Below are 72,089 nucleotides of genomic sequence, written 5' to 3'. Positions count from 1 at the left end.
AGAATATTTTTTCAGTAATATACTGTTCAAAACCTCTAACAGTATAAACAACACTTATTTATACTTTTTTTCTTTAAAGGATGGTAAGTAGAATAAAAAAAAGTATATGCAATCTACAAATATGGAAAATAAACTTTAACCGTAGAAGACATAGGTATCTGGCTATCAAAAGAAAAATTTTGCATAATATCGTATATTATTTGAGTTTCTAGACCACTGGTATAACAATAAATTTGGTTCTGTTTCTTTTGAATTTTATTTATTTTATGTTTTTAAATTGGTAGTGTAACTTTACAATTTGTTTTAAACTAAAGATTTTGGATTTACAAATACGATACGTTGACATAATTCTAGCTAAGAAAGCTAAAAAATTTAATCAAAGTTTAATTTTTTATCTAAATAAAAAATGAGTACTACTATTTCAATGTAATGAGTTTATATTTTTAATTATTTTATTTCAACTCCGTTTTTAATAACAGTTTATTACTATTTTTAAAACACTAAATTTTTAAAAATACTATAAACTAAATCTAAAACTGAACTACTCAACCTCTAAACGTTTTATACCAAACCAAGAGAAAACTTAGTTTAAACCATAAATTTCTAAATGATGCTATTCTGGACGGCAAACTACGGATCCGGTAAACAAAACATAAATATCCGGCCAAAATGTATGGATTATTTTAGTTCAAAAACTGGTACAAAAAACAAAAAAAAAAACATTATACAAAAGTTTTACAAAAGTTTTACAAACAAATGGTATTTCTTAAATGTGAGTAAGCAACAAAACTAATCACACGATTATTTCATTAATGAACGATGCTGAAGGTAAGCTTTCATTTTTTAATCTAAACTTACGTGAAAGCAGCAGCTAGAAAATGCGTTGTTTATAAAATCCTGCATATTACTTATAAAAAGCTGCTTCTCCTGTGTTATATTTAGAAATTTCTCCTTGATAAATTAACAACTTTGTTTTATTATTATTTGTTTTAACCAATAGCGTTATTTCAATGGTGCCTAAAAGGGAATGGTTTGAATGAGAATCGATTTTGTTTCATAATAAATAAATTAATCAATTAAAGAAAATATTATGGATCGGAAACTGTTTGAAGTTGGTGTTATATTCTACAATCACTTTCACCTAACTTGTTGTACAACTTGTAAAGTTCATATTTGAAAATAATAAATCAGAAAAAATAACCTTTTAAATACATAAAGTTATTGAAATACTTATAAAATGTGTTTAAACTTTATTTAATAAAACAGTTGTGATCAGCGTAAGTTGTGTATAAGAAAAAAAAAGATTAAAGGATCAAACAGAAGACAAACAGTCGACATGATTTCAAGTCATCTATGTAGATGTCGTAGTAATGTAACTAAAATATGTTTATTGGAAAATAAAAATTAAACAAAATATTACTAATAGAACTTAATCTTTACTTATTGTTTGTGTAACACAACTGTTAATAAATATTCTTACACGTACATATGAATAACTTATTAAGTTTGGACACTACAATACCAATAATTAATTATAGGCACAATAATTTTGTTACTTATTCAAGTTCTTAATCATTCTATTAAAATGTTTGAGGTTTAGGTACTAATAAATAGGATAAAGTTTGAAATTAATTTGATTAGCTAGTTTTTAAATAATAAAACAACAAATTGTTTAGCGCATCGGTTTTTTTGCATGCATTGTATTTTATCATACATTATGTAATACAAAATCGGTTACTTTTATTTATAAAAAAAATATTTTAATGTATTATATTTTGTAACAAGTTTTAAGCTAAAATATTAAATTGTCATAGTATGTACTTGGATATATTTAATAAATACAATATACTTCTTTCCAAGTAGTATAAGGTGAGGTTTTATAGAAGTATTATGATCTGATGTAAATTTTAAAATGTGCACAAAAATGTAGTCGTTACATTGTTGCAACTAAATTGCAAATTATTCCAAGCTATAAAGCTTATATTTTCTTTAAAGTTGTAAGAAATGTCACGAAAAACTAATTTACACTAAAAGATAAAGATCTTGGGACGCTAAGTTACGTGACTTCAAAGTAAAACAAATAAAATAAATTGTAACTACAATTGTTAGCATTTAGTAAGTTCATGACTAAATACAATGAAAATTTGTTTAAGTGTTTGATTTTGCATTACCGTTAATCTTTATTGGTATTAATCGTTTCAAATAACAAAAGTTTTCTTTTTTGTTGAAAACATTTACGCAAAATTAAGAAAACTAAATAAACTATAACAGTTTATTTTCTGTTTTATATTTACACTAAAGTTTTAGGCTCTCAAACAAAAAGTAATTTGTTATATTTTCCACAAACCTTGACAAAAATTATATAATAGAATTTTTTTTTGATTAAAATCTTTGAATACACTAAAGCTTTTTTTTAACTTTCAGTCACATTATTTGTTGCTTTAATCGAAAAAACTTAAAAAGTAATTAATCATTAGAAAAAGGTTGTTAAAAGTTCTCAATAGTTATTAACTAACGTGTCAACCGTTTAGTATAAAATAACTCAAAATGTTAATTTTCTTATAAGGAGTTACAAAGCGTTTAAATCCAGACGTATTGTAATATATAGGCGCCTTTGCTGACTGGTGTTTTATATACAAGAACTGCAGATTTTATCTTAATTGTACCTGCTGGAACGTTTATAAAAAGAGAAAACATTGCGAAGTTTGTAAAGGGTCAAGCTTGTTTATTAAATACATTGTTGTTCGTACTAAATTGCTACTTAAGTAAACTGAAAATGATTGATAATCAACAAAAATAAACTTGAAATTAAAACCAACAAAGAGCAACACTGTAAGCTTGATAAAATAACAAGTTAAATGTTACAGGTATAATTTCTAGTAATTGCTTAGTTTAAAATTATTATCGATAGTAGTTTAAAAAAACATTTTTTGAGGGCTTAGTTTATTATTATGATAATTTTAATACTAAATCCATACAATTTACATTTTGTAATTTAATATTATCAAGAAAATTATTAAAAAAAATTTTAAGTATATTTGAAATAAAAGTAGAAATAAAGTTTGTAAATACTAATTCATAATAAAAACACTTTATACAGTAATTTTTTTTTATAAATACTTTTTTTGCCAAAACGCTAAATTAACAAAACACTAAACAAAAAATAAGCAATGTGACTAATTCTAAAACAAAACAAAAAACTATTTTCTTAAATGTTAAATTTATTTCAACAGTATGTGTATAATAAACAGGCAGCAATACTTAATGTTTTAAAATTACTAAATAATAAAAAATATTCGTTTTATTCTAGCTAAACTTATTTTTATGTTACTAAAAAAAAAACTATTAAATTTAAGCAAAGTCTAAAGTTAGATTATGAAAACATTAGTAAAGTAACAATTAAATGCAAATATACTTTAATAGCCATTGTCAAAAATTTTACTAGTATATAAAAATGTTAAAAAATGTTAAAAAAAAGTATTAACAAAGTATTATAAGTTATACTTTTTTATATACAAATAATATTTTAATTTTTAAGGCGTTTTGTTATTACTTAAATCATGTTAAAACACACGATATTTTAAATAATTTATATTACGCTAAAAAACAATAAAATCTTAATTCTGATAAATAAATGTTTTCAAGGAGTTCATTCAATTATACCAGGTATGTCCAAACATTTTATCTGCCGGGTCACACATAATTTTTAAACAGGCCACAAAGCCTTACCTAAACTAAACTATATCAATAAAAGATATAGTAAAGAACAAACGCATAAAAATAAAGCTCGTTTTTGTTGTTAAAACTTTGTAACTATTAATTACTACGAACAAAGTAAAACTGATGCAAAGATAGTAATATTCATTAAGTTTCAAAGTTATGTCTATTTAATAAAGGGCCGCTTTGAAATATTTAAAAGACCGAAGCGTCGCCCGCGGCCCACAAGTTGGACACTCCTGGCTTAAACCAATAAAGCGGTTAATTTTGTTCTTATACTACATAAACTTCTTATTATTTTTTTTTACTTACACAACAAAAAAAAATTACTAACAATAAGTTGTTTTTTGAAATTGATATATTGTTTAAAGTATAAAAAAGTTAATATAAATTTTGGATAAAATAAATGTTTTAGTTATATATTTTAAAAATCGTTACTCATGTGCTTTATCATACGTTAAATAGAAAATATTTATAAAAGTAAAAAAAAATAAGTTGCTTTAAAATATATATATTCATACTGATAACATTTAATTTAGTAGTTTCTGCACTCAAAATCAATACATTTAGCTAGTAAAATCGTTTTACTTTTAGAAAATTTTAAAGCTTCACCTATGAAAAATTTAAGAAAGACATGTTTTTATTTAAAAAAGTCTTTAGGCTTTTATTTACTTAAATTATGAAAAACACGTAAATATTTTGTATGTATAATATTTCATTTAATGTTTAAATGAAAAATAACTTAATACTTTAAGTTTTATTTAATCTAAAACAGTTTTTAATTTTTTAATTTAATAACTTTAGGCATTAAAATTTTTATATATAGACAAATTTTATAGATAATTTTAGTTTTACAAAGTTTAACTTAAACAGGATAATATTTCTACCAGAAACTTATTAAAAAAAAAAACAGGTTAACTTTATAAACGAACTACAACTTTAGATTAAAATCTTTAAACTATCAAAACATTTTAGGTATCCTAAGTTTTAGTATATGAAACTTTAAATATGTAAAAAAAATGTAGTAGTATGAGAAAAAGACAGAAATTAAGAAATTTATTAAACTTATAAAATATTTTGTTTTGAAGAAGACTTTTTTCAACTGAAGTACACTTTTTAAATTTTTAATTTTTAAAGGAGTTCAGACAACATCAAAAACTGACTTTGAGGGGGCACTATTTGGACTTGGTTGTTATTAAAACTGAAATGGTGTGTAAAGCAGTTCCCTGTTCCAGCTGGTAAACTAAATTGACTTTTGAAAAACGGCAGGTTTAAATTTCCGTTGAAACTTGGGGAGACTGGACTGTACTTTTGAACGGTCGTTTGGAATGGGTTTATACGTTCATTCACGATGGCGGATGACACATTATCTAAAAACTCAAAACTTTAAAACAGTAATATAGTTTGTATTCTATCACATGAATTTTCAAAGAAAACAGTTTAAAACTTTTTAAACCTCTATTACTCTATAATTATTTTCTTAAACTAAAAGTATACAACTACTATTTGTAACTTATTTCTTTTTGATAGAGAAAAATATAAAAAAATAATAAAAATAAAAGTTGAACACACTTTGATAATTTTACTAGTTACTCATTTTTAAAATACAATCAAATGTTTTTGTTTACCTTGCTGCTTTTTTATCTTCAACCTAGGCATGTCATCTACTTTTTTTGTTCCGTCTCTATGTCTTTTATAAGCTTTTTTAGATTTGGTAAGCTCTAGTTTTTCAATCTTTTAAGTTGTTAAAAGTTAAGCTGTTAAGCACAAGTAACTTATGTGGCTATAACGATAAAATCTTACAATGTGTTCTTATTTACGTGCTTTATATAGTTAAAATTAATAATCTTAGAAAATCGAAACTTTGATTTAGAATATTTCTAAAACTAAAAAAAATTTATTGCATTTATAGTAATTCAAAGATAACTACTAATCAAGTTTCTTATAGTTTATCAAAATTTTCTGCAAAGTACCAAACCATTTAAAAACATTCATAGTTAAAAAGGTATATAAATCATAACTACTACCACTTTTTGAAATAACTTGCGTTTACAAGTTTCAATTCTTTAAAAAAGTGATTACTTTAGACTTTTAGAAAATTTTATGTTTTTACTTAAATTGATACAAATGTTGATGGTAAAAAGTACTTCACTGACCGCTATATGGATATCGTTATTGCACTGTCCGAGAATCGACTTTAGTGCTTCTTTGGAAACGTCGGGATAAACTGTGCTAAGCGTTCTATTTTAAAATTTATTATAAATGGTTGTACTCAGTTTGTAAATTAACAAACTTTTAAAAGTGTCTTACATTACCTGATTGATTTATTGAAATGATCTAAGTAGTTTTTTGGCTGGTCGGGGTAGTCAACACTTTTAAAAGAAGTACTTGGTAGTTTACTAGTTTGAAACATGTTCCAAATAGCCGGGGTAGGCGTTATCAGAAGTTGTGAAGATAAATTTTGTTTTGAAATAGGGATATTTTTGAAGTTTTCTGAAAATATTTTTTAATAAATCAGTTTTTTACAGCTAATTTTTTTTAATGTTTTCAGTAAACCTTTTGATATAAAACCATCAAATATTCTAAATTTGAGTACTCAAAAGTTTTAATTTTTTTTTTTTGCTGAAAAAGTTTTTCTTCATCTAAATATAGTAATTAACAAGTTATCTTGGTATATAAATAAGCTAAAACTTTTAATATTTTAAATATACATGCGAAAACGTTTATACTAATATAAGTTGTGTAGCGTTTTTAGATATCTTTTAATTGAAATTTACTAAACTAAACATTTAGAAATACTTTTTTAACTAACTATTATCAAAACAAGGTGAAATCGATGTTGGAACAAATTTATTGAAAACTTTCAAATTTGGTTCAATAAAGCCTGTTTTTTCAAAGTTTTTTAATTTGTGTAAGTTCGAACTGAGCTGAGTTGGTGCAAAAATGTCTTTAGACAACATTGTTGGATGATTGAAAGACTTTTCTGGGGAATACTCCACTCTGTCGGATTTTTGTTTTCTTCGAAGTGCAACCTTAAATTTTACCAAAAATAGTATTTTGTTTTAGTTAAGTAGACATAATCTTTATAGTTGTGTATAAAAGTTTTATACAAACTTAAGTTTCTATACCGCTTAGTTTTTATAAATTAATTAAGCACTGCACTTATTTTCAGTAATGAAATTATCTAAAAGAATCTTTTAGTTATATTATAGTCCTATATTTTTGGAAGTTAAAAAATGTGTTTAAAAGTTTAAGAACTTTAATAATTTCAAGAATATTAAAAAAATATGATATTCACTTTACCATGATAGCGATTATTAAATGGTGTAAAACGTGCGCAAGATTTTAGCGTTGAGCTGTTCTCGAGCAACTTATAGATTTATTTTCTATAAAAAAAATTATTTACGCAGAAAAGTTTCACTTCATTAAAAATATAAAACTATTCGGGCTTCTCAGACCAGCGTATAAACTGTTATGTTTATATCAAATTGCTTGCCTTGTAAAAACTGTTTCATTGTATCGCGTGTCAGACAACACTTGATAACTAATTTTAGATTAGGTTGAACCGCTTACCTTTAAGTCAAAATTATTATTGAAAAACTTAGCTTACGTTCTTTCAACTCACCCAAAACAATTTTTTAAAATTCTTATTTAGTACCTGTTTAGCCATGACTTCCTGCCTCTGCACGATGAGAATACACATGTCACACTTGCAGTCCTTCCACTGGCACTTGTACTTGTGCCCCTTCAAAACCGAGTTCACCCCGTGGTTCCGGCACCTGGCGCATTTCGGCACCCTCGCTTCCTTGTTTAGGGGATTTTTTCTAGATTGAGGCTTGAAAGCGGTTTTTGTGTTCATCGTGCGCAAAAACAAAATGCAACAAAACAGCGTGCCGTCTCGTTTAAGTATATATACGAAATGAGAAATGCGATGCGTTAATGATTAACGAAGCAATGTAATTTTTTAGAGATTGGTGAATTTTTATTATTTTTGTATACATATTAAAGCTCGATTTTTTTAACTGTCGTAAATAAAACTAAAAAAACAAGAATAATGCCAAAATAGAGTATTTGCTATAAGTTTAAGTGACAACTATTTTTAAAAGTAAAGTTGTACATTAACTTGATTTTGTTTACAAACAGTGACCACACTTTTAAAAGTTAGTAAAAATTGTAAAATTCTAGCATTTTATATGACTTTATTACAAACCGCTATTATTTTTTTTCTGAAAACTTTAAATAAAGTCTAAAAAATATTCGTTTCAATTTAGTTTTAGTTTAACTAAAGTTAAAGGTATAGCTCTAATAAAGCCTTCATTTATTAAAAAAACTTAAAAACGTAAAAGCTGTTTAAACATTTTTTTAATAACATATAGTGTGTTTATCAAGCTTTCTCAATCTAATGCAATTAGTTTTTTAGTTGTTAAGTTAGTGAAAACCTGTTGTTAGTACTCAATAGACTAACACTGTTTTCAAGTAAAAAATTCTGTACTTGAATAAATTTTTTAAGTCAGTTTTACTGTTTTAGATGATCAATTTGTGTTTTTTTAAATTTAGTTATATTATTTGAAAAAAAAACATCTAACAAAAAATATTAAAAATGTTCGAAAAATCACTAATAAAGATTCCGTTTTTTTTTTTCATGTTCGACTGCTTTAAACCATGATACATAAAAAACTAAATATAACTAACTCATTCAAATTGAATTTTAGTCTCTTTGTATTCGAATTCTAACCATAAAATCTTCTAAACTGAGTAAAAACTTTTTTTTCCTATTAATTAAATTTATGGTTAAAAAGTTTCGAATTTTTATGCAAACTATTCTCAAGTTGCCTTAGTTATTCTTCATACTGCTCTATCGTGGCCTTTAAAATTTACTAGTGATTTTCCGTTTTTAGATACCGGATCTTAATTTTTTAAAGGAATCTAGAACCAGATCCGGCCGAATCTTTATTTCAAAGTTAGATCCTGATCCAGAACCGAATATTGCGCTGTTTTTATCCATTCCACAGTGGTCTGCCAGTCGTCATAAGACTTGACTTGATGTCCCTGCAATGTAGTAAATGCTCTGACCTGCAGAGCAGGTGTATCTATAAATGACATTGGCGTCAAATTTTTCCGAGCATGTACTTTTGTTCCTAAATCAGATAGATACTTAAATAGAAAAGCAAAACTAACAACAGTTTATATATATTCCATTTGCAACTTTGTATCTGTATATTTAGATTACTCTTTATTTCACAATTGTTTTAAAAGCTAACCAAGTTTGTTTTTTTTATGACAAAAGAATTTGAAAATTACCATTTATTTAGTTAATAGACAGTATGAATTAAGTTAGAATATTATGACGTATGAGTTTAGGATCTAAACAAGTACAAGTTTTAGAATAAAGCGAGCAAAACTTAAGTAAACTTGTTAATTAGTAAATTTGGTTACTTAGTAATATGTTTTTATTTTAGAAATTTCGCTTAATAAATTACTTCAAATAAGCTAAGTATAACTCAATTCTAATTTAAACCTTTTAAACAGACTTTTATACTTTATGACGTAAATATTTTTTGCTAGACATTTCAAAATTATAGTTTGTAACTAAATTTACACTATAATATAATCCAGTATTTATTTTAACAGTTTATTACAAACAAAACAATGTTTCACTCCTATACTTGCATATATAAGATCCTCAGTTGTTGTAAATAGGTCTGAAATTTTTTTTTTTTGAACAAAATAAATGGAAGTAAAACAAAAACAAAAACTAATGGTTTAAAAGCAAAAATAAGTCTTAAATATACTAAACTTAAGTAAAAAATTTTTTTAGTTTATGTTACGCTTTTAAGAATTTTGTTGATAAGATAGACTAGAAAAAAACTATAGTGCTATATACGTTAAAATAGTAAAACATGACTCACATTGAAGTTAGTTGCCAGAAAAAACAAATAGAATACTAAACACAACATTTGCAATTGATAATGCTATAAATTGACTGTTTAAACTTAAAGATCAAAATTTCAAAGTTAGGTTTATGACGTAATTGTATTGTTGTTTAAATTGGCGCACAATTTTAATTAATATACTTTAGTTACAAACTTATAAAATTTTTTTGTTAAATTGCCTTATTGAATAAAGATTATGTAATCAAAAGTTTTAATTTGGTATCGTGCTTTGGTGTAAATAAAAAAGAAAACAATTTTTACATGGGCGATAAAGACTCTTTACAATTACAAATAATTTAACTTACTAATCAGCGGGTGCTAGTTTAAGTTTTAAAGCAGAGCTTTTAGAAATGTGGACAGTTTGCAAATAGTTCGTACCTCTTATTTAAGTTGACTTTTTTCTTAGCATTGGCTATCTCTATTTTTTCTAAAATACAGGTTTTGCAGATGCTATGTATGCTTTTAATTTCCCCAATGTGGTGAAGGATGCTCCATTTTATGTCGTAGGTGATTTTTTTATGTTTCAAATGCTAAATGTATTTTGCTAGTTCGGTCCCGTTATCTTTATAATTTTTGAAACTGTTGTTGTGGTTGTACCATCTATTTTTAAAAGTGTTTCCGTCGAGCCGATATAATATTTTATTTCCTTTGGAGATGTTATCATAGCTTTGTAAATTACGTTTTTTATTAAACAATTGTTATCCAAGGGGCATGAGTTTTTTGATCGGCAGTTGCAGGATTGGTTATTGGTGGTGACGTTTTGTTCTTCGGTTTTGTTGGTTTTATTTAGAGTTTTCTTGTTATGTTTTTGTATTATTACCTTAATATTGCTCATACAGCTGTAAGATAGTTTACAGTTATTTCTGTTTAATATTTTATTTAATGTTTCGTTTTGCTTGCAATGGTTATTAGTTATCTCGAAAAATGCTTTGCCGATATTAGTTTTTACGGATTGGCAGAACGGCGGGTTAAAGTAAATGATTTTCCTTGATCGGTTTGTTTTATTTTTAGTTTGGGTCTTTGTATTTTCTGTATATTTTAGCTTATGTTTAAAGTTGGCATTGTTTAAAACCATTTATAAAAAGAAACCTCCCAGCGATGATTGAGAAGAGAATTAATAAACTTTCCAAAAATGAACAAATATTTAACAACCACGTAGCAACATACTAAAATGCTTTAAACAATGCCAACTTTAAACATAAGCTAAAATATACAGAAAATGCAAAGACCCAAACTAAAAAGAAAACAAACCGATCAAGGAAAATCATTTATTATTATAGTAGATTTAGAAAAGTAAAAACAGTGTTAATCTACGTTTTATTCTTATTTTTACGTTAAACAACATTTGTAAAGCTCATAGTATAGTTAATTTAAATCCAAATTTGTATAATACTTAAAAATCATTCAAAAATCAGGAACAATTTCTTTATTAATTTCAAAACGTTATCAACGTCACTATAAGAAAAAAAAAAGTTTGACTTACAAACTCTCTAAACTTTCAAAAAAATTTGTAAAGTTCGGCGTTTCTATCACAAGAGCAACCAACAACAATATGATAGAAAGAATCGTTTGTCTGCTAATTTTCTGCGCGCTTTTCCGAGCGGGGCAGCCGACCACGGCAGCTGACGGTGACAAAACTCCAGCCGACGACATTTCAACTTCAAACATCACGTCGCCCATTAACATCACCAAGAAGAGCCTCCTCGGCTTCGCGGGCATGATCAAGTGCTACCAACCCGCTGAAACGGAAGTCACCATTCTTAAGACGTACGCCGACTACGGGTGCTACTGCGGCAAGGGCGGGTCCGGGGTCATGTTAGACGAGACGGACCGGTGCTGCTTCATTCACGACTGGTGCTACTCGCAGTCGAAGCACGCCAAGGAGAGCATCTTCGACGTGACGTACACGAAGGGCTACGACTGGCAGTGCAGGGATCAGCGGGTGGAGTGTAACGATGGAAACAACGACAAGTTCGAGCAGTACGTGTGCCAGTGCGACCGGGCCGCCGCCGAGTGCTTCAGGGACACCAGAAAGACATTTAACGTGGACCGGTTCCACGACGTCGACTTTGGCGAGTGCTGCTCCAAGGGCAGGCCGACCGACAAGTGCGAGGCGTGGGACGGAACCGGGTTCCAGGCGACCCCCGAAGCCACCGAGAAGCCGCAGAAAGTTAAAAAAGTCGGAGTCAACTCTACTTCGACCGAGTCTCTGGCGCCGGTCAGCGGTGGTAATTTTTTGACAGTCGCTTTGTTGGTCGTCGTGGCACTCGTTTATTGAGAAAAATAAGGTGTTTATAGAATAAGGCGATAGAAATAAATGTTTTGTGAAATGATAGAATATGTGCGTGTTTTAAAACTAACTAAGTTATTTAATTATTATTATTTATTGAAAACGTATATAAAAGTTATAAATTTTGTTTACATTAAGTCCAAATGTTCAATGTTTACTTCCGTTGTAAAAAATATAAATCAAAAGTGGACTCAACAAAAGCTTTAGTTTTATTTTATAGGTACTAGTCTACTACTAGAACTTTGCATTTTGATATATTTGTATTTTGTTTTTTTTTATCTTTATTTACAGTCGATCATGGTTTATTTAGTTTTTCAAATAGTGAAGTATTTTTTGATAAGTAAAACCCAAGTATAAGTTTAAACAGTTAGTTTACAAATTTCGAAGAAATTAAATAAAAAAAAGTTTTCTATTTGCAGAATATTTTCCCTAACAGTATTAAATTTTGTTACTGATGATATAAGTTAAATAAAGGTATAATTTCAGTATCAGTTTTTAGTGCTTAAAACTTGTCATACATTACTAAAGCACAGATTAAAAATACTTTTTATACCCTAGGTTTACTTTTTCTTTCTGTGAAAAAACGATGATTTTTGTAACCGTATAGCAAAAACATTAATTGAAAAAAGTATGTACTAAAATTATGAGTAAACAATAAAATAACTTGATTGTTCATAAAAAAACACAGTATAAAACAACCTTTTTGGTCAAAGTATTTTTTTAATGAAACAATTACCGTTTTTATTTTTATTAGTGCTAACATTTGTTTCAACCTTTACAATCTTTATTTTCAAAAGTTATAAAGGTTTTTAAATATATAAACAAACAAATTTTACACTATTTGATACTGTATAGAAATAAACTAATTTTTTCAAAAATATTATACCAAACAAAAAGCGTTTTTTTAACTGCTTGTTAATTAATTGATGTTTTTTTTAATTATTCTATTAAGAATCTATAGTAATCCGCGTGTCTAGTTTAAAATATCTAGTATAAAAAAGTATTAAGCGATTTGAAACTTTAATTTTACTTTTAAGAGTATACTAACAATAACAACCTGTGATCTACCGGATCCAGGATACTAACTTTAAAATGTGTCCGGGTGTAATGGATCAGAATGTAACTTCTTGTAATGAAATAGTTTTGTTTATGTTTACAAAAACATGTTTTAAAAAAATCAAAGTGTAGTTTATTAGTTCTACTTTTTTGATTTTTTTCATATGTTTTTGAATATATAAAACACATATAGTTGTCGCGGTACAGCTTTAAAATGCAACCCGCGAGCACGCTTTTATTTTAAATGCGATCTGGCCAATGAAAGAAATAACCTATAGCCCGCAAATAAAAACATTTGTAACTTAAACTAGATATGCTGAAGTTTGAACTAAAAAGCAGAAAAAAATAGGACTAAAGTAAAGTTTATGGAAAACCCAAAATTTATACTAAATAATTTAGAATACTAAAAAATTAAACCGCAACTGCGAACACAAACTACTAGCTAAAACCTCTAAACTATTTTTATGTTTTTCAACATTTGGTACCAAATGCCTTCCAATCCTTGTTTTAATGGATAGTTTTAAACATACTAATGATACATTTATCACTTCAAAATGCTCTCTATGTTTCTTAGAGTGTTCGTTTGTTTGTTTCTTTTAATTGAATTACCTGAAATTTGTATTTTTTAATACTTCAAATATTTTAATATTTTCAAACTATTGATTTTGTTTTCCTAAAAGTGCATCTAGCTATAGGAAAAAAAAATGCTTACTTATTTTTCTATATGTTAGTTGTATAAAATATCAAGTAAAAATAAAATAGGTGTTGATTTTTCTGCTTAGAGTTTTAATTAGATTTTTTTAGTGGTAGGTTGGTTATAACTCTATTAAGCTTGTTTTAAAAATGACCATTTGTAATTGCTTTTATTACTTATTGATTGCCTTAAAACTGAAACAAGCAACTTAAACATAAGTGGATTTATGATATACAATAAGTAAAAAACCAACAACAAAACTTTTTTTTCAAAATATAACTAAACAACTATAACTAGGCTTAACAATATTAATCTAACATTTGAAGTTTGATTTTGAAACTCAATAACTTCGTTGTTAAATATTAATGCTAACACAAAGTTTAAATACTTATACATAACTAAACCTTAAAAAATGAATTTTGTTTAACTTTCAGGCTACTATTTAGTTTGAAACACTTCTATACAAGCAAAGCATACAAAAGTGATCTGCATAAAATGAAGCCGTCAAACGATCTTGGTGATTCAAACTTCGGCGTCTTGTCTCATATGAAGAAACACTACAACCATCTACACTCGAAAGATGACCTGATCCCGTTGTTCATGTTGGTGCCCAACGCGATCATCGGCGACCTCATAGGCAAGGCGGGCTGTAATGTGAGGCAGCTGGAAACTTCGACTAGGACGAAGGTTCACATCGGCACCATAAAGAAGGGTTTGAACGCGAGTCTCAACGTCGTTAAAGTCACCGGACCGGCAGACGGCTGCGCGGAGGTGGCCTTTCAAGTTTTGGGCAAAATTTTGAGGAAATTCGATTTCGCTTGCCGTTACAGTCCCTCGCTCAAGATGTCGTTTCCCCGCCGATTCTACCAACACCTGGTTGAAAATAAGAAGCTCGTGGAAAGCGTCGAGACTAAGTTTGGTGTGTTGGTCGAGGAAGAAGAGTTGTCGGTGGAAAAAATTTATTTTATTGAAATCTTTGGCGCGCATGATGATATCGTAAAAACTGTTTTGAGCTTTATGAATGAAATATACGGCTTATATTACGCGGGCTTTGTGACCGATTGTGTTCAAAATAACGTTCATTTAAATTCATCCCAAGATGAAAGACTCTACTCTTGGCAATGCAAAGTTGATTTTTACGTGCCCTGCAAGCGCGCAGTGAAGCAGATCATCAAAGACGATTTCGACGGACTGTTTGCCGACGGGAACGAAGTTAAGTTGAGCTCCAAGAAAGAAAGTGAAATACTTATTGGAGGCAAGCTTGTCAAAATGGTTGTTTTCCACCTCGGTGGTGAGTTGCTCGACCTCCTAAGAGCGCAGCACTGCATATTTCAGAACATGCGAGACGAATCTGATGCGGTTTACGACCCGGATTCGTTTGTGCGGCTCGATTTCAAAACCTTCAAAAATTCCTACGAGATGACTAGACGTGGAGGAAAATTTAACGCGGAAAACATTCGCGAATGCCAGGGCATGAAGTTCGATCAGGAAAAGGGAGACTGCGTGGGAGTTTGTTTGGAAGGAAAGTTGTTTAACGTGCAGCTAACATTCAAAAGCCTGATGATAATTCAGCCTCTAAATATTTGTTATTTGTAAGCCTTATCTGACTTGTAATTTTTGAGTTTCGCTAAAGTCTCGTTTGAGTTAATGTTTTGAGTTGTTAAAGTGTTTTTTAATTTGAGATAACATTTATAATTTGTGAAATGTCTTTGAAATGCAATGAACGATTTTCGTGCTTGTTGACGAATAAAATTGAGTAAAACAAAGTGCTATATTGATTACTAAACTATTATTTTTCATTTGATTAAATGTCAGTATAAAAAACTGTTTGGCCTCCGCTTATTCTAGCAGATTTTAAAACTTTTTAGCCCAATAAGACTTAGAAACAATTGCTGAAACTGCTACTGACCAAAATAAACAACGTAAGTACTAATTAAAACCTAAAAACTGTTATAGAATTATTTTGTTATCTTCTTCTTATTAATTAGACTTCTTAATAAATTTAAGTTTTAAAGTCATAAATTTTTTGATGTAGACAGAATAAATTCAGTAAAAAACAGTGAAGGAAAATCAATAGTTTTAATTATATGTGAGTTACCGACCTTAATATTTTATTTTATTCTAAAATTTTCTCTTGACGTACAATATAATAAAAAACACAGCGTTTTCAGTTTTAAATAGGAAAAAATATATTAATATTTAGTTTATGTAAAAAGTATTTTTACTCTGACGTTATACAAATTAATAAATAAATGTAATCCTAATTCTGCATGATAAGATAAAATACTCTATACTTATACTCTTATACTATTTTTATTAAATACTTTGTTTTAAAACGAGTAGGAAGAAAAGGATAAGTCGATTTATAATTATTTTAGTTATCTCGCAATCTAAAAAAACTATTTTTTGATGGTGTAGAATTTTTTTCATAATATTTGATACAAACCTTAATAGAAAGTAAAACAACTATTTTGTTTAAAACATGTTACTTTTACCAAAAGCAAAGAATTGAAAACAATAAAAATTGTAATTAGAACTGTGTTTAAAATGCCTTCTTATTATTTTTTTCAAAGCTATGTTGAAAAACAACCATTATAAAACTTCACAACAAACACTAATAAAAGTAACGACCGTTTAACTTTTAAAAACAAACAACTGTTTCTAAAATAAAAAATATTTATATACTTTAATGGTTTATTTTATCACTTTTTAGGAAGCATTTTATAAAAGTTTTCTTTTAAAAAAATAAATAAAGAGCGTTAACTACCAAAATTTAGTTTATAAATTTCACTCTTATAAGTTTATGAAATAGTACGGCTACCAATAACTTAAAACTGATAAAAATCAAACCGTATGGTTTAAGCGTATAAGACTAATAACTAATTTCAAAATATTTAAATTTATTTTACAACAAGAAAACCAGTTTTAAATAATTCATAAATCATCATATTAATAAATAAAATGAGAATTAAAGTATAAGAAACTAATAGGTTGCATAGAAAAAATGTTTATAAATTTAATTTTTTTAAATTATCAGGTAAACAAATAACATTACTAACATATTTGTTGGCATAAAATTTAGTAAATTTCTTTTTTTAATTTTGGGTTAAAACTCAGTATATTATATATATATATATTTATTTATTTATTTGTTTTATAACAAAAAACTTTAAGCTATTTAAAGTAGCTTTAAAACTAAAACGAATTAACATTAAATATTCAAACTAATTATTAATAAAAACATATAAAACACACAGTAATTAAAGTATACATACAATTCAAAGTAAAATGTAATTTATAGTAAAATTTATACATAGAGATTACTACCTACAGTTTTAGAATAAAAAAAATCGGAAAACTTGAATTAAATCTTACAATAACACCTTTTTGCCTAATAAAAATAACTTATTTCACAACTGATGGTTCTTAGTAAGTATTTCAATAGAGAGCATTATATACCTTTATCATTGAGAATAAGCAATTTTTAAGTAATAACAAAATTTTAAAAACTATTAACAAATAAATTAATTTTGTGTACCAAATAGAACTAGTGTTAAGATAAAATGCTTAATTAGAAAATAATAACAAGTTTAGTACAAGATTTAAACTTGATTAATTGCAAGGAAGTTTTTATTCAGTGTAAAGAATGCTGCTTTTATAAGCTGATGTTTTTTTTAATTTATGTTAATAAAAATGTGCTTGTTAGATACAGATTTTTATATTTTTAATATTACTAATGAATAAACAGAAAAAAATGTGAGATATGAACATGTTAGTGTACGTAGCTTTATGACTACTTAATTTAAATGTTATTACTTCATGAAAGACTTGATAATTACTTGACGTAACTATGACCTAACAAAAAAGAACCAAAAAAAATATGCAAAGAGTTACAAATACAAGTGTTTTTTTTTTGTTATTGTTTAAAACTTTCAATTTTACTTAGTTTTTTAAGCAATTACTTTAAAAATGAAACTTGTAAAAGTATTTTAAGTTAAAAATTCATTAGGATAGGTGCTGGGTGACAAATCCGAAGTTTGTGAAATTGTTTGATAATAACTTATTCAGAAGGTAAAATTTAACTTTAGAAAAAATTTACGTTAATTCTGCAGGCGGCTTAAAAAAAAAAGTAGGTAAACAAAATTAACTTTATGAAAACAAAACTTCATTTCTAATAATAAAAAGTTTGATTAATACTTATATGATATATATTATATATCCCAACAGATATAAAAAAGGATTATAATAAACCTTAGTACCTAAAATTAAATTAGGTAAATATCAAACTGCTCCAGATATCAAAAACTTAATTGTATATCATTACTTTCACATAATACTTAGGCTGACAATAAAAACGAAAAACGTTATAAGAAATAGCACTAAGTTATTTTACCGTAAAATAAATTACCTAATGTGTGCATTGTTAGTATGGTTAAGCATATTTAAAAATAAATAATAAGTTATAAGACAAGTAATGTTTAAATTTCAAAACGGTTTTAAAAGCAGCATATGTTATAGACGTAATTTAATAAATTAAGAGCAATTTTAAGCATAAAAATAAAGTTAAAAATTAAGGCTAAAATCAAATATAAACATCATCAAAATACAATAATCAAGCGTGAATCAACGCAAAGAGGCTTTCGTAAAATCAGGGCTTCCCAAAGTTAGTTGTAAATCCTATTCAGGGAGCTGATTAGGCCATCAGGGGGTTAAAAAAATGGGTGTCAAGTGGTAAGAGGAAATTATTTCGTTTAATTTCTACCAACATAGGCGAACATGAAAAAAAAGTAAAAAAATAAGTTCGGGAAACCCTGACACACGAATCTAATCATTTTCTCGAATAGTTGATGTTGAAGTGCATGTTGACGTAATCGCCCACTGACATATCCACCAGCTTCTCCCAGGTGACGTCACGCAGCGCCTGGTTCCTGAACACCTTCTCCTTGTCCTCCCCATTCTCCTTACCGCCCACCAGGTTGGTGTTGCACGGAAGGTCCTCGTGGGGGTGAACGAAGAACGCGATGCTCCTCCGCACTCTTCCGCCCCCCTTCGTTCCTATGATGCGGTGCGGCTGTGGATGGCAAAAATTAATTTTAAAATTCAAAACTTCAGAAAACAATATGAAAAGTAAAAACAAACTTTGTTTTTAGAAAGAGATAGTTGAAAGCAGGCTTGCATTTTTAATTCACAAAAACAGCTTGAGCTTGTAGTTTTTAAATTCAAAACAACGAACGTTTAATAAGTGATCATTGTTTAAATGGCATAAGGTAAAACTAAGGTTCTTGCAACCCTGGTTGGAAGCGTGTTTGCCTAAAGTCAAGAAATAAATAGTTCTGAAAACTAAATAAAAGTTTTTTTCAACTTAAAATTTTGTGTTCTAGTAATTTTTGGACGATTTGCTCATACCCTATCTGGTAAATATGGTTAGAAAAAGGGTTGTACAAGCTGTGTATGATAAGTAATTTGATTTTTTTAATATAGTATGAATAAAAATTACATAAACAATGATTTTTTTCAATTACCAGACGTTCTATGAAGAAATGATAAGTCATATGTTAAACTTTATTGTGAAAAAGATTTGTAATTGTAAGTTAACTTAAGTACATAAAAATTTTCTTAACATAATATAAATCATAAACTTGGTAACATATACTTTTTTTTTAAGTTTAAACTCCGAATAATATATAAAACTATACTAAATTACTGGTGTTGATTTTTACAAAGCAATAACATAATTTTAAATATTTCAATCATTTTTATTTAAACTTATTTACAATAAATATAATAATAACTAATAGAACTTAATAATATGAGTTTTTCATTTCAAAAAAATGAGGTACAACTAACTAAGAAAATAATAATGCTTAAAAAAAAAAGAATAAATTTGAAGTATAGTCTGTTATGTATTGAAAAAATAAAAAGTATTCACTTATTACTTGTGATTTATACAGTAGCAGAAGTATTCAATTAATTTAAATTAATAAAACATAAAGTTACTTTTAAAATATTTATGATTAAAGCTATATATAATTCTATAGTAAATTTAGTTAATATTGCAACATTTTGTCTAACAAGCTGCGTATAAAAACAAATAGTGTAATGATCAGCTCAGTCGCTAATTAATAGAGTATTTTACAAAACTACAGGTTACATAAGCTTTTTTATGTTCGCTCTGTCATTGTTTCTATTTTCAAGTTAACTTTGAAAAATTTTAATGTTATGAAAAAGTTCAAAAAATTATGATAAAAAAATATCAAATAATTAAGTTAATTGTTTAAACACAACTAAAAATCAAACAGCATATATTTATTCTAAACTAAATTAATTTTAAACAAAGAAATCCTAGTTTTAAAAAAATAGTTGTTTATAAGACTTGTTCAAATGCTAACGAAAAATGTAAAATTTCTTACAATTTTTCTACTGGGTTAGAAAAACACGTTTTGCTGGAGTAAGAAATAAAAAAATATATAAAGTGTTAATAACTAATTAAAATTCTAAACATAACATTTTTTTCTTATATATCTTAGTACTTAAAGATGGGTATTCTATTCTAAAATATATTCCATTTAGAACTTAAAAAGGTTTATAAAAAATATTTATTATTATTATCTTTTAAGCATAAACTAAACTCAAAACTGTGCTAGTTTATAATTGAAATAGTTTTAAATAGGTTCTAGTAGCTCAGTAAATAAATCTGTAAAAAATACTTCATTTGCTATCCAAGTTGCCACTCATTCATGAAACCCAGCTGCATAATATAAAAACTAGCGTGCAAAACAAAAAAATTTCGCGCGTTAACACTTATTTAATGACGGTATAAAAGCAGAATATATTTTCATAAATAGTTAAAGCTTTATTTTCTATAAGTTTTGAAACTTTTTGATAGCTTTTAAAATAGTCAAAAATATCAAACATTTTCTTAAGTAAAAAAAATATGTATTTCAATATAATACATAATATTAAAACTTGAACTAAAATAATGTACTAGCTATTTTCTTATTTGAAATTTTGTGCTTAATTTACTCACTTTTAAGTGCGATTTTTATTTGTAAAATGAAAATAAATTAGTGAACGAGTTTAGGAAAATCTGATCTATACTTGTATTTTCTAACAAAAACAGTAAACTATTACTTGTATACTTTAATAATTATTAAAGGGGATTTTTCCATTTGTAATTTTTTATGAAAATACAATTCCTTGTTGCTAAATAAGTTGAATATCTTTAAATAAACTGAAGATATTTTGTTAACTTACAGTAGATTTCAGTACACCACAAGTCCAATACTGAAGCAAATCCGCTACATTAACTAATATCGAGTCTTTTACAGGGTGTGCATCAATATATTCCCCATCTCTTGTTTTTATCTGTTGATATCAAATAAAAGTAAAGTTTGTAAAAATAAGTTACAATCAGCACAAAATACAACTCTTTGACTGCATTTTTATTAATTTACAGTAAAACCTTATATTTGCATTTTCTCAAATTTTTTCAGCAAACTCATTTTATAAAACAAGTTTATAAACAAACTTTAATGAACATAATATAATATTTGTTCTTCTTCTATGAAGTAGGAATATCTTATCGTTTTCTAACAATTAAATCTTTTCGTAAAAACTTGTTTAAGAACAAATTTTTTTAACTATGTGAATTTTTGTAAGGTAGAAATTGTGTTACAATGATAAAACCAAAACATATTTGAAGAATTTTTGCAGATAACATAAAACAAAAATTTTAACATTCATCTATAGTTCTTTTAGTTACAGTAATGATTAAAATATTATTTGAGAACTTGTTTATATATAAATCTTTAGTATAAATATAGTAAGTTTTAAAAATATTAAAGACCGTTTTGAGTTAACTTTAAAAAACGTTTGATAATATATATGACATATGAATTAAAAATTTTGATTGATTTTCTTATGTTTTTAATTTCAGATAATTATACTTAACTAAAGTTATTTCAATATAATATAATCTACGTATTTTCATTAGTGTTTATCAAAAACAAAAATGTATTAAAAAATACCTGTAAACCGCCAACTTGGTCCTGAAATAGCAATGTCAGAGTTCCGTAGTCGGTATGTTCGGCCAGTCTCACCTGACCCTCCTGTATGTTCTTTTCCATGGCAGGGTAGTACAAACACCTCAGCGAGGAATTGTTGTTCGACTTCATCACAGATGAGTGGCATGAGGACAAAAATGTGGGATCCTGTTAGATAAAATATCCATGGTCTATGTTTAATAATGAAAGCAAAGTTTAGTAATTAATAAATTTTCTAAAGTGAAAGTATAATAAAAACAGTCTAATTTTTATCACTGCAATAGTTATTAGTCAAGTTTATATAAAATAAAATTTATACAGATAAAACTCACTGTTATATTTCCATAAAAACTTAACTCTTTAATTAATTTAATTTTAAACGACTTTAGAATTTAAAACAACTTGTAAGTATTGCAAAAATAATAACCTGTAAATGACTTAAATAAAAAACCAAGTTATTAACTAATTGAATAAACAAAAAGTTTAACAACTGAAATCAAAATTTTTAAGAATTTTATTGTTTGTGTTAAATTTTGTATAAATTTATATCAACAATTTAGTTAAAGCCATAAGAGGTTTAATTTTTTTAACAATCACCCTTCTTTTAAGCACAAATAATATACTGCAAAGCATTTTTATAGAACATAAAAATTTTAACTATGTAATTGAACATTTTGTTTAATTTAATACTATTTATTGTTTTGACTATTGTAAAAAATTATAACAAAATTAAGAAAATATAGAAACCAGTTACTTTTTAATATTATATTAAAGGTTAACAACATTTAATTGATTGTTCTTATTTTATACTCCATTCATACCAGTTTCATTTTAGACAAAATATTTTCTAAAATCAACAACTTAATTACCTTCAGTTCAAGACCAAGTGAGATGGCATCCAAAATTTTCAAGGCTAGCTGCCTGCATTCAGACATGAAGTTGATTGAAACTTTTTTGAAGTCAGGCACAAGATTGTCAGGCCACAAAAAATTTTCCTCATCAGCGGATCTGCACGTCATGTTGTATGACATTTTGTAATCACCTGGTTGACCGTCCTTCAACCTAAAAACATTTTTTAATCTAAACTTGTATTAATTGTTAAATTTGTTTTCAAAAAAATATATTTGAAATTTCACTCTAATGTAATAATTAGTTTTTAACAAGCTTGTAGGTCTATTTAAAAATTTTAATCTGCCTACAATGTTTTTAGATTTTTTTTTCAAAAACCAAAGTATATTTTAAGTAAATGAGCTTAGTTTAAAAAATGCGGATTCTAAAAGTTTATTTTTAATTAGTATTTAATTTTTTTATAGAAATAAAAAATTTTATTTGTTGATAGTAATATAAAAGGATTTTTTTTTACAAACTAATAAAAAAATTTAAATAAAATTTCTGATATTTGTTTTCATACCAAAAAAACTTACTTAAAAATAAACTATAATGTGTAGTACACATACAAAACTTAAATGTCAGTAACTCACTTTTCACTGCCAATGGAGTCATAACCATGATTATTTTTTTGTCTTGCAAATTTATTCTTTTCTTCATTAGGTAACAAGAAAAATTTTGCTGTAGTACTGTTCAATTGGTCTACTAACTCACTGTTTCAATTTATTTTTTTAGTTTTCATCATTTAATGTAAAATATTAATTTACTACAACAAGAAACTTTAAAAAGTACTATAAATTACTAATAAAAAACTTTGTTTCTAAAATATCTGTTATTGTATTTTGATTTTATTTACATTAGCATATCTAATTAATTTCAACATGATGATTTTTCTTTTTTAAATACCTAAAACTTAAGCTTTTCTGAAAAGTATAAGAAATTTTTTCAGCTAAAAAATAAAATAAAAAATTCTGGTATATTTCTAAATGTTTACATTTAAATAAAAAGCTTTTGTTTTTCTCTGTAGTTTTAAAGCTTTAACTTATACAATAGGAAAATTAAAAATATTATTTTTTTAGTATTCTTAACCGACTAAAACTTTTTTAAATATCTGTCTACTACTTACCTAGTAATACCAGTGTTAACTAAGTAAACAAAACCACAGTTTACAAATGCTTCACATATTTCATCTCCAATAGATTTCAAATCAGTTTTATTTGTTTCTTCATTAAGAATACTACATTTCTCAAAGTTAACTACAGGAATATTGTTCATGGTATGACTTTTGATTAAAAATTATAATATAAATTATTTTCTAAAAGTGGAAAACGTATAAGATTGAGTTGTAAGTAAATATAAATTAGTTAAACATAGTCTTAAAAGATCTGTTTTTAGAGGTATTAAAAGTATTTTTCTACATATTAGGCTAACAGGGTGGGCACTGGTTTTATTTTGTTGTTTTCAATTTTCTTTTAGCATTTTGAAATACAAGTTTTCTTACTCCGTTTTTAGTACAAAATGAAATTCAAGATAAAAAATGTTTTTGCTGGTGTTTGATTGATTCATATTAGTTTGACTCCTATATTTCATGAAAAACTTTTTTGTGAATTGTTTTTTAAACTTTAATGTTTTTTTCCTAAACAAATCAGCTTTTGTACATTTTTCAATGTATTTTTATAAGTTGAACAAATCCTCCTGAGGAGAACTTGCAATGAAGGTGTTTTGTTTAGATGACACAAAATGTTCTGACAAATGTACTTCTAGTTCAGGGGTCAGCAAAGTGCGGCCTGTGGGCCAAATGCAGCCGCAAACTCCTTTGCAGCCAAAAATATACATTTCAAAAACAATGAAAATTTAAAATTTTGTGATAAAAACTTATAGATAGGCTCTTAATTCAATAAATACTCTTAATTAGTGCTCTAATAATGCTTAATTTTAGCCTTTTTTGATCTCAGTTAACATTTTTCTACTGATTACTAAAAATTATTTTAATAAATGTGGCCCTCAAAGTTTTTTTTTTCTAAATAGTTGGCTCGTGAGCAATTTTTCCTAGAAAAATTGGCTGTGAGTTACATAAGGCTGCCGACCCCTGTTCTAGTTGATAAATAGCATGCACAAAATCTTGACAAGAGAGTTGATGCTTGTGATAGTAGTAATAAAATAAAACTAGATCACTCTGTCTTTGATTTTTAAGTAGGTTGAATTGAAAGATTAAGTATTACTGAAACATCCTACAATTCAACTAAGTTTTTCTGTCGGTATAAAAGTGTACACTCAAATGGTATAAACTGTTCTAAACAAAATTTTCACTGAATTAACGTTTTTACAGATACAGGTCAAGGTCATACTTGTGGGACCTTATTTACCACCTAAAATATAGTTTCTTTAAATTATACCTATTACCAGTCAAAAGAAAGATAGTAGCATCCAAAAGAGGGCAGATCTAAAAATTTGGGGTATTTTGATAGAGTTGATGGCTAAAGATTAAAGTTAATGTCATAAAACAAATATAATGATATCAGCCAATATTACTTTCAAAGAGAAGATACCCCAGAGAAAATAGCCATTTTACCTAAAAATATCTTAATACATAAAACACCATACAGAAAACTTGATAATTTAAACAAAAAACCTAGAATTTGATATTTTTTTAAGTATAAATTTTAACAAGTTTTATATGTAAATTAAATAAATTTAGATTAGGTATGAAAAAATAATTTGTATACAACAAAAATCTACGTAAAATTCAGATTTTAATTTATTAAAAAATAACTTAAATTAACATTTAAAGTAGTATACAGTGTATTTTTAAGTAACTTTATGGAATTTAAACTTTTTTATCTAAAAGGGACTAAATGATTTTTAATATAAAAAACCTCTATTGTGTGAAAATAGTGATGAATTTTCTAAACTTCAGTGGCCACCCAAGAATTGCATTGCTTGGTGTCAAAAGGGGTCATAATCTCTGTGTTCAGGGTTTTTTTATGTGTCAGCTATGAATGTATGTTGATCTTACGATATTAGACTCAAGAGAGTTTTTTAAGTAGTCATTAGGACCACTACATCATTTTAGCCACAAACTTGAGTAGAAATAGTATACAGAAAAAAAACCAGTAAAAACAAGTATACAAAAAGTCCGTGACAACAATAAAAACTATTGTAGTTCTATAATTAAAAACCTTTTACTTAAATCATACACAAATAAAGGTATAAACAAAAATATGTTTTGATTAGATTAAGAAAAGTCAAACAAAAGTTTCACTTACAAGAAATATTAAGTAACAATTATTTAACCAAAAACTTTATAATTTAAAGCATATGACTCTAGTTTTACAAAATGTTCTGATTACTATTGCAAAATGTCTGCAATCAGTTTAATTGAGGATAGCAACAGCAGTTCTCACACACAAGGTAAGCTTATGTTTTGAGAAATTGGCAAAAAATAATATCAAACTCCCCCTGTTGATAACTAACAAATTCAAAAATAACCTTCAGTCAGTCATGAATAAAAGAGCCAAATTCATAAAAAAGCTGTTGGGCAGCTTTTGAAAGATTTAATTTAGTTTTTATTTTTAACAGTTTATTTCAACTTTCTGAGGTTTTTTCATTTGAATTAAACTTCTAAATTAAAAATGTTATACAGGTTAAAATTTAAAAAATAAACATGGACTTGAGAAAGCATATTTTGCATTTTCTATTAGAGTTAACATTACAACTAAATAGTTTTTTTTTTACTTGGAAAAACTAAATTCAAAAAAAAATTCATTCAAATAATAATTTTATTCACTTTATAACTTGGAGTAGAAAGTGGTAATCGATAACCGAAAGGTTTTTTTGTGCACCAGGTCTAGAACCAAACATTTTGAGCGTCTTTTTTTGTGTTATCATTTAAATAATTCTGTTTTATTGTGTAGTGCGGTTTTGCTGATTAATAGTTCTATTAGTTAGTTCTAATAGAATTTCTAAGGCACAAAATAAAGGTTTTATAAAGTGTTCATTCACATACTATAATACATTTGTCTTGATTCAAAGTTGTATTTACCTTAATAACTAAGTCACTACTATTTAAATTGTAGGTAGAACCTTTTAATAAACATAACTAAATCAAAAGTCTTTTGTAGTATCCTTCAAATCTTAAAACTATTAAAAGGAATTATCAAAGTGGCTAAGCTATGAAAATTTAATGAACTTCAAACATAAAAAGTACTTATAGTTATGGAATAACTCCATTGGAGTGTATTTACAACAAAATCTAACAAAATCAAGTATTAATTCTCTATTGATATAGTGTACTTAAAAGTCTCTGAATGCTGAGTTTTACGCAGTAATCGCGAGAGGACTTAACTTATCATTAATAACTTATTACTCCAAGTTATATATATATATATACATATATAAAATAAGGTTAATGTTTAAACGTAAACACTTTCAACTGAGCCCACTTGAAGGTCTTTTAAATAATTTATTCAAATGGCGATTTTAAAAATTCTGGAACATATGTTTCACAAAGCTTTAATTTTTCATAAAGCTTTGATCATCAGCCAGTTAAATTCAAAATACAAAGCACTGTACTAAACAAAGATACAAAAGTTATGCAAAAAAACAAAAAACAGTATGACGTAATATTGTACATTACAAATATTCAGTACAAAAATCGATCTACCTTCTAACTAATTAAACAACTAAAATTAACGAAAACAACAGTTAATTGACTATAAAATGCTTCAAAATTTGTTGTGTTTTAAAAGAAGCTTTTTCATATGTCGACAAGACGATATAAATTCGCTTCGCTTATTTAAACAACCTTCCTTTTTTAACGCATACATAACGGCTGTTGATTCTTTTAAGCACAGCCTACAAACAGGGTTGTTACCATCTGCTATTGGCTGTGCTCTTTTTATCACCTCCCAAGTTAATTTAAAATCAATGTTTTTGCGCTTGGGAGGTGATAAAAAGAGCACAGCCAATAGCAGATGGTAACAACCCTGTTTGTAGGCTGTGCTTAAAAGAATCAACAGCCGTTATGTATGCGTTAAAAAAGGAAGGTTTTTTAAATAAGCGAAGCGAATTTATATCGTCTTGTCGACATATGAAAAAGCTTCTTTTAAAACACAACAAATTTTGAAGCATTTTATAGTCAATTAACTGTTGTTTTCGTTAATTTTAGTTGTTTAATTAGTTAGAAGGTAGATCGATTTTTGTACTGAATATTTGTAATGTACAATATTACGTCATACTGTTTTTTGTTTTTTTGCATAACTTTTGTATCTTTGTTTAGTACAGTGCTTTGTATTTTGAATTTAACTGGCTGATGATCAAAGCTTTATGAAAAATTAAAGCTTTGTGAAACATATGTTCCAGAATTTTTAAAATCGCCATTTGAATAAATTATATATACATATATATATATATATATATATATATATGTAATTTATTGATAGACAAAAAAAAATGCTAAAAATGTTTGGTTCTAGACCTGGTTCACAAAAAAACCTTTCGGTTATCGATTATCACTTATTACTCCTAGTTATAAATTGAAAAAAATAATTTTATTGAAAAATGTTTTTCATTTAATTAATCGTAACTGCGTAAAACTTAGCTTTCAAAAACTTTTAAAAACTTAGCTTTAAAAAAAAGCCCATTAACTGCGTAAAACTCAGCATTCAGAGACTTTTAAGTACACTACATTAATAAAGAATTAACACTTGATTTTGTTGTAAATACGCTCCAATGGAGTTATTCCATAACTATAAGTATTTTTTATGCTTGAAGTTCATTAAATTTTTAAAGCTTAGCCACTTTGATAATTCCTTTTAATAGTTTTAACATTTGAAGAATACTACAAGAGACTTTTGATCTAATTATGTTTACTAAAAAGGTTCGAACTACAATTTAAAATAGTAGTGACTTAGTTATTAAAATAAATATAATTTGAATTAAGACAGATGTAATGGAGTATGTGAATAAATACTTAATTTAAAGCTTTATTTTGTGCCTTAGAACTCTTAAGCAGCGAAACCGACATACACAATAAACAGAAGTAATTAAATGAAAACACAAATCATACTTGTAGTAAACCTTGTCAATGAACTAAAAAACAAAAATAATTTTAAAGTGTTTTTTTCTATTATTAAGCATCCATTATTCAATTAAAAAACTGTAAATCTAGCAGCAACAAGCTTTGAGTAGGCAGAGTATGATGTTTAACTCAATCATCTACCAAAAACAACTTTTATGCTAATAAAAAAACTAAAAAATTTAGTCTAAGGACTTTGCGCATGAAAAGACTATTAGCCATTAAATAGTACACTATATACTGAAATTAGTACTGTACTGAGCCAAAAGAAAAAAACATAATAAAAGTCATAACTTAAAGAAAAAATTCACAGTAAAACAATTATTTCAAAACTAAACAATTATTTTAAAAAGACAAATATTTTAAATAATTTTTAATAATTGTATTTATGTTTAAATATATTTGTGTATGATTCAGGAAAAAAATATATAAACAAACACTTAATTTATTAAAATGATACTTTAGGAAAATAAAATACTGTTTAAGGCAACTACTAAATTATACATCTTGTAATTTTAATAGTTATTGTTTATAATTTATATATGTTAATTTAAAATTAAAGTCATAGCAAAAAAACTGTAAGAAAGTTATTAAACAAAAATGCTTTATAAGTATAACATGTTACTTTATAAGTATAACATATAACTTTATAAGTATAAAAAGTTTTCATATTCTCACATAATAGATTTACAGTTTTGGTTTAATCTATCTTTGGTAATTAAACATGTTAAATATCTAATTTTATAAAAACTATAATTGAATTCGCTTTTTTAATGAATTATTATTTTCTTAAGTTTTTAGAAAATAATAAACAAATTGACCCTTGAAATTATGGTCAAATAACATAACATCTAGAAAGACCTTTAGTTCAGCTAATCAATTCTTTTATATTCTGTAAACTAGAACTGAAAATAAGTAATATTTAAAGTAATTGTCAAGTGCTTTTAATTATGTTTAATCATTAAATGAAACTCATAAAAGTTTTTAAGTTATTTGGTAATAAAATAAATTCTGTAACATTAGTATTTTTAAATTAGTAATAAAACTCTATTTATAAATTTAAAAAGTTGTTAAAAATTTAATAAGCCATAAAAACAATCAAATTTTAAAATAAAAATTAAAACTATAAACATAATTATTTATTTAAAACATTATTGCTTTAATAATAGTAGCGAATAAGTGCTCGTATCGTACCTATTTTATTTACTTTAACTTATTTTTTAGATAACTCGTCTTAAAAATAACAATTTTCTAAAATTTCAATTAATTATAAACTCGTCACAAACATCGTACAAACTGGTAATAAGAACCTTTTGTTTTGTACCTCTTTACCTTATTTTATTGTGATTATAACTATACTTAAAAGTACCTAATTTTATAACCTTAATTGAATGTGTTTTTGTTTTAAGTACATACGTTTTTATGCTTTGTAAAACTTTGTTAAAAATTATATTTTACTCCAACAACTTTTTTACCAATTTTTACTATGTAATATCTAGATAACTAACATTTCAAACTTTGTAAATCGATAAACTAACTTTTTATATCAATTAAAAGACTAAATACAAACAAATGTAAGAAGTTATTATATTCATAATTATTTAAGTACTAAAATAAAATGATAATCAACTTTTACGTTTGTTACTTAAACTTGAATCTAATTTTCTAAAGGTTAATGCATTCTAGTTCTATTGCACTTAATTAAAGTGCTTAACATTTGATTAACGTAAATATTTAAGTTTTTAATAAAGTATTTTAAACTTATACACATCGCTATAATAATAACATCATATGCATAAAGTGAAAAAAAAACATTATGATTCAAAAGTACAAGTAAACGTTTATATACTGTTTAATGTAATTATGTTTGTACAGTAAATAAGAATTATAGAGGAGCGCCAAAGTAAGTACATTACTGTTTGCAGTTCAAACAAAATATTTTGGTTGGCACTAATCTAAACTACTTTTAATGAAGTTTACGTATGTATGCATATATTTTAAAGACCAAATTAAGGTCACATGAAATAAAACAAATCTTTATAAAATACACTCAAAACAACAAAAGTGTTTGAAATAAAACTTTCAAAGTTCAAAAACTTAAGTTTTTCATAAATTAAGGTAAACTTACAAATTATTAAAAGATTAATACTAAAAATAGATATTTCAAAAGTATTAAACAATGATTAAACAATGTATTAATCAATAATAATGTAAAATAAGAACAAACTTGTTTCTCTTGTTATTACAATATTCGTCGTATATAGTTATATCGTAAATATCGTTCACATATTTGCGCACAATGTCAGTCGCTTATAAATTTTTTTCTGGGTAAACGGCTATCCAAATTCCGTCAACTCAAATTCTAAAATAAGTTCAACTAAACTAACTAAAAAAGTAATAAAAATTTTAAAAAGCTTGCGTGTGTCCTATTCTGACCAGCTCCCGCGTATGTAGGTCTAGTTGTAACCCTTGGGCCTGCGTTACGGGATTACTTTTATATATAGAGCTACAGCTCCTCTTGATTCTATTGATTTTTTTAATAGCCAAAGCAATAACAGCAATAACGAGATTTTCAGATACAGGTTGGCACTATCAAATTTAGTGTAAAAAAAACAGCTTGCATCAACAACAACTGACCAAAAATAAAAACATTGACCACAACCTGGCCGAAAACAAAAATGTAACTTAGTAACAAAGAGCGAATTTGTCACATAGTTAATCGACAAACAAAATTTTTTGACTATTTAATATTTTTGGAGATATGGCTAAATCAAATTTAATAATATAGTATGTATTAGCTTTGTTTTAGTTTGTATCTAATAAAGATTTTTTCAAAAACAAAAAAAAAGTTTTTGTAGGTAGTAGTTAGACCTACACACGCACTTTTTATTTTTTATATATAACTTTTTGAGCTTTAACCCGTTGAACAATTATTTAATAACTTTAATTAACGGAATTTGAATCGTCCGTATTTGAACTGTCATGTAATCATTTTTGCACTATACTAACTCCTTGGTATTATCGGTAACTGAACGTGCTCTATTAATCCCCTGAAGGTTACTTTGTGGTCAAGGCTTTTTAAAATTTAATCATACAAAAACATGTTTTGCATGTTTAAATCCATAACAATCTTATCGGTTATTATCTGTATCTTTTAAGCATGGTCTTAAGCAAAAATTTTATATTATAGTTGCAAAAAAGTTGAGTTCTTGTAAATTTAGCAGCTTTCAAAAATTTCTGTTTTTTTACCTGGATCGTCATGTTTCTAATCTTGTGCAATAAATCTAGCTTTAAAATGCCAATTTTTAAAGAAGTTTCATAAATAACAACTTTGTTTAAAATCAAACTTACGTTGATTATGAAGTTGCACTTAGACTAAATGTGAAATTTGTGCTCAACAATATAAACACTTTATTATGTTAAGCTGTTTGTTTACTTTGAAACCAATTGAATAACACACTAGAGCGCTTTTTAAAATATTAAAAGAGAAGTTTTAATTAAAGATTTTTAAAAATTATAAGACTGAAAACAGTAAGACAAATTTTTATTAAATGAAATGCAGCCACTATAATTTTATTATTTCTAAACTTTCCAATTAAAGTTTCTGACACGTCTTAAATATTTCGGCAAACTTATATCATAAAAATAAAACTTAACTTTATCAACAGTATTTTTTAACTAAAAAGAAGTTTTTTATTAAGTATACAAAAAAAAATAATTTTGTAAAACCTGTACACTTTTTAACTACAGCCGCAAGCTGAAAAATAAAATTTCGATAAATAATCAAAAACAAAGTTAAAGAGTTAATTTTAAGAAGCCGGTTAGGCAAAAATTTGGCAATGTGCTATTTTGCTGACTTTGCTAACTGCCAAAACTCCAGAAAATATTTTCTTTAACACATTGTCAAAGGCCGCGAAATTATAATGTTTCTAGTTTTTTTTCAAGTTGTTTGATTTTGAAAACAAGTTAAATAAAAGTTTATTATTATTTTGTCTCTTTTTTGTAATTTAACTTTTAGAAGTCTTCAATCATAATACAAAGCTATTTAGATTATAAAAAGAATATTAAGAACTTTTTAAAAACCTGTTTGTATAAAAAGTAACTTTTCGTAAAATAATTTCCTCAAGTTAAAAAAGAAATTCTATAGGCATTCTTTAATTAAAACAGCCGTTATAGCATGGTAAAAAAATAATATTTAGTATAAAAACAGTTTGTTTGAAACAGCGTTTATTAAAGTAATTTCGTAGTAGGTTTACTTAACCTATAAAATGTATACTCATCGAATATTTTATTAAAAATACTATCAATACTTTATCACTTTTAAAGTATTAAAACAAAAGTTACACTGTAAACTTAGAGATTGTGTAAATAGTTTATATGAAAAGCATGATTTAATGTCCTGGACAAGACGTTATAAGGTATCTGTGATGTACGACTCGATAACCGAAAGGTTTTTTGTGCACCAGGTCCTAAGACCAAATATTTTGAGAGTTTTTTTTGTCGTTCAATCATTCAACTATGACTTAAAAAAGCTTCAACTAAAGTAATCCTTTGAAAACTAGTTTTGGTTACAATCAATTGGTTTTTTTAACTTTAAGGATTAAGGTTTTATTTTGAACCAATGCGATTTTTAATATTTCTATAGTAGTAGTAATTTAGTCATAAATATATATTTTTTTATTTTAACGGCCTAGTTAAAAACTAGCTCAATTTAACCAAACTCAGTTTTAAAACTGTAGTTTAAGAACAAACGGTTTTTCAATGCTTTGAAAGAACGAAGTAACTAAGAGTAAAAAAAATAAGAAAAGCCATATAAGCCATTGTTTATTAAACTATGGTTTAAGGTTTTGTCAAAATTTATTTATACTATCAATTTTTTAACAAACTTATAACATGCTTTTATCTTAACAACAACTTTTTTTTTTTACTTTAGTAATTTAAATCTATTTTACTCATGATTACATGGAAAACTAAACATCAATAACTTAGTTTACCATACTTTTATTTTTACTTAAATGTTATATGTTTATTAGCATTGGTAATTATGTAAACAACATTATAGTTTGTTTTATTAAATTAATAAACTATTTTTATCCAATTTCAAACAATTTTTTACCTATGCTTATCCATCCAATTTGACCTTATAAAACAACCACAAAATTATTGAAGAAAAACTAGTTAAATTTATAGTTTTAGTTTAGGAAAATATTTTATTTTGTACAAATTTATTGATATAAATATCTTGTGTCATCACTTTAATTATGACGTTTTGAAAATTTTGTTTTAGTTTTTTGTTACTTTCGCCAAGTTTTTTACAACAAATAAAAAATATCTTAATAGGATAAGTGATTCTACCATCACTACTATAATACAAATTCATGGATTTCGAAAGCAAAAAAATCAAAATGGATATCGAAAATAAAGACAGCCAAATGGATTTCGAAGGCAAAAACAGTCAAATGAATTTTGATCTATCAAGCAATATGAACTGCATTCTTCAAAACGTAAGTGATGTATTAACTATTTTTTAATAAAAAAAATTACTAAATGTTTTCTATGGGTTTTTATTTTTTAATTAAAATTAATACTGTTTTCAAACATAAGTTCGATATTTTATACTGTTTTAATTGATTTACCTGTAGCCGCAAACTGTTTATAACTAGAGTTTAGCGTAAACTGAAGTATAAGTATTTAATTTTGAAAATTTAGGTAATTTTAAACATTTCTATAAGTTCAACAAGTGTTACTTTAATAACGGATTTATCGTATACTTTTCTAAATTAAAAAACTTCAGTTTTGATTATATCTGAGACTTACACAAGGTTTTGAAATTAGAAATAATATAAATTTAACTATTTTTACTTTCATGTTTTACATTACACTTTTCTCAGGTAAGAAAATTGAGTTTCAATGATTATCAAAGTTTCATTAAAACTGAAACTTCAAATCAAGATAACGCCAATGTTGAACACGTAAGTTGAAATATCGTACATACAATTCTTAAGCAGTATTTGACTGAAAAATTTCCAAGTTTAATTAGTGTTTGAAATATATATGTTCAATTTTGAAAATATTTGTAAACAATAATTATTTTACAGCCACGAGTGATAACGGATAGCTACAGCGTTTGCTCAATTATAAACACCCACCTAAATGCTATAAAAATTAGCCAACGGCAGGTCATAAAAGAAATGACTAAAAATATTAAAGACTTTTTCGAAGCTGAGTTTTATAAGCCGTTGAAACAGCTCCAAAGTCAAGTAATTCAGCAGAATAACAATTACGCAACTTCGTAAGTTTCATAAATACGTTTCTTAATTTGTACATTATGCATATTGATCTGCCGAGAAAACATTAACTTTAATTAATTTAATTTACAGCTGAGATATCCTAAACAAATATTACAAAAAAACTATAATTTTTCAGCTTTAATAGATTAGTTACAAACTGATTAAGTTTAAGGAGAATTTTCACAAAAAAATTAGAATTTTTTTTTCGAACTATTCTTCTACTTAAGATCAATGGCAACTTGGTTTTATCATAGTTATTTCTTATTTCAATTTTGATTTTTTCAAGGTTGTACGATAAGCATAGTTAAACTTAGTATTTTTAATTTACTGGAAATTTTCAAAGATTTCTGATCAAAGTGGCTTTAGAGGAAGCAGAAAACTCAAAAGTCAACTACAACAAACAAACTTTTAAGACTTTATAAATTTTTGTTCGTTTCAAGTTAAAGATTTGACCACAGGTAAGTAATTGTTTAAAAATAAAGACTAATAAAAAATCTGCTTAAATTAAAAACAATTGAAAATGTAAAAGGTAAAGTAAAAATGTTTTAAAACGCTAACTGTAAACTTTCCATGCAGACACGACTCCTTACAAAGCCCGCAAAATGGCCGAAGTCGAAAAGGTGCCTTTAAAGATCCTTGAGGCGGGAGATTACAGCGACGATGATTTTGAGGAAGACCCTTCTCCAGTCTCCTCTTCTTCGGTCTCTTCTGAATCATCGGTCTCTTCTGATGAGCCTCCTGCAATCCGCTCTGCTTCGTCGGAATGCTCGAGCTCCTCGTCAATAAACGAAAAGAAACCTTCTCGGCCAAAACGCTTCAAACTAAGGCGCTTGAAAGCAACGGACCGTGAATAAAGCGACTCTTCTCCCGTTCCGATCTCGCCCTGTTCCACCGTTTTCTCATCTGAAATCGATTCTGAATATCCTGCTGAAGCTGGACATGGCGCAGCAGAAAATTCAGAGTTGCCCCATTACGACAAAGCTTCCCATGACCTTCAAAATTTCGGATCGGATGACGAAAGTTTGAACTTTCACGGCGAATTCACCGCGAGGGAGGACAAAACTACTCAAGCTGGCTTTTTGAGCCGCGACAAATCTTTGCAGCACATTGTTTTGAGCGAAACAAAATCCACCGAATGCGCGGTGTCGACTTGCGACACTTCAACCCAGTATTCGGTGGTTTCAGAAAACAAACTCACTCAATGGGCTGCCGCAGAAAAGGAGGAAGTTTCAAATCAAACTTGCGACTTGAAAACCGATGTGGGCTGCAACACGTTGGCAAGCAGCTGGAAAAGTGAAAGTGGAAATAAACCGCCATCAAGCTCCAAACGATGCAAAGTAAGTAAAAATAAAATTTAGTGAAGTTTACAAAAAAAAACGGTATTTAAAAAAATTGTTATTAAATTTGAATAGGGTTTCCGCAGATTCTGCAGAAGACTTTTGCTAAGATTAAGAAAGAAGAACAGAATTTTCTGTTTAAATGACTTAAACGTTGATAAACAAGAAACTTTGGATAAACAAATAAGCAAAAAGTAATTGGAAACCGGACCTTAAAAACAGTTAAATGCAATAAAAAATCACTAACAACTACAAAAATTTGTTAACTATTCTTAACAGATACTTATTTATTGAACGACAAAAAAAAAGAGGCTTAAAGTATTCAGTCATAGGACCTGGTGCACCTTTCGGTTATCGAGTTTCACACCACTTGGATACCTTTTAACGTCTTGTCAAGGACTTAATTTTCATAAAAATTACGTTAATCTAGTGATAATTTTAAGTAAAGCTTCAGTTAGAGCACTTTTTCTTCATTTAACTTTTAAAGCATTTAATACGATAAGTAAATTACTCAACCACTTTTCTATAGATAAAAGTTTACTTTGAACTCTAGTTTTAAAGTTACGGTATAAGTAACACAAAAACAAAACTTTATAAGGTTTAATATGAATCGTTAATTTTTTTTTTTTTAACTTTTGACTTTGTAAGTATAAAAATTGATTTTTGAAGATTTATTATTTAACAGGTTTTGAATAAAAAATAAATAAAAACTTAGATTAAAATCAAAATGACAGTTTTTAGCTCCTATTTTGTTTTTTAATACCTTATTTAGATTAAAATTGCATAAAAATTGATTTAAAATTGATTCAAAAAATAAAATATTTTTTTTTTAATTTAAGCTATATAAACTTAATATTAAGAACTATTTTTAATGTTTGTAAGTTAAATTAACACCTTAGATGAGACAACAAAAATTTCAAGAGTTAACTGTTTTATAGACTATTAAGGTATAACTATTTTAATAAAACCTTTGAACTTGTATTCTCTTTAATACACTAAAATTATGTTTTTTACTTTTACTTCAAGGTTTAAATCTTAGTTGTGAATATTGTTGTATACTAAATGCTCAATTACTTAGGTTAATTACGAAATATGTACTTACATTTAAGTAAACGTTTTTTGACAACTTCTTACCTAGCTTATACAATTCGTAGCCTATTTATATTTTTATTTCAATATTGATTCCTTTCATAATAACGATAAGTAGGCTTTAAATTAAATATATTCTTGTTATATATTTCTTTTTAACAATTAAAACTTTGAGCTGATGGAGTTTTCCCTTAAATTTTTTACTAAATTCAATAAAATGGCTAACTTTTAAAGAATTTTAACTATTTTTTAGTTACTTTATAAAAAGTAAATACAATATCTTTTGAATAAAAGGTTATCATCTGTTAAATTTTTTTGTTTATCACAGGGGTAAGCTGACTGCGGCCCTCGGGACAAATGCGATCAAAAGTTTTTATTGCAATGTGCCTTTTAAATGGGATCCATCATGTTTTAACCCGCTATCATTTCCCACCCGCGCACAATTTACCTGATCAAATCGAGAACCGCTTACCGACCAAGGGTTAGGGTTAACAGTGATAGTGTAAAATAACTAATAAGTAAATAATAAAATAAAAGTAAAGAATATAAAAATGTTTTTTGGGTGAGAATTGTGCAGGTGGGAAATGATCGCGGTTTGGAACTACTAGTATGTCCCCTAAGTATAAAACAATTAACCAAGTAAATGCAAGCTCGAGTTTTCTAAAATAAAAATTTACTAATTAGCTTTTTTTATCGTGAATAAACTGACGCCCATTTTATGTTTATTTCATAAAATATTATCTCTTAAGTGTGTACTGATTTATTTTAAAGTAACTGTAAAACACTGTAAACTGCGATGGGTTTTCTTCTATTGATGAGTGCCGCGAAAAACTTTTTCGTAGTAAACTTGGCTCGTTCTTTATTAAAAGCTGCGGACACTTTGTTTAATAAAAGATTTTTTTAATTATAAAAAAATAGAAATTGTTGAGGTTTAAGAAATTTCATTAAAGTTAGTTATTTTAATACAAAGTTTTATTTCTTTTAACATTAACTTCACTAAAAAAACTTCTCGCGACTTTGCCTGCCTAATGAGTTGTAATCAGGACGAAACCAGTTGTAGGTTGTCCCAGGTTGATGGTCGTGTAGTGAAGTTCATTGTTTGTTACAAACTTCACTACATTAGTATAAAACTAAAAAAAGGAAACAGCTTGTAAATTTTTGTTAAGAAATTCTACATTATGTATGTATAATCAAACACTGTAAGAAAAATTTTGTCAAAGCTTCATTTTGAGCAACTTGTCTGCAACAGCAGTTAGTTGCTTAAGTTTATAAAAGCTTCATTTTAAGAGCTGAGCATTAAAACTTTGTAATTTCTACTTTATCTTAAAACATTAAAAAAAATATTAATTTAATTTACTAATTAACTAATACTAACAAACTTTATCAAGCAACGTATAAATAAGTAAACGAAGGATTTCAAAATAAAGCTATATATTGAATAAAATAAAAACTTAAGTCATTGAAATCACACAAACAAGATATAAGTAGTAATTCGGAATAAAAACTGTTGATGTTATAACCAGAACTCGAGATAGGTTTATTTATATATTCTATACAGTTATATATTCTAAAATTTAAAAATAGTAATTTACTGCATCTTTTAAAAATAATTACTGAATTAGAACAAACTTTCATATGCTTACTTTCACCATTTATCTTAAGTTGTATTGAGGTAGAAGGATGTTTTACTTTTTGTTAAGGTTGGAACAAAATAAATAAGAGTTAATTGCTAATTGAAGCGCCATCATATTAGGTAAACTTTACTAAAATGAAACTTACCACAGTGATATGACGAAAAAGTTTTTTACTTTAATAAAACAATTAATAAAAAATTTCAACTTTGAATTTTCTAAGTTGTTTGTTGCTGGAAAAATATTTAACCTTTTTGTCGAAATGCTTTGTTTTTTATACTAAACATGATCAAGTTTTAGAGATATATTAACAAATTACTAGATAATGATACATTTTATAAACCATAAGTCAGGATTTCTTTAAAGTTTCAGTTTGTTAAATATGTATAATATTTCCATAAGTTCGAACCTCTGCAAAACAAACTTGCCTCAACTGATTGATCTTATTAAGCTCGCTAAAAGAAACCTTTTCAACGTAATTGTGAATTTTACAAATATTTTCTTTGATTATGAGAAAAAATTATATTTTTGTAAAATTCAATTATATCATTTCTCATTCAGTACACATATAAAAAGTTACTGAAAGTATAAAGCATTAATTAATTATTAGCTTAGCAGATTTTAAAGTTTTTATAAAATTGTTTTAAATCCAAACTTTTATTGTTTATTACTTAAACCTAAATACAAAAAATATTTCACGCAACATCAGATGTTTATATGCATAAAAAAATTTGTGATGATATTGGTTAAAAACAAACAAAATTTATTTACTGCATTAGTATTTTGTTTTTAATTGTTAGCATGATATTTATTATTTATTACTTCACTAAATTATTTAAACAAAAAAAAAAACATATATCATGGCAGTTTATTTGTACAAATAAAAAAAAACATGAAGAAAAGTTACAAAACATATAAATTTAAAAAATATACTGCTGAAAAAGTAAACATCACCTAATTTAACTGATATTAACAAAGATTTTGAAAGTAATAGTTATTTATTTTGGTCAAATTTAGTCTTGGAAAATCATTACAACTTAGCAATTTCTTTTGCATGCAGGTACAGAAATAACTTTTTTAAATTTTCTTAAATTTAATACTTATTTAGTACTAAACCGTGTTTTACTTACATGGATAAATTACAAACTTTTGTGGATAAGAGTCAATTATTATACGTACTGCTTATTTCTAGAACTTGCACGACTTCAATAATTACTTATTGAAAGTTGTTTTTATTTTTAAACGTTGTACATTGACGATAAAAATTTTGCACATGGAAAAACGACACAGTTGAAATACAAAATGACGACAAATGATTTTTGTATAATAGATTTTTTAATTCGTTTAGCTGGGTCTGTACCCAAACGTTTTATGTTTTACAAAACAAAAACAACAACAGTTCACAACTAATACCCTCAGTCACATTAATGCAAAAAAATAAAACAAGCCTGCAATTAGTTCAGCTGAAGTAAAGTGTACAAAAGCAAATTAAAGTGACGAATAATAATCAGTTCAATGTTGTTTGGACGTTAAAAACAACACATGATTTACTATGGAGCATGCAAAAATAAAAATACACATTTTTGCGTGCCTAAAGCACAAGACAACTTATGTTTAAAGTATGTTTTTACATAAAACGTATTTTAAAAAAACTCAAGTAAAGTTATGTTTTTAGACCAAATACTCGCAATTACTACTTTTACTTTCACATCTTTTAAATGCTTATTTTTAATAATAACTTAGTTTGATAAGTGTCAAAAAGGTAAGAAAATGCAATTGATAAAAAAAACTCGATTGTGTATTTTACAAAAAAAAATCAAATAAAACTGCAACGAAACATTTATTACACGACGTTGTAGGCCGGCGGGTTTCCGACCCAAGCCATCTCGTGCTGGCCCTCGTTGCCAGGTGACGTGACGTTCGACGGGGTAGTTGACATGACAACGCGGATGGGAGGGGCGGATGACATGACCGGGATGGGGGTGGGAGGCCTGTCGAAGCTGGAAGAAGCGTTGAAAGAAGAAGCGTCAAAACCGGAATATGACACTGCTGGAGAATGACTGGCCGAGGGACTTTCCCTACTTTGAATATTTATTTCTGCCCTAGAGGAGGGACTCTGCTGCCTCCTGCTCACGTTGGTGTGGACGTGCTGGTCGCGGACGCTGTGGTGGACAACCTGGGCCATGCACATCGGGCACGTGCTGCGGACCACCAGCCACTTCTTCAGGCATCTGTTTTTAGATATACTTATTTTAGATACAAATTTGCACACAAGTTTAAAATTTGGTGATAATTGTATTATATAAATGAAGTGTTATATTTTAAAAATATCCTGTTTTTTTAATTTTGATAGAAGTACTGTTTTAATACAAAAACTCATTATACAAAATTGTTTGGTAATGTAATTCTTTCAAATTAATTCAGAGGTAAACATGGTAAAAGTAAAATAAGCAGTTAAGTTTGAAAATGCATATTGACAACTTTTAGCTTTTAAAAAAATATCATAACAAACAAAAAATTATACAAATTAGTGTTTAAATATAAATTTTAAAGCAACTGTTTCAGCATGTAAAAACTTTATATGACTTACTGCGTTTCTTTGTCTACTTAAAAGAAATCTGCTATATAAGCAACCAGTATAAGCTTCAAAAACTATTCACTTAGCATTGATAGAAATTGACTGTTAGTTAGTCAAATAAAAGTTGCTATGAATTTACAACAAACGCTGTTTGTCTGGATATTTAAGATTAAACGTTCTTTTACATTATCCCTGATAGATTGTGTTTATAGACTTTTTTTAATACAAATATTTATCAACCATAAAATTACTGTTAAAAGTTTAAGCTAGTTAAGCAAGACTGATGATTAATACAGGTTGGTACACCTGCTTAGTTAAGAAGTTGTAAGTTTTAAGTAAGAAACACTAAAAAGAACAAAAACAAATATAGTCCACAGAACTTATATTCGGAATTTACTAAAAAGTATCAACTTATTTGAAAGTTGTAACAAACTTACTTCTTATGAAAGACGTGGCCACATGGACAAATTGCCAGAACTTCTTTGTTTTGAAAATCTTCCAGGCACACAGGACACGACTTGAAAAAATATTTAAGTCAGATAAAAATCATCTAACTTTAAAAACAAGAAAATTGCTGTAATACAATCTTTTGCATCTTTGGTAAAAAATTTTAAGGGTACCCATTATTTAAATGACCTTGAATTGTTTTGATTAAATTTGTCAAACCAAACATAGAAAAAATGATTGCAGACTTAAATTCTGAGATATTTAGAAAAATTTTAAAACTACTGATAAAATATTTATCACAATAATTTTTTAAATGTCATGTTTTCAATCTTGTCGCTTTTTCTTTAAACTATAAAAAAAATTAAATGCTAAGTAACTGACAATAGATATGGTAAACTAAAACAAAAATGTTCTGTTTCATTTTTTAAAACTATTAAGAAAATTGTTGGTTAAAGAAAAATAATTGTCTAAAAAATAGACTTTGCTGAATATTCATAAAAATAATAAAAAGTATTATAAGCTTCTAAATATAACTAACATCGTTTTTGGTCTCAGCTAATGGGTTTTCATCCTTTTTCTTGTTCAGAACAATCTAAATACACATTTTTGTAAACTAATTAAAAAAAAAACAAGTTTTTATAAATATTAGAACATAACAAATGAGCTCATAGACTCTTATAGAAAAGTTATAACTTTTAAATTAAAAATACTTAAAAAAATTGAGACCTTTATAATTATGTTGTTTCTAAAAAAAATCTAAAAGTCAAAGTTGTTCAAAAAACTTTTACATTACATGTGAAATAAAAATCAAATAAATATTACATACTTTTCTTTTTTTTATATAGTTTAGATTCAAAATGTTTTTACCACTCAACTAAACATAAAAAATATTTTTAATTCAAAACCAAATGTAAAAATGAAAAAAGTTTATTTAAAAAACTATTCTTTTAAGTGCAATCAATCTATCCGTAAAATTTTAATATCAAAACTCTTTAACTCTTATTTTTTTTACTCTGCAAAAAAACTTAAAGAGTAAAAGCAAAAATAGCAAAAAAACCTGATTTTAAAATTTAGATAAGAGAACTTTTGAAACATAAATATTATCTATATTATCGTTATTTAATTGTTGCTTTTTATTATAACTAAATTATAAATTTCTTATTGTATGAAATTTATAAAACAGTCAGAACTTTTAACTTTTTTCAATCAATTATTCATTATTAGTTTTCTTTTAAAAGTTGTATTGCAATTTGTTTTGTAATATATTTTAACCCATTAAGTTAGACATCCATGATAGTTGATTAGTATTTAAAAACTTTAGTAGCTGTCACTAATTTTTAATTATTACTTGTTTGACTTAAATACAATAAAAATTTAACATGAATTATTAAATAACAATTTAGAATGATAAAAATATATTTAAAAATAAAAACCCTTATTAGTTTACTGGAAACAAAGATTATTTATAACTTACTTTTTTGTATCCTCCAATTTTCTGTTGAGAATGCTTACATCTGAAATTAGTTTAGTCATCAAGAATATTCTCACAAATTTAACTAATTTTACGTTTTATAATAAAAATCTTAAAAAAATGTTTTATTTGTTCTGAGCTAAGTTTGCTATAAAGTTTTTCTAAACCAAAATGGTTAATCTAATAAACACACAACTAACCGAATAAAAGACCACATCTCAATATGTTTATTCCTCTTAAATTTACTAAAACTTTTATTTAAACAAAATTTAAACAAATATAACTTATGATAACAAGTAAAAATAACCTTGCAAGATAACAACAGAAGGCAAAGCTCAAAGCCAACACAAAGGCTCCTACAGCAACTAGTGGTAGAGCTATTCGCAAGTGCTCATCCGACATCATGTGTGATTTTATCTGCAATTATGCAAAGAATAAGTGCAAAATTATTTTACTAAAACATTAGAATGCTGTGCATTATTATTTCTTATATACATGTTTAAAAAAAAGTTTTTTAATACTTCAAATTGTATCCAAAAATTCATATCTACTTACTAACTAATTTACAATTAATTACACTTATACATTAAGACAAAAAGAAATATATAAGAAATTTTTTACAATAAGTTTTTGGGAAACTTTTTTTATATAACTTTATAATTTAACTTATTTTCTAATTCATAGCTTTTATAGTTTTATTTTTAAATTAAGAAGCCATCTTACCAAATCAGAATCTACAGTAGACTGGGTTGCCCACCAATCTGCCAGTTTGAAAAAGTTTTTGAGGAAACTCAACAAAAATATTTTTTAAATATACTTCATAAATAAAATTAAAAACTAAACGAATTTAATGGTTAAAATTTAAAAAAAACTTAACTTTTATTTCTAATTCAAGTGATTTGCACTTACAAATAAAACTGAATTGAAACAAATTTAATTTTTCAATAATGTTTATTCTTATTATACTATTTCTTATTTTTCTCCTATTATTTCAAGTTATTGGTTTTTTAAACTATTTTTTCAACTTATAAAATATTAGTAAATGTTTTTAGTGTTCATTTAAAACAAACAAGTAATTACAATGACACTTTAGCAAAAAATAAAAATAATGTTAGAAAAATAAGAAGTAAACAAAACTAGGGCAGCTTTATGTTTTTCTTTGAAAAAAATAAGTTTTTATATTATTACAGTAGTTTGAACTTGTGTAATTAAAAGAAATAATACTACAGACAACTTTAATTTTAAAGAGATATGCTAAATTTTAAATCAAAATTTTATTTACAAAATTTGATTAAATATAAGGTACTTATTTTTGTGAAGTACATAATTATACTGTCAAAAACAATCTTGAAATATAAATACCACCTAAATAATGTGTTCTATATACACATAAAACATCTAAAATGCATGTAACTATTTAAAAATAAATAAAATGTTGAATAAAATTATGAAGTTTGTATTCAACACAATAGTTAATAATTAAAAATGAAAAAATAAAATTGCTGAAAGATATCAAAAACTCAAGACTGATTTAGTTTAGATTTAACTTCAAACTTATCTTAGTTTTGCACAAAAAAAATCTGAGCTTTCTGCTGTTGCTCTAAAATTATAAAGCATTTTGAATTGGCCAAATCAAAAGCAAGCTTAAAACAAGTATATAATGGCAACTTAATTAAATTAACTTATGTTCATTGATAAAACTGAGTTAAAAAACTCAAAATCTTGAAAAAGTTTAATTGTAAAGAATAATTTACATTTACGATTGATTTTTTTAATTCTAAAGAATTTAATAACAGATTCTTTCAAAAATGATCACTTTTCTTTTACCACAGCAATATCAATCATTTTACCAGGGGGTGTAAGCTAAAGAATTTTCATTATATGTTTTTTACTATAATCTTTTAACAAAATGAATTTCTTAAAAAAAAATATTTTAGTTGAGCAACATTATGAAAACACTTATTAGAATATTAAATTTAAAACAACTATTTTACTAAATGTAATAAATCTTCAAATGCTAAATACATTAAAAAACTAATAAAAACTAAATATAAGTAATTTTGGTAAAAGCTTAATGGAAAGGAAAGTTGGAAAATTTATTTTATCTGAGGATAGTTCTAAATTAATAATAATTAATAAATGGATCAACTTTAAATTACACACTGTTATTAAGGTCATTAAAAGTACATATACAAATTTTTATTGGTATACATGCAATGACTTTTGTTATAATTAAATCTGTCCTCTCATCAGAAGAATACAATAGATTGTCAGTAAAATTAAAAAAATATTTTTTAAATACTATGTGATGTAGCAAAAATACTAAAACATTTACAGTTATTATATCAAAAAAAATTATAGTATCTAAAAGTCATCCAATTTTTAATTATTGTAAAGAAAGTTATTTAAACCTTTTTAAGGTAAAATTTTTAGTTATTAAATCGAAATGTAACATAATATGTTAAAAGAACTTTTTTTAGTTAAAAGATTAAAAAGCATGATTGTCTTTTTTTAATACATATAGTGCAGCAATTCTTAACCTGGGGTAAATTATCCTTTACCCCTGGGGGTAAGTTCACTTGTTTTAGGGGTAAATTTTCTTTATTACAAGTTATATAATTTAATTTTCACTAATAGTCTTTTTAATTCTAAAGTTATTATTTAAATTTTAAAAAAATTTTCAATTTAAATAAACTCTTTAAATTTTACTGTTTTTTAGATTTAATAAACTTTAAGTTAAAAAAAATCTATTTTTTCTCCTCAAAATTAAACTCTATTTTGTATATTGGGGGTAAATTTGGTAACAACATTCTAAAAAGAGGTAAAGCTTGAAAAAAGGTTAAGAACTGCTGATATAGAGCTTCTACTTCCGTTTTTGTAGATAAAAGATATTATATAAATAACATCAAAACTTTTATTTTAATGGTAGAAGAACATCAGACTTCCTCTTCCCTCTTCTACAATAAACATTTTATGAGGTACAAGCAAGCAATTTGTCATCACCTGTAATTCTACCTGCCCCATTAAAATTAACATTGAACTAATAAAAAAATAAAAAGTAATAAAAAACTATCTATTTAAGTGAAAAAAAATCCCTTGATGAAACTTCATTTGGCAAACACTCACAAGATTAAAACCTCAACACTAAAAAACACAAAATGTGGGAAAACCAAGAAGCTCAAATCCCCAAGCAAGTATTTGCAAACACTGCAAATAAAATAACATCAACGATCTAATTGTGTGGTCACTGTCACCACTGTGAACTCACAATCAGCCGTTGTAAATTAAAACTAAAACTATGTCTAACAAAACTTAATTTGAAAAAAATTTACTTATAGATTAAATTTATGAACAAAATTTTATTTTAATTACCTAATTTTGTTACTGTGTTAGATTTTAAAATAGTTTATTTTATTTTTGGTTTAGTTGTTTTAGAATTTAAAAAAATTCTATATATTATTAAAATTACTTTTTTTTTTAATTATATTCTTTTTACAATTTGGAGGTAAAAGTAAAGTGCAAATTTGAATTTAAATTTTGTATATCTATTTATTATAATTTTTTTGCTTCTGAGTTTTATGTTAAGTAACTAACAAACTTTTATAATACTTTTATTTTTAAAATTTTATTTTTTCAAATATTAATGTTAATGTCATTTTATATAACTAAATTTTTTTTTTAATATTAATTATATATATATGTATACCACAATATATAAACAAAACTTAAATTTGAACTAGCATTTTACTTTTAACTCTTACTTGTAAAAAAAATTAAATAATAAAAAAATTAAATAAAAAATTAACTAAATTAAATAAATTAATTTTTTTTTTTCAAACAAATAAACAAAAAACAAAATAAACTATCTTAAAGTCTAACACAGTAATAAAAGTAAAATAACTTAACTAAAATATTATTTTTAAATTTAATCTATTTCAACAACCTTTAACAGTCACCCTTTCATCAACCAGAAACCACAAAAATATAAGACCCAGCACAAATTGGTGCACACACAATTATTATTTAAGATTATTTAAGAAAGGTATACAAGAAAATCACAGAAGATAAATATTTATATTTTAGTATCTCTTATAAAATTATGTTTTAAGAAGTATTTCATTTACAAGAAATATTAACAAAACACAACTAATATCAATTATTGCAGAGACAAGTTGACTTGCATTGCATTGTTGCAAACACAATATAGTGAAGAAGAAGTTTACTACTTTATTTAACACAGTGATGCTATACTATTTATAAAGTCTTAATAAAAGTATTAGGATAAGATAGCTAATTATTGTTTTTAGCTAAATTTTTGTCATAGTAAAAAGTGCAAAATAAAAACATAGATAAAATTTGCAAAAACACTTGCTGCATTTGATATCTAAATTAAGAGACATTTTAACCAGAAAATAAAAACAACGTTTTTTAAAAACCCTTTCTTTATGATGTTAAGGTATAAATATAGTGATTTCAATAAAATACTTTATTCTTAACTTATAGAAACCTTTTTAGGTTAAATTTAAGTGCATTTTACTCAAATATATTTATATAAAATGTGTAATTAAAGCTCATAATTAAAACTAAAATAATTTTATTAGTATATAATTATTTTTAATTAAAAACCCAGTATTTAATATTTTTTTGATAAAATCCAGAAAATTATAATTTTTTCATTTTTACAGACTCTCAACTGAGATTTTTCGAAAAAATTTATATACTAAGAATCTTGCATATTCCTTACAACAGATGCAAAAACAAATTAATTAATTTTTTTATAATCATAAAAAATCACAAGAAATTTCATTGATAGTTTTGTAAAAATCAAACAACTAAGTTTGTTTATTTATTACTTGAAAGATAAGGGGTGGCTTTAGATTTCCACTACTTTTTTGAATTGCTTGAAAATCATGCGAATAGTTTGCATGTATGCTGAGTCAGCATTTTTCTTGATTTTTTTTATTTTAATGATTTTACCCTAGCTGGGTGTCTTGCTAAACCTAAACTTTTTACTTTTTTTCCTTAAAAAATGCACCAGTTTTTGATAAACTTTTTTCCTTTAAATATGCACCAGTTTTTATTGCAGGTTTTCTGGCTTACTGAGCACAAAATAATATTGTTTTAGAATTACAGTAACAACAACCAAACAAGCTAGGTTGAAAACAACGAGCCTAAAGTTAATTTTATAAGCAAATTTATAAATTTTTCAAAAAACATAAAACTTTAATGTCAATTATTTTCCTTATCTTTAAAGCTATCTAGTTAATTAATTATTTTGGAAATTATACTGATATTTTTTACGATATGGCCCCAAAGCAAAATGATGTATATTACACTATCATTTGCCTTGGCCATTTCCTAGATAAAAAATTGATAAAGGGAAAAAACAAATTAATAAGAATGTGAATTACAACAAATTAAATTATTTTAGTTTAATTAAATTTGTTGTAATTCACATTCTTATTAATTTTTTTCTTCCTTTTATCAATTTTTTATCTAGGAAATGGCCAAGGCAAATGATAGTGTAATTAATATACATCATTTTGCTTTGGGGCCATATCGTAAAAGATATTAACATTATTTCTGAAATAAACATCTAAGAGTTTAAATAACATGCAAACTAAGGGAAAAAAAAAAAATAAAATAATGTTTATTTTTGGTTTTAATACCATAATAATGAAAAAAAAACTTTATTTTTGGAGGGACCCCATCAAATAATTCATACCCCAAACCATTTTTTTTTTTAAATTAAAGACAAAGGTGCGTTCTCTAAAATAAAAAAAAAATTTAGATAGCTTTTAAGATAAAGAAAATAATTGACATGAAAGTTATTTTTTTAATTTTATTAATTTGCCTATTAAATTAACTTTACGCTCGTAGTTATGCACTCCTGAAAGATAATTTTAAAATGTATGAACTCTTTAGCACTTTAAGTGTTGTAAAAACTAAAGTTAAAACATCTAAATTGTATACATTTAGCGCATTTAAGATTTAATTTGTCAAAAAGCTGCATTGCAAAATTGATTTTAATGAAAGCTGTAACTTTTTCTTCAAAATTAAAATTCATACAATTTTATGTTACAAAAGTTTGCATAATTTAATGTTTTATCTATTTGACTACATTAAATATTTCATTTTAAAAACGATATAAATGTATTTGATTTAAATTGTGATTTTCTTATACTTATTTCAACGAAAGTTGTATGGATTTACATATGGGGCAATACATAAGGAGTCAAAAGGGGTGTGGAATAAAATAAAAAGCCTTGTATACAGTTATCACTCATACTTCCACATTCCATTTTTGAATTATTTACATAAGTGCATATTTTCATATTAAACTCAGTAACATTAGAGGTAGTTTAAATTGCTGTGTTCCCGCCAGGACGTTATCACGCAGCAGCTCAGATGTTTAAAGTCTTGCAGATTCGTAAATTTTTTGAGCTAGCAACGTCCCTGTACTACACAAAAAACTATTACTTCAAGAAATATGTGATAAATCAATTTTTGTTGTTTTTAGATAAAAATAACAAACTTATGAAATATACTATTGAAACTAGTATAAAGTCTTAAAATAATTTTATTTTCATCTTACTTCTTATTTTATACTATTATCTTTAACATTTAAGTCATTATTCTATTAATTAATTCACTAGAAGTTGCTCACCAATAAAACCTAGTTGCTGAGAATGGTATAACTATTTAAGTTAATTGTAAGGGGTATATGCTGCAAAGCGGACTTTTCTCCTTGAGAATTACTGCTAATATTAAGACAAATACAAGTGTAAAGACATTGAGTGTTTTTTTACTCCTTTATACTTTATTTTCATCAAACCGCAAGTTAAGAAGCTGTTTAGTAAACAAGTTCAAGTAATAAAGATTCCTAGAATATCACTAAAAACGTTGTTTATTTACTTTGTTTTGGTTATTTGATAAACTTTGAATAATGAATGTTAAATTTATAAATTTTAAATATTATAAGTATGAATAACAAAAAATGCTCGTTTTTGCCCAGCTGAAATAGATTTCAAACAAAATTTTAATTCTCACGTGATAATAGGTTAAAGTTTTAAAGTAGCATTTTTTTCTGGGAAACTTTTTTGCTAAGATGCTCTTAGTCCCCATTATAAATTGTTACTTAGTGTAAATAACTTTTTATTATTTTTTTTTCATCTACAAAGTACAATTTTATTTAAAATATGTCCAATATAATCACTAAAGTTTTATTTTACTTAATTGATTGTATATATAATGTTGTGTAAAGTTTTTAAACCTTAAAAATTTCAATTCAAAGAGTTTTCAAAATCATCTTTAGATCACTACACCATCTGCTAATTTATTCTTTTATCATTTTATGGTGTTTTAATATTTTTATTTAAGTTATTTTATTTTTGTATATCTGTTGGCCACAAAGTTGACTCTTGATTTTTTTTTAACTTTCTACTCAGAGAGATTTCAAAACCATCATTAGAATCCCTGCACCATCAGGCAAACATTTAGTTATAATTTAAAGATGATTTAATTTAATTGTAAAAGTCTAAACATTTTTTCAAGTGAAATTTCAATTTTTATTTAAGTTGTTTTATTTTTGTATATCTGTTGGCCACAAAGTTGATTCTTGATTTTTTTTAACTTTCTACTCAGAGAGATTTCAAAACCATCATTAGAATCCCTGCACAATCAAGCAAACTTTTAACTATAATTTTAAGATTTTTAATTTAAATGTATAAGTCTAAACATTTTTTTTAGTGAAATTTCAATTATTATTTAAGTTGTTTTATTTTTGTGTATGTGTTGGCCACAAAGTTGATTCTTGATTTTTTGAAATTTTCAACTCAGAGAGATTTCAAAACCATCATTAGAATCCCTGGACCATCAGGCAAACATTTAATTATAGTTTAAAGATTTTTCAATTTAATTGTATAAGTCTAAACATTTTTTTAGTGAAATATGAATTTTTATAGTTTAAATCACTTAAAAAATATATTTTATAAATAGATATATAAATGTAAAGAGTTAAAAATTTAAAAGAGAATTTGTAAGAACTCCATCTATATTAACATTTAAATCAAAATTTGTAAGTTCATAACTTTTTTCTGGTTCTTTTAGTTTTAATTTATCTAAATTTAATACAGTATAACAAATAAAAAATACTATATTTTTTTAATACTACTTATAAGGTTTTTTTATTTTTAAGCAGAAAAAGCATTTTAAACATAGAATTTTTCGGTTAAATATTGAGTACTTAACTGACAGTGCATACATAAGAAAAGCGTTCTTAAGCGGCAAATTAAGAACAAAAAAATTGTGAACCCTCTTTGAAAAAAGTCTACACACGCCCCTGTAATTAAGTAAAACATAATATTTTAGTATTTCGTAAGATGGTATTTATTAAAACTTATCTAAGTGTAGTCTTTATAGTACTGGTAGTATGTATTAAATAATATTACAGTACTCAAAAGTAATAAGTTTTCAGTATTTAATTTAACTACTAAAATAGGTATTAAATAATTATTAGAATCTAATTTTCATAATCACCGATTAAATGAGGTGAGGATTCCATTATTATGAAAATATTTCTAAGAACATACAATTTTAATAAAAACCTCTAAAGTCTGTACAGATCTTTGTATCTAAATAGCCTTATAAATACGAAATCTGTTTATTATTTGAAATATTTATGCTTAATAGTTTTTTTTGTTTGAAACAATAGTTATAAGTGTAAAATTAGATTAATATTTTGAGTAAGTCAGGTAGTTTTAAGTTTACTAAAAACTGAACAAAAGTTTAAAAATTGAATATCTAAAACAAATTTTGATTTAAATAATATCTACTTTATAAACAACCGTAAAAATTTGAGAATATATGCTTTTTAAATAAATTAATTAGAGTTATTTTTTAATCATTCGAGTAACTAATTACAAAATAAATTATAGGTTCGGTTGTTCTTGTTTACCAAGTGAAAATATTATAAATAATTGAAAAGTTTATTTATAAACCAATTTATTTTTTAACGAAATCAAATTCAAGTGTTTTAATTTAAACCTAATTTAAAAAACTAAAAAAAAAAAGATTCAAAAATAAAATTATAACTTGATTTACTTTATCTTCTTCCATAAATTAAAAAAAAGTGCAATTTTATTTGAAACAAGATGGAAAAATAAATAGAAAATTTAGTAAATTAATAATTTTGTAACACATTATACATAATCGTTTTTTCAATTTAAAATTAAGGCTACAAAATTATATATTTTTAAAGTTATTATCGTTTTTTATTTAGTAGCTTTTTTTTGCTTACATACCTTTTTTAGTTAGTTCGAAAATTAACAATCTTTTATTATTCACTTTTTTTTTCTTGCTTAATTAATAACTTACATATTGTCTTTAACTAGTTCAAGTTGAACTTTGAAAAATATTACTTTTACAAGCTATGGATATAAGTACCTTTAATATTAAACTCAACTATACTAAATAATGATACTTAGGGCTACTTTATATAATGCTAGGCATGACAATAAATGAACATGTTGTATAAATAACATCATACTCTAGAAACTACTTTAAATGTGGTCAAAACTTTACACACGAATCAATCTAATAAGACTATACTTTAAAATTGTATAAAACAAAATAAGATCTAACTACTTAGATTTAAATAAATACTAATATAAAAAGTAACATTGTAAACAAAATACTTTAAATAACATAAGAAAACGATATAAGTATCTATTCAACATGAATAACATGTTTACTGCAGCAGGCTGTGGCTAGCATCTCCCCCTGCTTTCTGTGGCTGGTTTATATAGCAGCGTTCTTAACTTTTTGCAACAACAGTAATTTCTTGTATGCACTTTATTTTCTCCTTTTGTTAACTGTATTAAACTTGCATCAGCAACTTGACCTTGCGAGCTTTCTCTTAAAGGCTTGAATGAGCAATGATTTTAGCTCAAAACTTCCAATCAAACCTAAAAAGTAATCAAGTGCAGCTTGATATTCTGTTACACTTCCTCTTCTTCCACTGTTGAAATAGAATTCGAGCCCTACTTCTCCTCTGCCTTTTTGTTGAAAGATAAACAACACCCTTCCTTCATAAACAAAAAAAAAAGTTAAACATATCAAAATTTAAATTGGTCAAAAGATTACTTAAGTTTTTCATACAAGATTTAAAGCAAACTAGAAAATAAAACAATTAAACGATTTTTAACAAATGGTATTTTAGTTCTAAAAATTTTCTACTTTTAATAATCAAATAAAAAGTTAATGTGTTTTACTAGCTTCAACAATTTACTTTAATTTCTAAAATAACATTAAACATGTGTCACATTCTACTATAAAGATTGCAGTATTGAAAACCAGGTAAAAAACAAAAATACAATAAAATCACTCAAATATCATGCCTATGCAAACCCCTATAATACAAACTCCAAAAATTTTCAACATGTTACTGGTCTTTGCTGTCTTATTTATTAATAAACATTTTCTTTTTCTATTGTGCTATTAAAATTTAAGAGCCTTAGATAAATTTAACATCACTCACTTTTAAATAAAATTGGTCACCACTTTTAAGACTTATTTATACTTATACCTTGTTAGTTTTTTTTACTTTTTGTACTAAATTTTGTCAGATCTACTTTGACTTTTAGGACAATAATTTGGTCAGTGCAGTTTTAAGTTTGTGGACTCGAAATTCATCAGTTCTACTTTGAGTTTTTGGACTAAACTTTGCCAGTTCTACTTTGACTTTTTGGACTATAATTTTGTCAGTTCAATTTTGACTAATTAGTTTTCCTAACCCCTTATTAATATGGTTATGGGTACAAACTCAAAGGCTTTTAAATGGGCATATGGTAAATGTAAGTATTGCTTCTTAAAAATTAAATGCACTCTTTGTTGTAAAATTTCTCTAAATCTACTACTAAATAAAATGCAGTACAAAAATTACAAAAATATAGGAATGTGAGATAAAATTGTGATAAATACTGCCTTCAAAATAAAAAGTAAAACACTAGTAAAATTTATTTGGGTAAAATAATGTATTGGTAATATTTAACTGTTACTCAAAAGACTGGTTATACCTTTACCGAGGACGCCAATTGTAAGCTATGGATATAAGTACCTTTAATATTAAACTCAACTATACTAAATAATGATACTTAGGGCTACTTTATATAATACTAGGCATGACAATAAATGAACATGTTGTATAAATAACATCATACTCTAGAAACTACTTTAAATGTAGTCAAAACTTTACACACGAATCAATCTAATAAGAATATACTTTAAAATTGTATAAAACAAAATAAGATCTAACTACTTAGATTTAAATTAAAACTAATATAAAAAGTAACATTGTAAACAGAATACTTTAAATAACATAAGAAAACGATATAAGTATCTATTCAACATGAATAACATGTTTACTGCAGCAGGCTGTGGCTAGCATCTCCCCCTGCTTTCTGTGACTGGTTTATATAGCAGCGTTCTTAACTTTTTGCAACATCAGTAATTTCTTGTCTGCACTTTATTTTCTCCTTTTGTTAACTGTATTAAACTTGCATCAGCAACTTGACCTTGCGAGCTTTCTCTTAAACGCTTGAATGAGCAATGATTTTAGCTCAAAACTTCCAATCAAACCTAAACAGTAATCAAGTGCAACTTGATATTCTGTTACACTTTAATGCATACTTTGATATTTTGTGCTCAATGATGCTTAGTGAATCGGTAAAAACTGGTATTATTCAAAGGAAATAGTTCACGTTTGGCAAGACCCATTAAATTTTAGTTAGATAAAAATTCGCTGTTCTCCATACTAATAAAAAAGTCCTATTTTCTTGCTAAAATATATTCTTATATTTGACGAGCGTTTACTTGGCTTGAATGGCTTTTTTTGAAATTTTATTTCTAATCAAACTTTAAAACCAATTATTTTCAATTTCTTTAATGCTAACTTGGGACTTTTTTTATAATTCTAAAGAACGTTCTTTTGCTTACCTTTCACAATAATTTTCATCGAATTGGGGTTTTAGTTTTGTAGTGGGGCCCTTTTAAAAATTTAATGTTTTATAGCAATTTTTACTTTGCAACGTTTTTATCCGATAATAATTTCTTTTTTTAATCTTTTCTATTATTAACATACTTTTTAAATTGAGTTTGAAGACGTTAATAGTTTTTTTTCAAAAAACTTTGTTTACAACACATGCTTTAATAAAATTTTCAAAATAATTCCAAATTTGCACGGTTTTGGTTCCTTTTTTACATGGTTTTACAGTAAAAGTAAATTATTTTTTGAGTAATTTTTATTTTTAAAGACTTATATAATCAATTTTTATATCGTTAGTTAATTTTTTCCCAACTTATTATTATTTTTCAAATATATGACCCATTTAAGTTTTACCTAAATTCTTAGTATTTGATCAAGAAATCCCTCAAATTACGTAAACAAAGAATTCAGGTAAACTTTCTTGTAAAACTGTATGTAGAGCCTTGTAATTTGGTTTGTTCTTTTTTTAGGTTTAATCCAGGAAGACTTTAGATTCCAGAGCTCCGCAAACTGCGGCCAACTGCTCATTAATGGTAAAAGTATTTTTTTAAATTTAAATTTAAAAGCCCGCGTGTATAGTTTTATTATATTTAGGATGCGGCCAGTGAAAGATAAAACCGTGGCCATTTAAAGTTATGAAACTTTCACTAAACAATCCAGGATTTAAAATGAAGATTAAAAAAAGTCTCAGGTGCAATGTACGGGATATTTGAAACTTTTACTATAAATTTTGGGTTCTGTAGTTTTCTGAAGTTATACAGATATTCTTGGGCTTGAAATGAAGAGTTATAAAAAAGTCGTGTTTATATGTACTGGAACAAGGATCCGCCTGGATCTTTACTTTAAAATACATCTTTTTCCGGCCGGATCCTTATATTATGGATCAGGTAGATCACTAAGAGTTTACTTTACTCGCTTCATCCCCTTCTAGTTTTTATACCTAGATTATTGTTTTATTGCTTAGAAAATCAGGTAGTTCAAAAGTGTTTACAGTTCTTTAGCGCCTTGTCAGTTGATAACAAATCATTCGTATCTAAATATATAATTTTATAATACATTTTTATAAGTAATAATACATATATGATATTAAAGAAATGTAACAGCTTCATATTAATAAGAAAGAAACTATAAATTAAACTGGTTACTTTTTATGTCGTCTAAAACTCTAAAATGTCAAATTGTGTAAAAGTTACATTTTAGATTTTATTCAAAACATAAAAGAAGAGAGTTTTTGAATTATTCAAGAAAAATGTTTATATTCAGTATGTCAAAGGGTAAAAGATCATCTCATAGCTTTTTTCAATAATTTACGTTAATATTTATTAATTGTATACTTTATCTTATATAATATATTATTAAATACTAACAATTTTAGAACTATAACAAACTTTATTATATAAATAAAAGCTCTAAATTCTCATTTAGACCAAAGTTTTTTTATTTTATATTCAAATTCTTTCGAATTTTCATGCTTATAAGTTCACTAGGAACTTTTTTTCTCATTTATACTATCATATATTGTTTATTTATAGACAAAAAAAAGCTTAAAAAGTTTGTCAACAAAACCTTGTGTACGATAAAATATTTTGATTATCGAGTCATTCACCATATATACAGTTTAATGTTCAAGAATATTTGTTTAACATTTTATTAATCATTTTTTACCACAAGTTTACTATGGTGACTTTTAACCTCTTCTTAAAAATTGTCATAAAAACAAAAAGTTAACACTGTTTCTTTTATAAACATATTTTAAAATACCGTAAATATTTTACTTGTTCATTAGAATTAATTACAGATTAAACTTATTCCTTTAAAATTTGACTTTGAAAGTTTTTTTTTTACTTAAGAAGCACAGTAGAGCAACAAGTGAATTATATATGTTTATGCTTTTTCATGACTTCTGGCAAGGACAAATAAAATACGACCATCAAAGAAAAATATCCGGCCCTCGATGTAATTATCAGTTAAAAGCTGTTAAAACTTGTTCCAACTCTTTTTTAATATTTAGAAGTTACAAGCGCTTTATTTCGCCTTTTTTATGTTTTAAATAAATAAAAATACTTTACTCTACTCTTGCAAAAATTAGCGGCTTTTTGGCAATAGCGAGTCTATTGCATCATATGTAACTTTACTAGCTTAATAGTATTTAGCTTGTAATAGTCGAATAACAAACAAAAATCTATCTTTTAAACAAAAATAAATAAAAACCTTGGTGACGCGCCATCACCCCAAGCCAGTACTATAAAACATATTCAAACCAACAATACAACCATGTGATCACTGCCACTAGAGTGAACCCACAACTAAGTATTGTAAAACACATTACACTTTACTTTAATTAATACCTTGAAAAACTATTTTTAAAAAGAAAATTATATAAAATTTTTAGATTTAACAACACTAATAAAAATTTAAGAATTATTTGACAAAAGTTGAAGCTTCTAATTTTAATAAAGAAAATGTTGATCTTAACAAATAAAAAAACTTTTTAAACTAATTTCTGCAAAACAAAAAAACAACAAATAAGAAAACAGTAAATACTCACGTACGCATATTAACAATCCACACACGTTAGTTGTCAACAAACCAGGGACTTGCCTAGGCGTTTTTAAATCGGGTAGCTCAATTTTTTTAATAAATTTTTAACCAGTTAATTCTTTCAAATTGATGTACTCAATTGTTATAGCATTTGTGTATTATAATGTAAATAAAATTTAACAAAATATATAATATATTAGTAACACTACTTGGCTTACGGTTTATAAATTTAGAACTTTTTTAGAAAACAACGTTTCCTTTAAGTGAGCTCTTTATTAAAAATAAACCTGAAAAAAAAATATTAAGTTGATAATTATAGTAGATGTTAATTGTTAGCTAAAACAGGGGTCGGCGAGTATTTAGAGATCACGAATCAAATTAAAAATACATAAAATATTATTGGCTGCAGTAGTAATTTCTAACTTTTACTATGTTGAAATATTTTAGTTCTGTAAAATATTATTTTTTATGTTTTTAAATTTAAAAGACCTTTTTTTAATCAGTTCTTTATAGCAGATGGTCTTGTGTAAGTTTTAAAACATTCTTTTTACAAAACAAATTTGCATGATCGCATGGTTTTATGGGGTTCGAAACACATCTTATAAACATGAAGCTGCCATGTGTCACGGGGGTCTCACTTTGCCGGTCTGTGTAATAATGTTGATCTGCGGTTCATTTTTTATATTAGAATTTTATTTTATTAAAGCCTTTATAAAAGAGTTTAAATTATAAGTAAAAAGTATTTACGAGCTTTTTTATTTTTTTACGTTTTTTTTCTTATAACTATTAAGGTTAACTCTTAAGTAAGTTTTTAATTTAAAACTTAGACCTTTAAATTTATAAAAATAGAATTTAAAAAAATCATATCATTCATACCAAAATTTATTAAATTTTTATACTTGAGAAACTAAATTTAAAAAGATTAACTTTTACCACCCAAGTTTACAAATAACCAAAATTTTTCAAAGCAATTACTTAAAAATGGCATAAAGAAGAGAAACTGGTACATAAAATGTTAATCAAATTTTTATTTGTAACCGGTTCTAAGGTTGGTTTTATGCAAATGATTTGTTAGAAGTCGCACAAGTATAATTGATGTTATACAGGAAGAAACGCATTTGCAGAAACAAAGTTTTGCTAAAATTCGCTCAATACTGAAGAGTTTTAAATTTTTCTTTATTCAATAATCCCTCAAACATTGTATAATATTCAGAGTACTTTGGATTTTCAGAAAAACTCAACTTTCTTACATATTCCAAAAACATTCGAAACTCTTTTTTGAGGCCCTTGCAAATGACAACAGATGACTTTTTCTTTTGTTCAGTCACCTCTGCTCTTCGTTGTCTTTCTGAGAGTTTCTGATCGTTCATAACACCAGACCAAGGCAGATGTCCGGCTCTGAGTTTGATAAGCGTGTACGCCAAGGATTCTAAGTCGTCTCTCCTGCTCGGAACTTTGCCCAGCATTCGGTTCAGAGACATGTACATCGGAGTGCCGCGCAGTGCGTTAATTTCTGACTCCGGAATGTGCTGGTCATCATCCGTAAGATACTTGGTGGCAAACCCAAAGTCTATAAAGGAAGTTGTGTGAAGATCGTTCAACCCGGACATCATGTTGTTGGGTTTGACGTCGTTGTGGATCAAGCCGCGCCTGTGAACAGACTCCAGTATCTTCAGCGCTTGCATGGCTACAACCAGCGTTTCCTGCAATGGTAACTTATGCTCTGGATATTTCTTAACTAATTTTAACAAGTCTATTCCCAACTTGTTCATCAGAAAATATTTTCTACCTTCGTAACTGAACTTAAAGCCGGCACTGGGAATGCCACACACCTTGTTTTTCTGAAGATATTTCAAAACCTTGTACTCCCAATCCAGATGATGGTCGTATTTTTTATCTTTTGAACACTTCGCTACGAGATGATTATTGTTGTATATGACGTCATAAACGATACCGAAGCTTCCGCTACCAAGCTCACATCCAATTTGCAATTTGCTTTGCTCGAAATCTTTTTGTGATTTGGACATTGAAATTACCCGACAAACTGAAAAGTTCATTGTTTATCTTTGAATCTACTTACATTAATTTGAAGAATAGGTTTAAAGTGAAACAATAAACTTTTACTTTTAAAAGCTATATTTCAGTGTGATGACTGTAAGTTTATTTTATACTAAAAAATTATGATAACTCAGGTAATATTTTTACACTGTTATTAAAGACGTTCAATGTTGTACACGTTAGAAAACTTAAACAAAAAAATCAATTTAAAAACTCATGTATTAGGTTAAATTTCTACTCAGTTTTAAAAAATGTACATAAATCAAAAAATAAACATAATTGAGTACTTACTAAAATATTAAGTAAAAAGTCAATACAGTCGTTGAAAATAAAACAGCTGGATACTTAAAATTCTAAAGTATTACCAACATGCTCTTCGTTAAAAAAAAATAAATAGTAACAATTAGAACACAAAATGTCTTTTTTTGGATTAATTACACCATAGTAGTTTGTAGTTGCTGTTTGATTTAATTTTGACAACTATGCAAATATTGAAAGTAAGTATAATTTACCTTATCAGAAAGGACTGTTCGGTATATGTGTTGAAAAGTGTTGGTTTTTTTTACTATTGAAATAGTATTTTCATGATTTGTCTGTATTTAGAATGTTGAAGTAAAACGTTTGTTTTTTAAATCTATCAAAACAAAAGTGAGGTGTTTAATAAATTATAGTTTTTAACTAATAAACAGAATAGTAATAAAATACAAAAATGGAAGTTTAGTAAATAAATGTGACTTTTTTTTTGTCTTAAACTTTATTTTGTTTACAAAACTTTTTTTAAATAATCATTAAAAAAAAATAATGTATTTGTAAAACACTTCATTTAACCAGTGCGCAGTTAAAGCAATATACAATACTTTTGTCTTTGAATCATTCTTAAGCCTGTGGAAGCATTATTTCATTAAAGTGCTTAGAACTCGGAATTGGTTAGGTGACAATTTAAATTCTGACAATTAAAACTCTTAAAGTATGTTGAAGTGCAACAATCGACATACCAGTTAAAAATACATTTAAACAAAAAATAAAAACTGCTTATGAATGTCTAAATGGTAGGATTAGGATGGTAAAAAAAATACTTATAATATAATTGTAAAACCGGAATTTTAATAATTATTTTATTTTCTAGCAACTTTTAAAAAGTTTTTATCAAAATCTCAAAAATTATTTGAGACTTATTTTTAAAAATGCTCATGTAGATCTACGTAAAGTATTGAAAGTATGTAAGAAAAGTAATAAAATATATTTTACTGAAAACTTTTTTAGAATCAAAAGCTTATTAATAAAATACTAGTGTGTTATTTCTTTATAACTTTTAAAATGTTTAATGTTGAAATTACAAATTGATTTGTAGAACATAAACTAGGTAGAAAATAATTTTAACAAGAAATAAACTCCTTTAAAGTAGCTTAGTTTATTTAAAACTATATATATATACTATGAAACTGTGATAAATTAAAGTTAAAGAGAGCTTAATTGAAAAATTAAATCCAGCACTAACTTTATAAGTTTTTTAGTATTCGTAAACTTTTTTATCAACAGGAATATGTTTCTTGTTGTGTTATTGGTATTGACTACTCTTATTTACTTTTATTGTTTTCTACTCGCGTTTTAGTAGAAAAATACATGTCAATATTTGATATTTTTAACTATCATACTTTTTTATTCTAGGTGACCACTTCATTTCAATTACTGACCATGACATTAATAAAATGATATTCAAAAGTATTCTTTTAACTTGGCATCTAACAAAAACTCCATGTTACATTAAATCATTTTAGTACTAAATGAAAGACATTTTAGTACTAATAGGACAATCATTAAACTTTATGATAGTAGAAATTGAATTTTGTTTATTAGGACACAACTTAAGCTTAAACGTGAATTGTATTACAAACTTGAGATTTATAAATTTCCAAAGCCCTAAACTTCTAAGCTAAAAAAACACCATAATAGCAATGCCTAAAAATTTCATACAGTTAAAGTACTATGATAAGTTTTTTGTGAATTGTGAGAATTTATGCTTAGATTTGAAGAGTATGTACATCAAAATTATTTGTTTTTTTATTAAACGTAAATTGTAAAATTTGGGTTTATTCTTAGCTGTGCTCCTTTTAATTGCTGTAATAAAATAGCAAAAACTTAGTTAATTTTAAAAACTTTTTTTAATATTTGCTAAATGCCTTTACATAAGTCAAGTTAAATCTTTGCTACTTCATTAAAAATGCCCATAGAGAAGTCTAACACTTTTTTTTGATATATTGATGTAATAAATTTGTTTTATTTTTATTTCACACGCTAAAAAAATTGTCTTAAATCAGATATATAACACTGTTTCTACCTTTAAATATATTTTTTAATTTCATACATTAAAAACGAAAACTCAAACATTACAAAGAATTTTTTGTATTCAATTTAGTCCAATTAATATAAATCATGCAGTACAGCTTGAGCAATGTATTTATTATAAAAATGAATCACAAAACACTCGTTAAAAAATCTCTATTTCAAAAATAAAAGTTACTTTTACAAATCACTTGGAAACAACTAAAACTTAATAACAGTTCAAGTTTAAGTGAAAAATACTTAAAACCTTTAATCAATGCGAGCTATAAAATATTTAAAGAACTTAAAAACAATTAAATACATTTGTCTAAATAATAACTTTTATACCTAAACCATAAAAACACAATAGATATACAATGCAGTTTTACAAAAAAAAGGTCGATTTATGGTAAACTTTTTAATTACCTTATTGGTGGGTAAACTTACTTAAAAAAAGTTCTTCAACAAACAACGCGACTTTAAAACTCTTTGTTACCTTTTTTTTGTTATGAATAATTTTAAAAAACAGTTTTGAACAAATGTAATGTATTAGAAAAAAAATAAACTGGATAGTTTGTGATTAACTCATTAAAATACAAACAGTTAGTTTTATACACCAGACCATTTTAAATTAATGCAATAAACAATTTTTTTATATATGCAAAGTTATTATACAGAGTAAAACTACAATACTTACGTGAAAGCTTTTTATTTACGTTTTTTGTAGCTAAAATACAAAATTTTAATTTATCATGTAAAAGAGAAGAACATAGCAAACTGATAAGAAAACATTTTGCTTTGAAAAATGTCCGATACTTTGCTCCAAGCGTGTCTAGAAAACGAATACTTGTCAACACGCCGTATTGTCCTGCTGTCCTCCGGGCTCGAACCTCCGAACAGGTACACGTCTCGGTTGAAAGGCATTGCCGTCGGATTGAGTCGGCGCGCCACCGATTTTGGGTAGAAAAACTCGTTGTTTTTAGCGTTTATGAAAAGACAACTCTTCAGAAGGTTGAAAGTTGTTTCGGCCAGACTTGTTAGCTCGTATAACACTGCAATATGATGGAAAGCAGTTATGTTCGGAAGATACAGTTTGTTTGCTATATGCTCGCTTATACTGGTATCTAGTTCACGGTCAGGCATAAGTTTATTGAGTTTTGATAGTGAACCGAGCTCGTAGTCTTCTAGTCTTTTGTCTCCTGAAAAATATCAATTACGACCTTTACTTTATAAAAACCAACTGTATATATTGTAGTTTGAGTAGTTTATTTGTTCAACTGTCTTTTGTATAGTTTAATATGGTACTAAAAATTTTGGTAATTTTTTTTTAAATTACATCTTATAATTTAAAAAAAAATGTTTTGAAATTAGTGTTTGTATAATTTTTTTAATAGTTAATTTCGAAACATAAGTAACTATGACCCGTTATATTTAGAATGTATAATATTTAAAGTTATCTATTAAAATATAATATTGAGCTCATTTTTATAGCACTCAAATACCAGATTATATAAAAATAAAAACTTGTTTTTGTAAATACTAAACTTTAATCTTTTTCCGTATACAACTGTATATTTTGTAACTAATTTTGATTAAGAAATTATTGTTGAAAATAGTTTGATATTATTTTTTACAATAGGATCATCGATAACGTACACATTAAACCTCAAAAATTATAATGCTTTCATTGAAAAATAAAAACTTAATTAATCGAAATTATAATCTAATTATTTTTAAATGCAAGTATAACAATGTTTTCTGAAATCTAGTAACTTTAAATAAACTATAAAAATTCGTTTTTTATTTAAAATAAGTCTCGATACAAGCTTCTACTTGTTGTGAAAACAGTAAAATTTGTCTCAATACTGAAAGGTACGCACTGTTGCCTTAGCTCAAGTCGACATTTTGTACTATTTTTTTCCCAGAAATTATAAGCTAAAAACAACTTTTTACACAACAAATATAACAACTAGCTTACTTTCTCTTCGAATAACTTTTAAAGATTTATAAAGTTTCTTTTCAAAGTAGTTTTAAGCTTTTTTCTTGTTTAAATTTAATATTTAATCATGACTAAATTATGTATATACATTTTCAAATTAAATTAGACTCAAAAATATAATTCTTTTTCTTTTCCACGCAACTAATGTATAAATTTATGTTTTCGTTTCTACATTTCTAAATTTCTATAAGTGCCAAAAACTTTGTTAATCGTGTATAATTTTGTATATTTATAACTTCAAAAACTTTTTTCTTAAAAACATAAATGACTCGATTATGAAAGTAAACTTGAATACAAGATGTATATTGTATAAATTGGTTTTATAATTTATATTATATATACAGTAAAATATATAATTTAACAGTTTTCATTGATATAAGATACCTATTTTTAAAACTTGTAGTGATGTTAACTATTAAAGTTTTTTATCCTTTTTCTTTAATATACTTAATTTTATACTTACATTAAGCTTTTACGAATTTTTATAAACTATATAATAGTAGTTTTTTTTAACTAAAAATAACTATTTGTAATTTGACTAAAACTGATTTCTAATACTTTTTACTTCATGGTTAACTTTTTTATTACATTCTCGATTGGTAAAGTTACTTAAATTTTTTTTTTCTTTGCAAAAGTAACGTGATTATAAGCTTGTTATAACCTTTTTGTGATTAAAACTACTTTTAAAACCTTTTTAAAAAATGTTATGTATTTCATATAAGTTTTAAACTAAATAGTTTATGATGAAACACTTAAAATAAAAGTATTTTGTTTTACATACCAGACCATCTTAACTTAAAAAATATTTAGTTTATTAGATTTAGACATTTGAGAGTTTTAAGACTATTTAAAAAGTATACGGTTTTATTATATATACTTTATTTATACTATGATAAATGTGTTATATATTTTTTTTTATTATTTATAAACTTTTGAACATTCTAAGAATTTAGTATAAAATTTATAGCTTTTAAACTTTAAGACACGAATGATATGTTTTTATCTAAGAAGGCGCTAAAGGGCTGTAAACATTTTTAAACTTCATAACTTTCTTAGCAACAATTTAGGTATAATAACTAGAAGGGGCTGAAGGGAGTAAAGCAAACTTTTAGTGATCTACTTGATCCATAACATACGATCCGGTATATGTTTACGCAACCTTATTTTTTACTTTTATTTCAAGCCAATTGTTAGCTAGCAGTAATGTTTATAAAGCTTTAGTTAACAAAACTGTAAATAAATAAAGAGAACATTTTTAAACTGTTATGTCTTTTTGTTAGCTTAACTCAAAATATTTTGGTGAGATTTTACTTAAATTAACCAATAGTCTCAAAAATAGTTTACTGATGAAAGTTCTCGACTGAATTACTAAAAAATAATATTAGTAGTAATGCAACATGTTTGGTTAAATGTTTCAATTGTTAGTGGGTTTATAATAATTTATTTTTTATAAATGATAACTTAAAAGTATTAAAGTTGTTACTAAATCAAATTAAGTTCAAAATAAGTTGAATTTGAATATCACATTAAAAAAAAAACGAAAAATTAAACTAATTTATGGTAAGTTTATATAATTGATAGCAATTAGAGTCGAAATTTTTCTTCAGTACGTTATGTTTTTTATTCATAAAGATTTTACTTTAGTATCGATTTATCATCTAATTAGATTTAATTAAGTTAAAAATATTCGAATGATTTGATAATAATATTATCTTCAACTTAACGTTTTTGTTAAATAAAGCAACAAAAAAGTAAAAACTATAAAAGAAGCTATAAATAAAATAAAAACTATAACTATAAAATCTATAAACTATAAATATTAAAACTATAACTATAAAAATAAAAACTATAAAAAAAACTATAAAAAAAAAGTTTTAATTAGTTTTCTCAGCTGAAGTTTACAATAATTACCATTTTGTACTTAAAGTTAACATTGCATCATTAACAAAGAATATGAAAAGCTTAACATTTTTGTAAAATCCACAAGGAAGCTGCATCACCAATCCAGAACTACATAGTCATTTACAGCTGAGATCTAAAAATGTAAGTATGATTTTTTATAGGCAGGAAGTATTTCAACATTAAACCCATGGTCATACATATAAATAAATTAGTAGAATTATACATTGTTTACAACTTAATAAACACTGACAAAAAAAAAAAGGAAAAGTTGTGTACTGCTATCTTTTTGGGCTAAGTTTTTCTAGGCTAAGTTTTCAAAAAAAAGGTTACTATAGGTCAATATTTTGACGTACTGCAGGCTAACTTTTTTTTAGCCTAATTATTGGTAAACATGCTAATTTATGCAGGCTAAGGTTTTAACGCAATAAGTTATAAATAAATAAAAACAAATTTTAATACTAAAAAGCTAATTTATGCAATCTAAGGTTTTAACACAATAACTTAAAACTAATAAATAACGGCAATAAACAACGGCAACAAATTTTAATGAAAATAAGTAAAATTACGTTCAAAAAAAGATTACATTTTAAATATTTTAGACTATGACAAATAAATTAAACTTAAGTTTTGTAACGGCCGTTTAAAATTAATTACTGTAATTAAATGAGAGGACATATACTTTTTTTTAGAGTTTAGTAATCTAAAACTAACAACTTTTAAAATACCTTACTCGAACTTTGCATTCATGTTCTAAGAAATAAAAGAATCTTTATATGTTATATTAGGGTTTAAAACAAATATATAGCAAAACTAGAACTCTTTTTGAATAGAAAAATTACTAATTAACATTTTAATTTTATATTTGATATCTTAAAGGTCTCATCTCATCTTATGTATTTTTCAATGCATATTTTGTTAGTAAAAAAGGTATACACTTTCAAAAAAAACTACACTTCTATTCAACTTAAAACATTGAAACTTTATATTTGCATTTTAAAGGTGTCATATCACACGTATATTCTTTACTTATGTCGTTTTGTGACATTTCTAATAAAATAATTTTCAACGCATACTTCGTTGTTAAAAAGGTATACACTTTCAAAAAAAAACTACACTTCTACTTAACTTAAAACATTGAAACTTTATATTTGCATTCTTGAAGGTGTCATATCAGACGTATATTCTTTACTTTTGACACATAGTGACATTTTTAATAAAGGAGTTTTCAATGCATATTTCGTTGTTAAAAAATATATACACTTTCAAAAAAAACTACAGTTCTACTTAACTTAAAACATTGAAACTTTATATTTGCATTCTTGAAGGTGTCATTTCAGACGTATATTCTTTACTTTTGTCGTTTAGTGACATTTCTAATAAAGTATTTTTCAACGCATATTTCGTTGTTAAAAAATGGTATACACTTTCAAAAAAAACTAAACTTCTACTTAACTTAAAACATTGAAACTTTATATTTGCATTCTTGAAGGTGTCATTTCAGACGTATATTCTTTACTTTTGTCATTTAGTGACATTTCTAATAAAGTATTTTTCAACGCATATTTTGTTGTTAAAAAATGGTATACACTTTCAAAAAAAACTACACTTCTACTTAACTTAAAACATTGAAACTTTATATTTGCATTCTTGAAGGTGTCATATCAGACGTATATTCTTTACTTTTGTCACATAATGACATTTTTAATAAAGTAGTTTTCAACGCATATTTCGTTGTTAAAAAAATATATACACTTTCAAAAAAAACTACAGTTCTACTTAACTTAAAACATTGAAACTTTATATTTGCATTCTTGAAGGTGTCATTTCAGACGTATATTCTTTACTTTTGTCGTTTAGTGACATTTCTAATAAAGTATTTTTCAACGCATATTTCGTAGTTAAAAAATGGTATACACTTTCAAAAAAAAACTACACTTGTACTTAACTTAAAACATTGAAACTTTATAGTTGTATTCTTGAGTAGTCATATCACACGTATATTCTTTACTTTAGTCATTTAGTGACATTTCTAATAAAGTATTTTTTCAACAAATATTTCTTTGTTAAAAAAATATATACACTTTCAAACTGTACTTATACTAAACCTAAAACATTAAAACTTTATATTTGCATTCTTGAAGGTGTCATATCACAGTAATATTCTTTACTTTTGTCGTTTAATGACATTTTATTGTACTTTTATGAGTAATGACAACTCTAATAAACTTGTTTATTTTTTCATATTTCAATACAGTTCAGTATGTTTTTTGCTCTAGAACCAACAATTCTATTAAAAATTAACTAAACTTTTACATATTTATTAAGTGTATCATAATGCTTTGAATCAACTTTTATCATAATTATTATAATAACTTAGCTGTTAACATTATTAAAATAGAATATTATAGAGCACTTTTTTCAAACTATAGTTTATTAATCATTTGTATTTATGATAAATTTAAAGTTAGTAAAAAGTTGAATTATTAATAAAAAATACTACTATTCTTAAACTGTATACTTTACATTGAAACTTAACTTTAATACATATACAAAACATTCAAAAATATTTAAAAACGAAAATGCTATTTATCACTAATTAAAATAAAAACAAAATTTTTTAAGGAAAACTGAAAACTTTATCCAAATTTCATGAAATTACAATAATTTAATTAACAACTTGAACACATTTGACAAAAAAACAAATCTTTTTTGTTAACTTTTTTGTTTAGTTTCAAACAAACATCATGGAACCATCTTCTACATCTCTTGTGATCACATTGACTCTGTAAAAGAAGAATTAAATTAAAATATGGCTTTACATGTGTTACTTCTGAAAACTTATGCTTACCCAACTATCATTCTTTCTTCTACATGATGTATCTTCTACTACATCTCTTTTTCCACAAATGTAGCAATTTGAGTGACTTTCATCTATTGGAGGTCCTTAATTGATCGTTGTAAATTGTTATATACTAAAAACTTGTAAAACGTTTAATGATATTTTAAAGCAAACCTCCTATTTTTAAGAGCTCGACTGCAATGTCCTCGCGAAGTTCTTTAATTGGCTTAACTTTAATCTTAGTGACCGCTTCTCTTGATAAAATTTGCTTAGCTAACTGTAAGTATTAGATGCTTAAACAATTAAGTAAAACAAAATGTTCCTTCCTCGGTAGTTTAGCTATTTTCTTGTACAAAAACTTATATCCTTTTTTTATCATATCATTGAATAAACAAAAACTACTTTTTCAACAAACCTCTAGTAAAAAAACTTTAGAACTGGTCTCATCTGTTTCTTCAATCAAATCATGGGGAACTTCTAAATAATTTAACTGAAGCCTTAAAATTCTCTCAAGATAGAGTTCTAATTCTTTTTTTCTACTCTCAGTAGAATAAGGATTTAACAATGTCCAGGAGTTTTGACGCTTGTTAACAAACTAAAAACAATTTACTTTCATAAGCTATTCTTAAAGTCAAAAATTAATTTAACTGTAACAAAATAAATTACTTGAAAGTAAGTTATTAAGATTTTTAAATAAATCATTATATCTCACCAATAACTTTGAAGGCTTTCCTTTAACGAAAAAAACTAATTTGTCTGAAAAAAATAAACTGTCATACAGACTGTCACTAATGTCTTCTTCTATTGACAAATTAGTTAGACTCATTTGCGATATAAATATGGTGGACGTGTCTATAAAAAAAATAATTTAGTCCTATAAAACTTCGATATATTAAAAAAAAACTACCTTTGGGATGTTGTAACGCTATCTGCCCTGCGTTGTGATAATAGTTAATAAATTTACAAAATAACTAGTTGTAAACACTGACAAGTTTAAATTTATTAAAGCACTATGACGTTTGCTTAACGACGAATTTTTAGTACAAAATGCTATTCTTGTTGTAGCAACGGTCAGTTTTATTTATAAACTCTTGTTGATGACATTGAATTGGAACTTTTAGTGGATTGCAGTTGAGTGTTTAAACTTTTGTAAATTTGTTACTTTAAAAGAAGTACCAAATTATAGATTAAACTTTGTTGCTTATTGAAGAAATTATTAAATTATTCTTCAGCTTTATCAACTTTTTGTATAATTTTTACTTGAGTTAATACGTATTTTTTAAATCACATTTGTTATTAAATATTGTTGATTAAACTGTGCTGTATAAATTATAACCGGTTGTTTTTAGTTTAAGCTACTATTTAAGTGATTACTATACCATTAGAATGATTAAGACTAAGAATGGCTTAAGACATAAAAATAAGTTAACGGGTCATGCAGATACTGAGCCATCAGTACCTGCTGACTTCAATGGCGACTCTGACTTGATATCGAACTCACAATCTCCCAGCAATATTCAAGCGACAATAAACAGCGCTCATGAAACAGAAGTAAGCGCGCAGACTAGGGACAATAATGAAATTGTAGATTTTAATGCTATAGATGAAGTTGACTTAGACGTTGAGGATTTAGCTCACTTACTAGAGCAAGCTAAGGTTTTAGAGAAAAAAAATAAACTAAAAAATGAACTAAAAGCTATTTATAGAAGATTAGATACCAATAAGACCATAAATGACAGCGGCCTCACCCTTAACAATCACACCTCGCACGCTTTAGGTGAAATGTCAACACAAATAAGTTTCAAGAAAAAAACTCTTGAAAATTGTAAGCTTTTTCAAAAAATTGATGCCGTACGCGATCCGGCTGTGGAGTTACGTTTTTTTGAAGACCGGTGTACGGCTTATGGTATAACATCTGAAATGGAGAAGTTTGAAATTCTCCAGAGAATTTGGCCCCGTTCAGATATAATTGACTTCGTTGAAACACACGACGAAGACAGAACTTATAGCAGTCTTGTTAACTTTTTACAAGGGAAAGGAAGCAAATTGCCTCGCATATTAGGTGCAAGTCCATCATGGCCAGAGCCAGTTCAATTCCAGGACTTGTTTTTGGCAGCTAAGCAATGGGCAAAGTCTAAAGAGGAGGACAGAATTAAATACTTTATGCACAGACATGCCCCTAATAATTTAAAAAACAAAATAAAGGAATGTTTTGGGCTTGAATATAATGAGTTTATTAGGCGCACGGAATTTATATGCGACATTGAAGAACAGAGGGTCTTTGAAAATGCTAAAAACTTTTCATACGAACCTCAGCGATTTAAGCACAATAAGAGATATTACAAACAAAAATGGCATGAGAACATTCCACAAAAAAGGGAACATTTCCGCGGTAATGAACACAAACGTAGTCAGGGGTATTTTGAGGAAGGGTATAACAAGCGCACGAATTACGAACAGAACGCGCTTTGTTACAAACATGCTAACTTGGGATATAGTGCAGACTATTGTGATGCAGTCGCAACTTGTCCTATGTCTCCGTTAGAGCAACAACACCACCAAAAAAACAAGCTCCCGTCCTACACACAGTAAGAGGAGTTGAGGACGGGGTCAGAAAACCTCTTACAAAGATGGTTGAAGCTGCTCATTGTTTGTCATGCCATTTAGTTCCAACTAAAGTGACAAGTAAATCCACTAAAAAGCAGTCAAAAGTATCCAAGCAGAAAATTTTTGTTCCCAGAAAACCTATAGCCTTTAGATTGACTGGTCAAGTCAAGTGGTTTCATGTTCGCAAAGGCTATGGTTTCATCCATAATGAAGAGTTAAACAGTGATATTTTTATCCAT

General features: G+C 26.0%; 3 protein-coding genes across 3 annotated transcripts; all 3 read right to left on the bottom strand.

Moving 5' to 3' along the window:
* Positions 1-17,393: 17,393 nt before the first annotated feature.
* Positions 17,394-23,928, bottom strand: LOC145839603 (uncharacterized). Its single transcript, XM_082947228.1, has 6 exons — positions 23,747-23,928; positions 23,214-23,333; positions 22,602-22,794; positions 21,718-21,900; positions 20,945-21,055; positions 17,394-18,761 (listed from the first exon to the last, which is right to left on the bottom strand). The coding sequence occupies exons 1-6, from the start codon at positions 23,893-23,895 to the stop codon at positions 18,519-18,521; spliced, it is 999 nt and encodes a 332-aa protein (XP_082803354.1). The 5' UTR covers positions 23,896-23,928; the 3' UTR covers positions 17,394-18,518.
* Positions 23,929-39,979: 16,051 nt separating this feature from the next.
* On the bottom strand, positions 39,980-44,378 carry LOC145838283 (RING finger protein 122-like). The gene is made up of 6 exons (XM_082945852.1): positions 44,263-44,378; positions 43,847-43,956; positions 43,543-43,582; positions 42,607-42,660; positions 42,059-42,138; positions 39,980-41,274 (listed from the first exon to the last, which is right to left on the bottom strand). The coding sequence occupies exons 2-6, from the start codon at positions 43,942-43,944 to the stop codon at positions 40,887-40,889; spliced, it is 660 nt and encodes a 219-aa protein (XP_082801978.1). The 5' UTR covers positions 43,945-43,956; positions 44,263-44,378; the 3' UTR covers positions 39,980-40,886.
* A 14,893-nt stretch (positions 44,379-59,271) lies between these two features.
* On the bottom strand, positions 59,272-60,150 carry LOC145838932 (uncharacterized). Its single transcript, XM_082946551.1, has one exon. It carries the CDS (start codon positions 60,148-60,150, stop codon positions 59,272-59,274), a length of 879 nt encoding a protein of 292 aa, XP_082802677.1.
* Positions 60,151-72,089: the final 11,939 nt, after the last annotated feature.

Source organism: Thalia democratica, chromosome 6 (assembly GCF_965202585.1).
Source record: "Thalia democratica chromosome 6, ktThaDemo2.hap1.1, whole genome shotgun sequence".
NCBI classification, from domain to species: Eukaryota; Metazoa; Chordata; class Thaliacea; order Salpida; family Salpidae; genus Thalia; species Thalia democratica.
Note: the sequence above shows the minus strand (reverse complement) of the source record. Positions and strands in the feature narration are given on the sequence as shown.

Excerpts from the sequence above, each read along its gene's own strand:
- LOC145839603 (XM_082947228.1), bottom strand. The coding sequence starts at position 23,895 with ATGAACAATATTCCTGTAGTTAACTTTGAGAAATGTAGTATTCTTAAT. Across the intron at positions 22,795-23,213 it reads GACTCCATTGGCAGTGAAAA|GTTGAAGGACGGTCAACCAG; the intron begins GTGAGTTACTGA and ends AAATGTTTTTAG. Across the intron at positions 18,762-20,944 it reads GTGGTGTACTGAAATCTACT|CCGCACCGCATCATAGGAAC; the intron begins GTAAGTTAACAA and ends TGCCATCCACAG.
- LOC145838283 (XM_082945852.1), bottom strand. The coding sequence starts at position 43,944 with ATGATGTCGGATGAGCACTTGCGAATAGCTCTACCACTAGTTGCTGTA. Across the intron at positions 43,583-43,846 it reads TTCTGTTGTTATCTTGCAAG|ATGTAAGCATTCTCAACAGA; the intron begins GTTATTTTTACT and ends AACTAATTTCAG. Across the intron at positions 42,139-42,606 it reads TAGCTGAGACCAAAAACGAT|TCGTGTCCTGTGTGCCTGGA; the intron begins GTTAGTTATATT and ends TATTTTTTCAAG.
- LOC145838932 (XM_082946551.1), bottom strand. The coding sequence starts at position 60,150 with ATGTCCAAATCACAAAAAGATTTCGAGCAAAGCAAATTGCAAATTGGA.